The 72,089-nt window shown below is 38.2% G+C and overlaps 1 protein-coding gene across 1 annotated transcript; it reads right to left on the bottom strand.

Annotated features, from left to right (window-relative positions):
- Positions 1-40,158: 40,158 nt before the first annotated feature.
- Positions 40,159-65,925, bottom strand: obst-B (obstructor-B). Its single transcript, XM_065232385.1, has 4 exons — positions 65,824-65,925; positions 41,007-41,384; positions 40,551-40,944; positions 40,159-40,479 (listed from the first exon to the last, which is right to left on the bottom strand). Exons 1-4 carry the CDS (start codon positions 65,906-65,908, stop codon positions 40,323-40,325), a joined length of 1,014 nt encoding a protein of 337 aa, XP_065088457.1. The 5' UTR covers positions 65,909-65,925; the 3' UTR covers positions 40,159-40,322.
- Between the last annotated feature and the right edge of the window lie 6,164 nt (positions 65,926-72,089).

Raw genomic sequence — 72,089 nt, 5'->3', positions numbered from 1 at the left:
CACATCCACGCGTTGATCGACTGCCAACCAATCACGCGTTGGCGCATCTTACCCAGCACTACAAAGCCGGTTCCCAGCTCGTTGGTGGTGCCACAGCTCTGGTAGAAAGTAGCCGCTCGATGCCCGCTTTTCCATATCTTTTGTCCCGTCCAGCAAAGTTCCTACAGTGCTACGACTTCGAAGTTGCGTGGTTGAAGTTCGTCATAGATTAACCTATCGCAACCCGGGAAGCCGAGCGATTTGCAGTTCCATGTTCCGAGTTTCCAATCGTAGTCCTTATTTCGTCGCGTAGGTCTGTGTCGATTGTTCCGATCCGTATTTCTTTCTTCGGTATTTGCAACTTTGTTTTTTTTTCAGGGCGGCTTGTTGGGCCTGCCCCAACCCCCTGTCTCGCCGGGGGACCATCGTGCACAGCTCTGTTTAGAGTCCCACGCTGGCACTAGGACGGTGATCAGCCGCTCCTAACATGGAGAACAGACGCCGTTTTGAGCCGCACCTCCATGGTGAGCAGACGCTCAGGTTTGGTGAAGCATTTCCTCTATCACCGTACTATGGTTACCGCGCCAGTGTTCGCGTCGCACCTCTTCACTTTGCTATTGCCGGACTGGCAACATTGCCCAGGCTACGCCAACCAGCTGTGTCCATGTTTCAGCTGGTAGTCTTTTGTTATCATATGACTCGAGGAGGCGTGAAGTAGGAACTTGTGAGGACCAGGGCTAGGTATTCCGCTCCTTCCAGGTTGTCAACTCACCATTTTGTAGCCCAAATTTGAGCTCAATCGGACATGATTTAGGGGTGGCGCAAACGCGTCAAAGTTTGACTTTTTTCACTCTCGAACATCTCTCAAGGGGAGGGGGGGGGGTGGTTACATGAAATTTCGGAAATCGAATTTTTTTTTTTTATGTCAAATGTCTTAAAAATGCATGAAACGTCAAGATTTGGTGTTATCTCGAAAAAAATTTTTTTTTCAAAAATCGACTTTCTGGGATTTAGAATTTTTTTCACGAGTTCTATATGGAAGATAGAAGATTGATGAGTAGGCTTCTAAAACTGTTCACAATTGTCTCCAACCTTCTTGTATATCGAATTAAACCACCATTTAGGATCTAATACGAAATAATTCACTAGGGTGGTCCAATTATTCTTCATTAGGGTGGTCCAAAAGGTATGGATGATGTTTTTTTTTTAAATAGCTATTTCGGAAATAGAAAGATTGGCGTTATTGGAGTTTTATGAAAAACAAATTAGAGAGCAACACCACCGTGGTGATTACCGAGAGGTTCTACAACTTGCCATTTTATATTTGGGTGTAAACATCGATGAAAAATTACAAATAAGAGCTCCTGGTGCGTTCTACAATGGAAAGTGGATGGCCAAAATCATTTATTCTTTGAAAATGTTTATTCTTCGGCATGAATTTGCTTTACCAGATAAAACTAAAAATCAACTAGCTCGATTTTGTGTGTTCATTGTAAAAATTTATTTCAAAAGTTGGTTTCTTTCTCCGTGTGCTGCGATGGCACCCAACAACGATCTGAACCTGTTAAAAATATTGAAGGAATGTGAAACTGTTGATGAAGACGTTGCGAAAGCAGTACATAAAGGAATTCAACTCACTTGCAATATTTGGACAATAGCCTTATCGGACTATGTCTGTTCGAACGAAAATGTAGACCTCCCGGTTAAGAAAAAGGTCATCGAAGCCTTACTTTTCTATCAGGTAAATGTTTTTAGTGATACATTAGCATTTAATTTTCTAATGATTTTTTTTTACAGATACTCATAAAAACATTACAGCCAGATCGAGGTGAACGAAAGTAATCTATTCTCCATTTCATTGAACGGATTTGAATAAAATTTGAATCATAATTTCGATTTATGTGAAAAATTTCGATTTGTAATGAGCTCGGTAATGAATAATAACACGCTTGCCGATATCATCCGATTTCATCCACTTTTCATCGATAATCTTGAATGAATCGGAATTATCTAATTATCTATTATCATATTATGTTTAGTGTGTATAACGGTGTGAATGTCTGTCGCTTTCTTAATCGAGCCTCAATTCGCTAAAGCCCTACAGTAAACGTATGGACGTCTGTCAAAAGTTGTTACAATTGAACCGTCAAAATGCACCGCTTTGCTCGATTGGAACAGCTTTTTTCAGTTTTGTGGTGACAGTCGTCCATACTTTTACTGTAGGGCTTTACAATTCGCTCATAACTAAACAGCAACAGCAACATCTGCTGTGTTTTGATATATTTCTAAAATTTGTGTGTCGAAATCACCCATTTTTTTTACAGTGAAGATTCCCAATTCGGTCAATCGCAATTCCATGGAACTGCAGTTTGGCAATGCATTTTTCATCTCTCTCGTTCTTCCGCTGTTTAAATGGACGACATAGTTTGATTTCACACTCCGTCAACCATATAACAGTGAACGAAAGAGACGACAAATTCACATTGTTTATATCACATAGAGATTGCTGAAGTTTATCGTACGCACACTACGTATCCGTATACGCAAAATGTTTACATCAGGAAAAAAAATCATCGCGGAAAATTTTCCTGATGAAAACAAATCACTGACACAATAACACTTTTTTTTTTGTTTACTCTTTATTTGTTCCAAATTCAAAATAAATTACATTTCATTTTAACCTAGGTGCTCCAGTTACTACAGTAACTTACCAGCCTTAATTGTTATGATATATATATCTAAGTATTTTTACATTGTTCCTGTCTTGGCAATTCAGTATTTTAAACAGGTTTTTTAAACCTGCATGTCAGTATAACAATTGATAGCTTAAAACTTAAAAAACTAAAACTAAATCTTATCTAAGTATAAAGGGAATTAATCGTTGCAATTGAGGATTGTACCGATTTTTGCCGGAAATTATTAATTATTTTGTTGGACATTTGTGCTAAAGTCTCAACATTCAAAATTCTATGTACTTCGGTAGTACTGTACCAGGGAGGCAACTTCAAAATCATCTTCAGAATTTTGTTCTGAATCCTTTGAAGTGCTTTTTTCCTGGTAGTGCAACAACAAGACCATATTGGCACAGCGTAAAGCATGGCCGGTCTAAAAACTTGTTAAAATATTAGAAGTTTATTCGTCAGGCAAAGTTTGGATTTCCTGTTTATAAGAGGATACAAACATCTATCTATATATATATAAAAATGAATTTCTGTCTGTCTGTCTGTCTGTCTGTCTGTCTGTCTGTCTGTCTGTCTGTCTGTCTGTCTGTCTGTCTGTCTGTCTGTCTGTCTGTCTGTCTGTCTGTCTGTCTGACCCTTATAGACTCGGAAACTACTGAACCGATTGGCGTGAAAATTTGTATACAGGGGTTTTTGGGGCCGTGGAAGGTTCTTATGATGGTTCGAGACCCCTCCCCCTTCTGTAAGGGGGGCTCCCATACAAATGAAACAGAAATTTCTGCATAACTCGAGAACTAATCAAGCAAATGGAACCAAATTAGGCATGTGGGGGCGAGTGTGGAGGTATAAGGAGATAATCATAGGGGTAGCCCCTTAGATAATAAGGGGGGGGGGGGCAACGGATAATATAGCATGCTTTTTTTTTAAATCGGCACATAAACTCAAGCTAATATTGAATCCCGAGCAAGACCGGGCACACTCAGCTAGTTTTATATCAAGAGCAAATTTTCATTATGTCGTAAGTAACATTCGCACCAATCCGAGAAAAATAAAGTTTTGTTTTGATGACCGAAAAGTTATTCCTATTTCCAATAAAACACATATAATCCCATAGTGATAGCAATGTTTAACATATTTACCAGGGTTTTAATCATACAAATGCAAATTGCTAGCTTTCATGCAAAAAAAATACTGGTTTTTTGAGTCAAAAGTTATTATACGTCGTTTGGTGGCCCCTATTGTTACTTAAGTCAAAGTGTATTTACCAGGATATTCGGGAGAATTATCAATTACGTCTCCTTACGTGCAGCCCATTCATCATTTTAGGACCACCGAAATCATCTTAGCAACAAACAGTTCGATTTATTCACTTTAATAATAAAAAAGCGAAACGACGAACGTACACTTTTCACGGGTTTCTCAGTGCTGTTACTTAAGTCAAACGGTATCTTCATAGAAATCGGGCGACTTAAGTAACATCGAAAAATATTCTGATCGGAAGGTGATTACGTCAAAAAGCAATTTGACTGGTAAAAAATTTTAAAAATGGGATGTGATCCTATATTCGGACAGTATATAGTGTAATAGTAGGAGAATCGATTGACACTGATAGCTCGACTTTGTTTACCTTTGTTACTTTCGACGTAATGAAAATTTGCTCTTGATATATTTGTTACATTTGGCTTGAATGCCCTCAATGTGATCTTTAAAAGTTAATTTTTGGTCAAGTATTAATCCAAGATATTTCACTTGGTTTGACCAGGAAATTGGAACTCCGTTCATAGTGACTATGTGACTACTACTAGGTTTCAAAAACGAAGCTCTAGGCTTATGTGGAAATATTATAAGTTGAGTTTTGGAAGCGTTGGAAGAAATCCTCCTTTTTTGTAAATAAGAAGAGAAAATATCTAAACTTTTCTGCAGTCTGCTGCAAATAACACGAAGACTTCTTCCTTTAGCGGAAATGCCTGTGTCATCAGCGAACAAAGATTTGTGGCAACCCTGAGGCAAATCAGGGAGGTCCGAAGTGAAAATGTTATACAATATAGGCCCAAGAATGCTACCCTGAGGAACTCCTGCACTAACAGGTAGTCGATTGGATTTGGAATTTTGGTAACACACACAATCACACTTTAGCTTTTTCTATTGAATCGCGAAGGGAGATCCTTCTTCGCCGTCCTCAAAATATCGTTATATGCCATGTTATAGTTAGAGATGTGATCCGATATGTTAGAGATGTGATCGATAAAAAACGAAAGTATTCATTTTAAAGATTTGACCGCGATTATATCGGATAAAATGGATTTATTCAGATATAAATCAATTCATCAAACTAAACATAAGTTTTTGATACAATTTGAATAAATCAGGGAGTTTTTTCCCCCTTGAGCCAGATCCATTGTTGAATCCAACGATATTTCAACGATTGAACTACACTCGTTTGTACAAGGCAGCAGTGGTATTGAAAGCTTATTCAAAGCTCTCCAAATTCCGAAATCGTTACTGAATGTCGATATGGAGCAGTGGAGTAGTTCCATCGAGTTTAAAAATGCCAAAAGACGGTTCAATGTTTGGAAGTAGTTAATGATAATGCAGAGCGTGGTATAGCATTGATTAAAACATACAATTCAAAACTATCAACGGATGAAGATCAAATGCAGTGCATTTTACAATTAGTTGAAGATCATCGAAAAAATTATAAGAGTACCAGGAAATCTGATTTGGTGTAGCTAATAAGGAAATATATGGCAAAGTATAAAACAAGTATTTTTTCATCTTTTCAGGCAAATGTTCCTCTTGTGTAAAACTCATGATTCCAAAAAAAAAACAGATTAACGCAATTCAAGATATTTTTACAATTGATTTTAGGAATTTCTGATGAAAAATTGTGGTTTTTCATATATTTTTGAATTTTTGGACCACCCTAATGAAGAATAATTGGACCACCCTAGTGAATTATTTCGTATTACATCCTAAATGGTGGTTTAATTCGATATATAAGCAGGTTGGAGACAATTGTGAACAGTTTTAGAAGCCGACTCATCAATCTTCTATATTCCATATAGAACTCATGAAAAAAATTCTAAGTCCCAGAAAGATGATTTTTGAAAAAAAAAATTCGAGATAACACCAAATCTCGACGTTTTATGCATTTTTATGACATTTAGCATCAAAAAAATTTATTTGATTTCCGAAATTTCATGTACACCCCCCCCCCCCCCTTTGGGAGATTTTCGAGAGTGAAAAAAGTCAAACTTTGACGCGTTTGTGCCACCCCTAAATCATGTCTGATTGAGCTCAAATTTTGCATAGGGTCATTTTTCGAGGCAATAAACATGGTATATGGTAAAGGGTGTCCACGATGAAATTGCCACACACAAAATTGATTCGCAAAATTCGAGTTTTCATCCGATTGCCATCAAATTTTCAGGGATTGAGAAATAACTATTAAACTTCATTTTACCATTTTACTCGTATTTTATTTACAGTCCATACGCAAATGCACGCACCTTGGCCTTAACCCCGGCCATAAGATTCTGCACAACCTGTGAATCAACCGTTTTTTGCATGTAAACCCATACTTTCTTCAGTTCCTCGACTGTCTTCACTACCTTAGGTCGTTTAAGAAGGTGCTGCTTCATAATCGCCCAGTACTTCTCGATGGGGCGGAGCTCCGGAGTGTTGGGAGGGTTGAACATTTTCGGCACGAAATTGACCTTATTGTCCGCATACCACTTCAGCACGTCCTTGGAGTAGTGGCATGAGGCCAAATCCGGCCAGAAGATTGTTGGGACGTTGTGGGCCTTCAGGAGAGGAAGCAGCCGCTTCTGGAGGCACTCTTTTATGTACACCTGTCCGTTCATCGTGTCCTGGGTCACAAAAGGTGCACTCCGCTTCCCGCACGTGCAGATGGCTTGCCAAACCAGGAATTTCTTCGCAAATTTGGACATCTTCTGAGTGCGGACATGCTCCGGAACGCTGAACTTATCCTTGGCCGTGAAAAACAGGTTGCCGGGGATCTGTTTGAAGTCAGCCTTCACATATGTTTCGTCGTCCATGATGCAGCATTCAACTTTCGTCAGCATGTTGAGGTACAACTTCCTGGCACGGGTTTTGGCGGACTTGTTCTGCTTCTCGTCGCGATTAGGGGCATTTTGTACCTTGAACGTTCGAAGCCCAGCCTTAGTTTTGGCCTTCTGGACAAAACTTCGGCTTAGGTGCAGCTTCTTAGCCACATCCCTAACGGAGGCGTTCGGATTTCGGTTGAAGGCCCCAACTACGCGGTTGTGATTTTTGGTGTTGTACGGAATACTTTTTCCTTCACTTCTGGGCTTCCGATCGGTGGTCAACCGTTCCTCGAACCGCTTAATCACTCGCGACACCGTGGAATTCGCGATTCCCAACGTTTTAGCGATGAAACGATGCGAGAGATCCTTGTTCTCGTGATGAATGCGCAAGATTTTATCACGCACGAGCTGTTCTTTCGACTCCATTTCCGCGAGTTTTGATCACAGGACTTTAAAACTTGCAGGATGTAAATAATGCACTATGAACTAAATCCACCCAAATTTTCATTAAATTCTACCCAACGGTTAAAAAGTTAGAGCAATTTCATAGTGTGGCAATTTCATCGTGGACACCCTTTATATGGTTTGTTAGCGAAATTAAAAATTACCATTTTCACTGGCAGTCTAGTCCATATGTAGAAACTGTTTTGATGTACTGCATTTTAGTTCAAAATTGCCTCACATGGCGTAATGTATTGCATCATATCTTGTGGTTCTGGTCATAGAACTATTCGATATTCGTTCATTTGACTGAAACCATTCAATTGACAAATAGTTTTATCGTACTACATAATCCCCAATGCCATTACCTCAAAAGTTACTTTCCCGAACTCCATCACCCCGAGTCCAGTTTATGAAAATACCAAGTAGGGGTTAGAGGGGCATAGTGAACAGGTGGGGCATAGTGAACAGGTGGGGCATAGTGAGCATCCCGTGCACCAGCTTGAACTTCCGGCTGTTCGGAAAAAAAAATGGTTGGTGGTAGGATCAATATCATAATGATATTGAACCTACTACCAGTTGATTTGTTTCATGCAGCTGGAGATCCAAAGCCAAACTGCGGGATGCTCACTATGCCCCACCTGTTCACTATGCCGCTCCTCCCCCTAGGTAGTAATCAAAAGAAAAAACCGATTTGTACCTTCCTTAAAAGTTGTCCTAGCTCGCTATCTACTTTCTATATGCAATTTTCACACTGCCGTACTCTAACGGAACTATCAACTCTAGACTTTCATCTCCTCCATCTATCGTATAAAAATCACCACTTTAGTCTGTTATTTGATATTAGCATCTTCAACTATGTAAATCAAAAGAAGGTAGAACATCAGTCTGGAAAGGGTAAGTGAGCCAGTTATGGCAAATGCACAAGTAGGATGCTTTATTTTGGAAAAAAAAAAGATTTTGATTTTGTATAGGCCACCGTACAGTTTGATTCATAACCCCAAAATAAACTGGTAAAAATTGAAATTTGTATTGGAATTACTATGGTACTCTAACTTTGGTATTAGTAGGCTAAATGCTGAAGAAGTTCAAAAATTTGACCAAAAATTGTTGTTCTACGATTTTTGGTAATTTTTAAAACATAGTTGGGAGGAAATACTTTTCTGGTATCAACATGAAGCTTTAGTGCCATAATTTACTAGCAAGAGAAAGTTCTGAAGAGGATAGATTGATAGTTCCGTGACAATACTAGTCAAACGCATACTCATTTACCTAGCTCATACATTGATGGATGAAGGGATTTGAGATATGATCTCAAATCCACCGACAAAAAGAGATGATCGCCGACTCGCTCATGTACCGACGATCATCTCTTTTTGCCAGTTGTGGGGAGGGGGGAATACCCCTTACCATCCCTCTCCAACCGAGGAGTTTGGTAAAGAGAGATGATCAAACCGATTTGTACCTTCCTAAAAAGTTGTCCTTGCTCGCTTTCTAGTCTCTATACACAATTTTCACACTGCCGTACTCTAACGGAACTATCAACTCTATACTTTCATCTCCTCATCTATCGTATAAAAATTACCATTTTAGTCTGTTATTTGAAATAAGCATCTTCATCATTCTGTTTAATGTGAAACTTGCTTTTAAAATACACATTATATAGACCAATCATAATACCGGAAGACATAGATTATAATCTTCTGTGTACCAGTTATGGCCTTTAATTAGCCATACGGCCTAATAACCCTTACAGACTATGGCTTATATAATGTAATTTAGACTGTCTTGCAATGAGCACTCATACATAGGATTTCCAGTGAAAACTAGATATATGAGTGCTCATTGCAATACAGCCTATATTACATTATATCAGCCATAGTCTGTACGGGGTATAAACCATCAAAATTATCATTAAACTCAATTTCGTCCACAGGATGTATGTCTAAATGCTGTGCTGCATGCCTACGGTAACGAATTTGTAACCACTTAATTTGAACATGATTTGAGCCGTATGACCATGAGCCATGACTGGTACACTTCCCCTACCTATAATAATCATGACAATTTTAACTAGCTGCATTTAAGTTTTTAGCTAATAGTACAAATTGCTACTACTAAATAGAACACGAGGGAAGTAATCTCCTGTTAACAAGTAAAATGCCCCAAATGTGCGACATTGAAATGAAAAACCGGGCGAATAATTTTGCTAAGTGCTTTCCAGACGTAAGTAGATACCTAGAATCCGGTTCATTTAAAAATCCAAGACTCGTTGCCCGGCGTACAACCGATGTCAACTAGGGACGCGTGTCGACTGAAAATAGAGGAAAATCCAAATATCAAAGTGCATTTTTGGACGCATTTCACAGTCGATGCCATCATAACTGTACTGCAGCACCATCCTTGGGACAGACGGAACACTATTTCAGTGCAGTAGCACTTTATCTTTGGGAGCAGTCCGGCCGGAGTGCAGATGCTGATGTTGCCATGTTTCATTGCACTACATCATCCCCGCTCATACTTACATATCGAGATGAAATTATTCAAATTTATCTAGGATATAAATTTTGTCTCTCTCGGCACAAATTCCTATTGATATAAGGAAGAAGCGATGCGAAACTATGGGTGCTCGTCTCAGACACCAACACTAGAAAGGAAGAGATTGTGCCACATTATAAAGTGATGTATGCATGTATGTGTGTGAGTGCAGTGCTCCAAGCCCTCCAAAGGATGATATAATGCGATTATTTATCCTTGCCCTTTTGTCGCATTATGCAGAGTGACTGGAAATCGGAAGCTTTGTGTTGCATTCGGGGTTTTTTTTGGCATTCTACTGGCATGTAGTATATCAGAAATAGACTTGCAGATTATTGCAAAGTGGTTTGTCGATATTTTTTGAATAAACTAGCTGTAGACTGCAAGTACCTCACGCTATCAAAATAAACAAGGGGTCCCCACTTTTTTCATGTACAAAAATCGGTATTTATGGTATCGCTAATCGCAGCCATTATCACAAACAGTGCGGTTCGGAAATTTGGATTCATCTAGCTCACATCAAACAAAAATGGAACCGGGGCAGGTTAGTGTTGCCGATGCATATGTATATGCGATGTGATACCTGTTATATTTGCATCACAATAATCTTAATAAGTGATTTTAAACTTCTAGCTCCTGCACCCGTTTTGACAACAGTTGTTCCTTTAATGAATGCTCATTGATGAAAGTAGACACTTGTTTCTCAAAGGAAAATATTTATTTTCGAATAAATTCATAAGTTTACTTTATATAAATGAAAATCAACATACATATGACCGATGTCACGTGAGTTTGAATGTTTACTTCTCATTTCTGAAGAATGATCGGACTTTTCTCTTGATACCGCCCATTATATTCTGCACAACTTTCTTCTTAACTTTTCGTTGTGCTGCAGACCAAATTTTCTTGAAGCAGTCAACAGAGCTTGCTTCTCTTCCATCTTTCTTAAGATGCCGTTTGCTTATTGGCCAGTAGCTTTCGATAGGACGCAGTTTAGGGCAGTTTGGGGTATTTTGGAATATTGTGCCGATGCCAGATCCGGCCAAAACAATAAAGGATCCGTATGTTTTCGGTAGATGGGTAGAAGTCGTTTTTTGATGCATTCTTTTCTGTAATTTTCACTATTGATTGTGCCCGTTGTCCTTTTTAGCGCTTTTTGCTTCTTGTAAATTCTGATATCGTTACGTTTTTTGATATTCTGCACAGTTCCGACGCTAACATGGTTTATGCGATTTCAAATGGCGTACTGCTGCCCAGGCATGGAAAATCATTTACATTAATTTGCCTTCAACTTTTCTCATCAACAGCATTCCGCAAAATGTTGTTTATAGATTTAGTAGGTTTTGTTATTAGCTACAACTTTTGCCTCAAATCTGTATCCCTTATGCATCACGAGTTAGAGCGGGCAGAACTTGTTACTGTTTTTCAGTGAATGTAAAATACATTCACTGAAAAACAGTAGTGGCTTCTGTTCGCTATGGTTCGTCATGCTTAAGAGATACGGATTTGAGTTGTTAACAAAAGGTAATAGCAAAACCTACAAAAGTTTCATACATCATTTTGAGGAATTCTGTTGATAAAAAAGTTAGGGGCAAATGAATGTAAATGAATGCACAAAATGAATGCAAATGATTTTCCATGCCTGTGCTGCCTGCTCCTTTTTCTGATCCAATGCTCCCTTTTTGCACCCAGATTTCGGTAAATCTTCAAGAGAACACGTTTCTCCAAATTTCTTACCAATCTCAACAATATGATTGAAAAAAAACTTTAAGTTTTTCAGACATCAAATTGCCATAATGTTTCGGAGTTGTGGGTCGTTAAGTGGGCTATGAAGCTGCCCTATTATAGATATTTTTTGTACAAAATAGTACATTGCTAAATGACTAATGTTTACTCAAACTATTGTTCTGCTTATTTGAAACGTTACTTGAAGGCAAGAACATGTGTTTAGTTGGTAAGATATGTTGCGACAATGGTTAACAAATCCACTGCCTACTGCCTGTGAATTGAATCCACACCTCCCAGCAGTGTTAGGAAAATATCAAAAATCAAATCTCACCAATGCCCCAGATCACGCTTGATTTTCGTAGAACAAACAAACAAACAACTGCGGTTGATTTTGCAAGCTGTGATATCGCAGCTCGGAATATCAAGCTAACAAAACTCACCAGCTGCAAATCTCAACAAACTGTGGTGAGATTGAGTTTCATGATTTTTGCTTTACACCCTAACGCAACCGAAACTCCCATAACGTAGACTAAATAGAGATAGCAAACTATACTTTCACTTTCTAAGAAAACGAAATCATTTTTGTGACGAATCAACTCTTAGCTTGATTTTTGCACGTTGTGAATAGTCTTGCAATATCAAAGGAGCTAGTAAAATCAATATCAAGCATGATATTTTGCTCCAATATCACGCGTGATATTGAGAGCGTATGAGAGCGGAAAAAATCATTTGATTGATGATTTTGCCAACACTGCCTCCCAGTACGCTAGACGGGCACTCTACCACTATGCTACCGTAGCCTTGATGCTACCCTTATCAATCTTACGGAGCAGTGATGTGATATAGACGGTCCAACTCCCCTAGTACGCGGGATGTGATTCACCACTATCGCAACTGGTTGGTTCTCTGTACATGGAATCAAGTGCAATTGTGAATATTGGCGTTGACGACTGTATTTGAGCCGGGATACTATCTTTACTCCAACGGTGTTTCTTATTTACTATTATGTGAAAAAAAGTAAAAACTCTTTTCTCCTTCACCTTCTCAAGTAAACCGTATACAAAATCAACACACTCGTCATCGCCAATACCGGTAGCATTGATCTATGCACATCATCCTTGTGCTTTATTCGTGTGGATTTACAGTTAACTTATGAAATTTCTCCATGGAAATAAAGAGTTATAGTTTTTGCTTGTAGCGGGGCACAAAGGAGAGGTAATAATAAATAGGGATCTATGTTCTGGCATGAAATTGCGGGTGTCATGTGTGTATATTACCGTTCCGCAAACCCAAGTGGATTTTTATTTATTTAAACGTTTTGCGTGCTGCTTACCGCTATTGAGCAAAGCGTAATTAACGTGTTTGGAAACGTTTTTTTTTAAATAATTTCTCATTTATGCAAACATGCACGGAAGATTGTTGAATGATCAATTTCTTTCTTAAATTGATCATACAACAATCTTCCGTGCATGTTTCCGAAGCTATGAAATTAGAATGGTGCATATGAAATGCTATAGGCAAGATTAAAGAGCATAACATATTCACACCCTATTTAAAACATTTTTGGAGATTCCCAACACTGACCTTTTCAGAAAATTGTCCCAGCAGCAAACTGAAAAAAACGCAGTTCTTTATATTTTTCACTATGTGCCTTATGGATATGCCAAGCAATTAGATTAGACACTGGAGCATCTCCCCGAACACTTGCTCTTCTGGTGCACTAATTCCACTATCTTCCTCTTCTTGCTTATGCTTGATTAAAAAATGTCGCGACAAATTGAACGTTGAATCACATTCAAATGGCCTCACCACACAACGAACACCAAGATAAGAAAACCTGATTTCCGTCACTATTAATCTTTTTTTTTCTTATTGAAAATTTGCTGGACAACATCTGCCTTTTTCCTTTATTCAGCCATTTTTTCTTATTTACAATTACACGCTCAGACCAAATTTACAACAGACACGCACGACTTACCATATCAAAAACTTGAAAAGGAGGACATTTCATTTGAGGTTGGAGATTAAGGAGGATAATGATTCCTTTTCTTAACATTAAAGAAGGACAATGAGTTTTTATCAAACGTTTTAATAATATGTGCGCTATCACAAAATTCATGATTTGCAAAGGTTCAATTGAGATTGTTCACAACTTTTTTTTTCCTTGATTAAATCAATTAGCCTTTGTAAACAATGACTTCTCTCGTTAATTTCTAGGAATTCAAGGCAGGCCTACACAAACCAACATATCCATCGGGTAGGAGAAGTCTTCCCTTACTCGCTAGTTATGTCGATTTGCCAGGGACAGCCATGACTTTGTTTAAAAAAGCTGTTACGCCCTAATTCCAGCTCTATCTAGATTTGTTTTCCGTCGATTTTGTTTTCCGTACTGAGCACCAATGCACAGTGGTCCAGAATGCAGATTTAGGTGTAATGATATATTTTGAGCCTGAAATTAAAACTTTAGACTAAAAGTCTGTTCTACAAAGTTGTTCCTTATAGTTACGCCCTCATTTTTATGATAATGAATTCTAGGGTGGTTCCTATTTTCATTAAAATCAAAAATCTAACTTTTTTGCTTAAATAAATTAAGGCTGGAGGTGGCTGGGTTCGATTCCCGGTCCGATCTAGGAATTTTTCGGGTTGGAAAATTTCTCGACTTCCCTGAGCATAGAAGTATGATTGGACTTGCCACACAATTATACCAATGCAAAAATGGTACAGGCATCGAAAGCTCTCAATTAATAACTGTGGAAGTGCATCTAGAACACTAAGTTGAGAGCACGCAATAAGCTAATATGCCATATGCAATAAGCTTAAAAAGCGAAGAAGAAGAAGAAGAAGAAGAAGACGAATGTTTTATAGCTGATTTTGTTGCCTGTATCTCTTCTAATAAAAAAGATATACCCAAATATAGTTTAAAAATAAACAAACCTCCAATTTTTTCATATTATTGAGAATAACATGCGCCCTTTCAAATGTCGTAAAAAAACTTTTTTTTTGTTTGCCCCAACCAGAGATATTAACATTTGAAAAGTGCTTATTTTTAGTATAAAACCGTCAATAACTCTTGATCGGCGAAAGATATTGACAAATTTTGAGCACCTTCGTAAGATCTAAAAGTTATCTTAATACACCTTTGCTGAGAAATTCGAAATAAGAAAACTAGAGCAAAAAACTGTTTTTTTAAGAGCCACCCTAACTCAATTCAAGAAAATAGCTCTAAATCGGCCAATACAAAAAAGTTATTTTCAACAAAGTTGCTTGAAATTAGCTCAGCTATAACTTTGCCTAAGAATGTATACCTTAATTTATTCAAACAAAAAAGTTAGATTTTTGATTTTAGTGATAATAGGAATCACCCTAGAATTCATTGTAATAAAAATGAGGGCGTAACTATAAGGAACAACTTTTTAGAAGAGACTTTTAGTCTAAAGTTTTAATTTCAGGCTCAAAACATATCATTCCACCTAAATCTGCATTCTGGACCACTGTGCAATGCTACCAACGCCAGGGAGGCAGCTTCCACAACTGGACCCTACCTATCGACCCGCTTACCACTACACCACCGGCGCCGCGCGTTCATAACTTGTAGTCGTTACCAATTCAATTCATCTTCTCGTTATACTTCTGAAAAATGCATCAAACTAGCCTTCATAAATTATTTTTAATACATGGAAATGAACTAGTCTACCTGATTTGCATGAAAACTACAGATTTACAGCCTTAAAACCATCCCAACTTTTATCATGTACAAAAATCAGGATACATGTCATCGATTATTGAAACCAACATGGAACATCTAAGCAACCTGTTAAGTTTACCATTGATTCAGCATAGACATAGGACAAATCAAGGGTAACTATTCAAATCAACACAAACAAACACCATCATCAGACAGGGGACACTTTCGCTTACTAGCTGGTGTTGTTAGTTTCTGTGAGTGAGCTTGCAGTTGCCACAAATCGTCGATTGAAGTACAAATACATCGACTTGAATAGTTATGCTTGAAATACCTAAAATCCCATAGAACCAGAACGTCAAAATCGAACACATGTTGGATTCAATCTGTGTGGCTGTGTTCCATTTAGTGAATTTAAACTTAAATTTAACAGATGGGAAGTTTTCAAATAATTCTGCTATTGTATTCTTCTTCTTCTTCTTCTTCTTCTTCTTCTTCTTCTTCTTCTGCGCATTTCAAGCTTATTGCATATCGCATATTAGCTTATTGCGTGCTCTCAACTTAGTGTTCTAGATGCACTTCCACAGTTATTAATTGAGAGCTTTCAATGCCTGTACCATTTTTGTATTGGTATAATTGGTGTAATCTATGCCCAGGGAAGTCGAGAAATTTTCCAACCCGAAAAATTCCTAGACCGGACCGGGAATCGAACCCAGCTACCTCCAGCATGGTCTTGCTTTGTAGCTGCGCCTTTACCGACTGAGTTAAGGGAGGCCCCATTTATGTGATTTACATGTATGACTTATCAAGTGACACAGATGCGTTTTTTCAACATTAGTTCTTATGCAATTTCAATTATTATTAATAACAGTTCCTAGTCCTATCAGGCCCGTTTAGAGAATGACCACCTTGGTGGGATTGGTTTGTGTCTTATATGTAGTAGGTCCATTTTATTTTTAATATGCTTGTAGTAAAATAATGCTTCAACAGCGCCCAAACCTATGCTCTGGAGAGTAGGCTCTGCAGTGAAGTCTCTCGAGAAGTAAACCCTCGAGTGCTTTTAGGAAAGTTAACTCGAGAGCACATTAAATTCATTTCTCTAGAGAGAGTGATTTTAGTTTTCATCACAGAAGTTCTCAATAAGCACTCTCTCACACTTGGATTGTCGTGTTATCACCGTAAACGTGGTGATTTGCTCGCATGAGTTGCAATGCATACATCCTCAGAGGAGGCAAAATATACGTACGCTAGAGCCCAGACGAGTAAGAGAGGTGCCACAGTCGGAAAAAGTGTTAGTTTGTTTACTTAAATGAACCATGCCCATTTTGTTATGGCAAGTTTGCTATAAGAAATGCTCTTCGTGTTTATTAGCGAAATTCACATCAAAGATTGATTAATTGAGTAGGAAATCAGTTTGGCACGGCATTTGTGACCAGCATACACCTTCCGGTCGTACGAAACAGGTCAAAAACAGTCCAAATCCGCAGATAAAATTTTTTGTTTTGAATTTCTGTATGGCAAAATAGTGAACTTTTCGTGAACATTAACGGCAAAGAACTCACCAACACTGGGAGACCGTGAGTTCCTGCCCACCTGTCATTTCCCATCTTGCGCTAGAGCCATTAGTATTTGGGTGACATGACATCACTGCCCAAGATGGGAAATGACAGGTGGGCAGGAACTCACGGTCTCCCAGTGTTGGTGAGTTCTTTGCCGTTAATGTTCACGAAAAGTTCACTATTTTGCCATACAGAAATTCAAAACAAAAAATTTTATCTGCGGATTTGGACTGTTTTTGACCTGTTTCGTACGACCGGAAGGTGTATGCTGGTCACAAATGCCGTGCCAAACTGATTTCCTACTCAATTAATCAATCTTTGATGTGAATTTCGCTAATAAACACGAAGAGCATTTCTTATAGCAAACTTGCCATAACAAAATGGGCATGGTTCATTTAAGTAAACAAACTAACACTTTTTCCGACTGTGGCACCTCTCTTACTCGTCTGGATCACTGCCTACTCTTATCGGAGTGAGAGATTTTAATTACTGTTTTTTCCACTACATTCTCAGGTTGACAGCGAGATTAGCTGCTCGGCCAGAGAATAGTGGCGATTACAGTCTTGCCTCCAAAATAGTTACCATCAATAGGTACAACTTTACTGAAGAAAGTAAGTAGCTATCAATTAGTGTACGGATTTCGGTCCCGAGCCGAATGTCACCATAACATACAAAAGCAGATATAGTAAGAGTCATAGAAAGTAAATGGAGAATCTGATCAGCACATAATCGAAAAAGGTAGGTATATTGAGTTTGTTTATTTAAAAAAGTTTTTATCACCTTCATAAATATCAACACACAAAGACACACAGCCTGGGACTAACGTACTGTAAATTTCAATAACCGCATCTGGCAGCGTGCCAGCCAGTGTGGAATGCAACCAAAAAAAATTCAAATCCCGACTCAATCTCTTTCCTCTAGTTTGAAACTTTTCTTATAAATTGGTTCAATTCCCTCTCGGGTACACGTTTCCTTTACAACAATGCACCAAACCACTCATTCATCCCAAGCGATGTAAAGTATACGATCGTAAAAATCCAGTCATCTTTTTTCTGCACCAGGAAAAAGAACGATTCTGAATATGCCCTAGGGCGAAAAGTCGAACAAAGAACAATTTTGCATTCCTCTCTGACAGCAACGTGAATGTAACGCTGTCTGTGTGTGTGTATGTGAGTTGGCAAAGTCGAACAATATGTTTAATTGATTAGATTAAAAGTTTAGCGTCAGATTTAAGACGTACTTAACAAAATCTATTTGAACTTTTCCTCATTGCTTCAAGTCTGCCGCAAGCATTTCAGTTGCTGTTTTGCTATGTATAGGAGCTGCGCTATTGGGATCAGGATGATGCGAAATTTACTAGGTAGGTATGTACGTATTTTTCTTCTATGCAGTTTTTCTCTCCGGCAAACCGCATTGCATTTGAGCTGTACAGTTGCACAAACTACTAGCTGAAGATGCAGGAGTTGAAGCTTGGTAGATGTCATTTTAAAATTTATTTGATTTTTAAAATAAAACGAAGTTATATCTATGCATTCATAGATTGATCATTTTCAAGCTTGAGCAACAGGTTTCACCATAAACGTCCTTTATATTGTAACTGAAATCCATACTGCTCTTTAAAAGCTTCCAATACAATTATGAAATCCAATGTTGGTCCAGCATTAGTATTATGTACCAGTGAATGGATGTTCTCTACTTTGAATTAATATTTTAAAAGAATTAGTCTGACACAATCCTTCTCGATTCGGTATGTATGTTTGCAGCTTGTCTGGGAAAGATAAATAAAATCAGAGCAAATATGTATAATCTCATTCCTCATCTCGAATGGGAACGAGCATTAAGCTTTTACCACTGCAGCTCGACAATGAATGGAGACCGTTTTTTTACGAACGCCGACCTGCTGCGACAGGAAGGAAGCCACCAAACGACGGGGAAGCTTAACTTTTAACACCCGAAATTGAATTAGATAGCAATGAGGTACTGAAACTGATCTAGATTCGAAAGAAAAGATTTATGGCAGATTCAAACCGGGAGGGTTAGGATTCTCTGGGTGGTGTCCAGGGATGCCAGCTTTGAAGATATGTCTTGATATTGAAGGCATTTAAAATTTGCGCAGACATTTTGCGGACATTTCAATTTTTTTTAAAGATTTTTGAAGAAATGTTCAAATTGAATTGCGCAGGCTTTTTGAATTTCAAGCCTACAAGGGAAGATTGTTGCTATACAAATGAAGATTTCGACATCAAATTTTAAGCACCTTCGTGATTTTGATTATGAATAATGTAAATAATGTTTTGAGAAATATCTACAGGACTTTTCTGAACAAGTCAATTTTTCGTTTACGAAAGTACACCATGAATAAAAATCATGAAATCGTGACCATTGCTCCACAAAATAAACGGAACGCCTGCGTTATGGTGTACTGGGCACCAGCAAAGGCAATAAAAGTCATTGAATCGTAAACTCTGTTTGAAAATCATGATCTAGTTCTGTCAAACATGATTTATGTTCACGAGTGGTGCTCGAGAACATGGTTCATGGACTGTAAAATGTCAACATTAAAATGATTTTCGATATTTTAAATGGAGTGGAAGTGGAATGAAAACAACGGAAGACTTGATGCAGATTTCACCCACACCCCAAACTGGCAGCAGGCATCTGTCCAGCTGGAATGGACACACTTTCAGCTCAACAAATCAACACCACCTTTGACTTCCATACGCGGGAGCCCACCAGTTGCGTTCGGGGATCCTTTTCTTTGAGCTTTATGGCCACTTTGGTGACAAGTCCCAGCTACTGGCATCTTTGTCGGATCACCATTCTGATGATACGGCTCAGCTACATTCACTAATAATCAACACACTGTTCTCGACGGATCTATAGGTCCGTTTAGACTATCTGATTTCTTGGTCTGATTATGACCGCCGTCATAGTGAAAAATCTGCACGATTTTACTTTCGACACACCTTGTTGAACCCCCTGTTTGCTGGTATTTCCACTGCTTGCACATGTCGAAAGAACTGTCAATTTAGATTTCAAAACAAAACTGTATCAGGATTCAAATGTAAATACTTCCACCGTGAATTACCGGAAAATTGCTCTAGCTGCGGCAGGCGTATTTACTTTTATTATTTTAAATAAAATGAGAACGAGAAAGTGAACTTTGTGGAGTAGGAAACGGTTGCTCAGGAAAAACACCGGCTCATCTTGTCCTTGAAGAACTGCGATATGAAGACGATACCAACTTTCGACAAGCTAGTGGGGAAATTTCTCTATAAATCTTCACTATTCCTTGAGCTCTGAAAATTTCTGTTAAGAACTCAATTCTGCATATTTCTCTGAAGACTTTCGGATTTTTGTTTGTTCTCTGGTAGAATATATTTAAAGATCAACAAGCTTTCCTGAAGATCTGCAAATTTCTCGGTAGTTCAGCAGATTTTTTTTTTTTTTTTTTGAAGTTCTGTGTGTTCTTTAGAAGTTCTGCAAATTTCTCTAAACATCTTCAAAGTTCCTGTATCCCTGCAGATTTAAGATCCTTAAATACCAACAATTATCTCTGATGTTCACAAAATTTCTAATAATCCACGAACTTCTCGAAAGTTCTGTTATTTTCTCTGTAGATTTTCATGATTCAATTAATATCTGCAAGTATCTCTGAACATCTACAAAATTCCCTAAAGTATTAAAAAGGCATCTAGAAATTTTTGACCTTCCCGGAAGTTTTAGGAAGTTCTCTAAAGATCTACTAATTATTCTGAAGTTGTGCAAATATCTGTAAAGATCAGTGTAAATTTCGCTAAAAATCCATGAACCGCAATTAAATTCTGACAGTTAATTTAAACATCTGCAGATATTTCAGTAGATTTACGATCTACCCTCTGAACATTCCTCTGAAGTTCCGAATTGATCTGAAGTTGTGTAAATACTTCTTAAGATCGGCGTACTTTCCCAAAGTTTTGCAAATTTTTCTAAAAATGTTCGAACTTCCTGAAGTTCTACGGACCTCTCTTAAGTTTCAATTTACTTTGATGTTTTTGGGAAAATTTCAAAAGCAGTTTTTTCTGACGCATTATTTCAGATTGCAAAAAGCTCGCACTATTCGATTCCTTTTGATATTTTACACAAAATGACGCGAGCTTTTTGAAATGTAAAATAATGCGTCGAAAAAAAATGCTTTTGATTTTTTTTTAAATCATCAAAGTAAATTGAACCTTAAGGTCTACGGACTTCTCTGAAGTATTTCAGATCTATCTATTTCCAACTTCCATGGAGTTCTGCAAAATCTTGGACTTTCGTACTTCGCTAAGTATTGTTTCTGGAATTGAAGTACTTTTCAGAGATTTTACGATTTTTTTTCTGAAGATCGCACATGTTTATGAAACTATGAAGCTTTCCGAACCAGTGAATGTCTCTGAAGATCTGCAAAATTCCTTGCAGTTCTGCAGATTCTTCTTAAAGGGTGATACGGTCAAAATTTGGTCAATATCAACTTGACGTATTTCTTTCAATTTTGCATTTAAAAAACCTGAACACCCCTCATTTTGAAGGTGTGTGTGTGTAGAATGTTGCTCCTATTTTGATTTTGGAATTCACTCTTCAGTTGTCAAAATGGCGTCCAAGCAAGAAGAGCAGCGTATCAAAATTTTGCTCGCGCATCGCGAAAATCCGAGCTACTCGCACGCAAAGTTGGCAAAATCGCTAAAAGTTGCCAAATCAACCGTTGACGGATTTCACGCCAACTCGTCTTCGGAGTTGGCAGCACCCTCTCAGAACCTTATGAAACTTTGTGGGTGTGGAGACTTAGCAATTTTAAGCAACTTTGAGTACTTATTTTTTTCATTTCATTTTAATTTCAATCTCGCCTAACATTTGATAAGGGTCAAAGTTTTTTGTCGATTTTTTTTCAAATCGATATAGCTTAAAAATGACAAGCCCTACAAAATAGTGATGTATGGCGAACTTTTAGCAAATAATCTGAAATTTTATAAAAAAATTTAAATAAATTAAAAAATTGGTTTCTACACTCTAAAAAAATATATTTAAAAATTAAAAGTCATTTTCCCAAAAATGGTACCCCTCAGATTTGCTTGATATTTTTTCTCATGAAAGGCAATATAATTACCTAACTTTTCTTCATACATCGCAAAGTGGGCGCTTTTAAGGAAAAAAAGTTGTTCGAACAACAACTTTTTCATGTTAATTTTTTTTTAGCGTGTTTCACTCAAAGTCGAATAGTAATACGCGCACAACCTTATTAAAATCCGTTGAAACTTAATGAGCATAAAGGTTTTGACCTTTTGATAATCTGGGCGTGCTTAAAACAAAAATCTAGCCTAACATTTGAAAGGGCCTAATACAGAGGATTTTCCTGCATTTCGAATGGTGTTTTAATAAATGAAAACTCTGCATAATTTATTTTCCTATAATTCTCCATACATAATTTGAGTTTTTCATTGATTATTAGTCTATCGGAAACAGAGTGAAATTTTTCGGAGTTTCCTTTGAATGTGAAAATCGCTTAGTAGAAATTATGTTTTGAGAAATAGGTACAAAACAATGAAATTTTTGTGTACCAGGTATAGTTTTTACATGACTGAACAGCTCCTTGAGTTCATCGGACATCTTTGTGTATTGATCATTTGATATGAAGCAGAAGTTCAATTTTGTTATGCTTGTATCTGTTTGTTTAACTGCCCAGTCATACAGTTCTTGTGGAGTTGTGATTGTGTTTCCATAATCTCGAGCAAGACTTGCTCTCTTTGCCATTCGTTTGAGAGTTCCTCCAATTGCGTCACATGGGCCTTTCCCATGAGACGTTGCGAAGAAGTGCCATTCTGCATCCAATCCATACTTGGACTTGAAGTTGCACAAACTGGCAAAATTCTTTTTATTTTTGTAATGAGCCGCTGCTCCATCTGACATGAAAGTAATTTTTGTGAAACTAACAGATTGTTTAATGAAATCTAACAATTTTGATATAAATAATTGAACTGCTATTGTATCATGGGTCAATACTTCTGAAATAATAATAAAGCTTAAATTTTCCAACTTGTTTTCTTTTATGTAGTAAATTTCGAAAGGATGTATCGTAGCTTGATTATTGTTCCAATGATACCCCTGTGCTGAGTTTTGAATAATAAATGAATAATTTTCAGAAAAGTCGCAAATCACTAAAATTTCACCGTTTTGAAGAGAATTTTTTTTATTACTTAGGTAAGATGATTGCTCTTTATGAATAAAATCATGGGTTATGAGCTTTTCAACTTTTTCCGTCAAATATTGAACAAACTCATCTGCAGGTTTAATAATAGTTTCCAAATTACAACGGTCGGTAGTCAACCACTGTTGAAATAAAACTTCTTCCATATCATCTGCTTCTAATACTGATGTAAGTTCCCTCACGATACTATCTGTGGAAATGCATTCTTCACATGTACGATAAAAACAATCTATGGTTCTAATAGGACTACTGCAAAGTATTTTGTCTGCACTTTCTTTATATGAATCAAATTTTACACTATTAATAATCAATTTAACATTTTCATGTATAGTACAGACACATACATTATGTGTACCTGTACTATCCAACAGTATGCAATGCTTTGGTCGGAGCTGAGTGAACGAAGTAAATCCGATTTTAACACTTTTGTATTTCTCTTCAAAAATCATAAAAGCCTCTTTAAGAGACATCATCAATAAACGTTTCTGAACATGCTCTTTATATCCATTTCGATATTCAGAAACATAATCATTACTTCCTGGCATAGGCCTACTAATATCATCACTGTCAAAGAAATTTAAAACAATTTGTTTTTCAGTATCATTAAATCCATGACCACTTCTTGCTTTCTTACTACAAAGAATACCTTGTTCTCTGACTAGCCTTTTCATCTGTTTCACTGTATGATGGGGTGCATTAAACTCATTAACTATTTGATTCACTGACCATGATTTAGGGAGCACTGATAACACTTTTAATTTGTCATTTGTACTCGTAGAAGGCAAATTAAATTTCTCCTTTAACTGCATGATCATTTCGTCAAAATCATTTGATTTGTTGACATCGTCTGAATCCATCCCAAATATATTTTTACGCACTGCCTTTGTGATCTCTGCAGATTTTTGAACACGATAATTCATACTTCTCATACTTCTCGATGAAATTGGTGATAACTGTAAGGTTGAAGCTATACAATTGAATTGTTCCACATTATATGGACCTTGGATCTGATCCGCTGATGGGATTGATTCTAGCGATGGATCTGTATCTGTAAAATTAAAGAAAAGAAAAAAAAATATTACCACACATTAATATATAACGCTGTTAAGGTGATAGTACCATGAACGGGGGTGGTTTTGATAATAGGGGTAACTTTGGTAATGCAGCTAAGCCAAAAATTTATGACTTAAGGCACATCGTACGCAATATTTTGGATAGGAAACCGATGTTCCCTTCCAAAATAATGAATACGAAGAGCATTAAGTCATAACTTTTTGGATTAGCTGCATTATCAAAGTTACCTCCATTATCAAAGACATCCCCGTTTACGGTACATCGAAGCCGCATCTGAATTTTCCCCATGTTTGTGGAGCACGAGCTGCATAAACCGCATATCGTACAGTCGTGAAAATTTGATAGATTGTTCACCGAGGTTGGCCTACCAATCGATCAAATTTGTACGATAAGCGGTTCATCCAGCTCGTGCTCTAAAAAAATGTTGAAAATGAAGTTGTATCTTCGATGTACAATCCTTAAACCACACAGTTGAAACAGTTAAAGTTATTATTATTTACCTAGTGTATCATCAAATTCCTGATGTTCTGATTGCTGATGACTTGTTGATGGTTGCGGCTCTTCAAACTTCCGAGCATGGCTTGATTCTTTTCCATCCGATCGCCTCTTTTTCGGGAGAGGTGTCCTATTGTGCACTAAAATTCCACGACACGATTCACAAATACGCATTGTTACATCCAATTGATGATCAAAGCCCCATGAATGTATTTTCTCTATGAGACTTGATGATAAATTACGTAAATTATTGCGGCTGCAATTGGGATTGTTTATGTTGGCACTACATTGCACCCTTTTAATAATCAATTCAGCAGATTTTTCCATTGTTGTATATATAAACACTTTTTCGTTTCAACAACTATGCAGCACTACACTTTCAACAACTATGCACTACAGCAACTATGAGCATTGTTGTGATATCACCAAACTTAAATATTAGATTATGTCGGTAGAAACAGACTGCGGTGCTTCAAGTTTATACCTTATATCTCTCATGTGACTACCTGCGTTGTTATATAACTGCTATATAGCAGGTAACTTAACGATTATTTTAGGCATGCCTTAAATAATCGTTAAGTTACCTGCGCTATTATATGTATTCACTTGAGAGATGAGGTATAAACATATATGCATATTGCTTACTAATGGACACACCTAATACATAAAAATAAATGAATGATTATTTTTCTAATTAAATTAATCACAAATACATGAATTGAAATCTTTTCATGAATAAAACATACTAAGTGATTTTTACTTAGTTTACCTGTTGATTTGGAACAATTTGAGGGTGGTTTTATAGAAGTTGGATAGAGTGTATGCATATATTATAATACAATCCATCACAGGAAAGTGCAAACCATGCTGAGATGGCTGTTCCTCATTAGAACGTTTTGTTCTGAACTCTTATTGGACGATTTGCAGGTAACTTCTCTGTACCCTTTTCAAATGTTAGGCTAGATTTCGCCCAGATTATCGAAAAGTATACCCATAAAGTTTAATCGAATTTTAATAAGGTTGTGCGCGTATTACTATTCGACTTTGAGTGAAACACGCTAAAAAAAAATTAACATGAAAAAGTTGTTGTTCGAACAACTTTTTTTCCTTAAAAGCGCCCACTTTGCGATGTATTAAGAAAAGTTAGGTAATTATATTGCCTTTCATGAGAAAAAAATATCAAGCAAATCTGAGGGGTACCATTTTTGGGAAAATGACTTTTAATTTTTAAATATATTTTTTTAGAGTGTAGAAACCGATTTTTTATTTTATTTAAATTTTTTTTATAAACTTTCAGATTATTTGCTAAAAGTTCGCCATACATCACTTTTTTGTAGGGCTTGTCATTTTTAAGCTATATCGATTTGAAAAAAAAATCGACAAAAAACTTTGACCCTTATCAAATGTTAGGCGAGATAAATTTTGAAAAAAATAAGTACGCAAAGTTGCTTAAAATTGCTAAGTCTCCACACCCACAAAGTTCCATAAGGTTCTGAGAGGGTGCTGCCAACCACTGGATGAGTTGGCGTGAAATCCGTCCGTTACAAATGTAATTAAAGTGTTTGGGGAACGTTTGTCGACAGCCAGGAAGTCTGGATCGGGGGGAAATCGAAAACCGGAAGCCGCTGAGACGACAAAGAGAGTTGCCGGTAGTTTCAAGCGAAACCCTAACCTCTCTCTCCGAGATGCCGCAAATAAGCTGGGTGTATCGTCTACAACCGTGCATCGAGCCAAAAAACGAGCCAGACTATCGACTTACAAGAAGGTAGTGACTCCAAATCGCGATGATAAACAAAATACGACGGCCAAAGCGCGATCCCGGAGGCTGTACACGACGATGCTGAAGAAGTTTGACTGCGTGGTAATGGACGACGAAACCTACGTCAAAGCCGACTACAAGCTGCTTCCGGGACAGGAGTTTTATACGGCAAAAGGAAGGGGAAGGTAGCAGATGTTTTCAAGCACATGAAACTGTCAAAGTTCGCAAAGAAATATCTGGTTTGGCAAGCCATCTGTACCTGTGGCTTGAAAAGCAGCATTTTCATAGCTTCCGGAACTGTCAACCAAGAAATTTACGTGAAAGAGTGTTTGAATAAACGTCTGCTGCCTTTCCTGAAGAAACACGGTTGTTCCGTACTGTTTTGGCCGGATTTGGCATCTTGCCATTACGGTAAAAAGGCCATGGAGTGGTACGCCGCCAACAACGTGCAGGTGGTTCCCAAGGACAAGAACCCTCCCAACACGCCAGAGCTCCGCCCAATTGAGAAATACTGGGCTATTGTCAAGCGGAACCTAAAGAAGCCCAAAAAAACTGCTAAGGGCGAGCAGCAGTTCAAGGCAAACTGGCTTTCTGCGGCGAAGATGGTGGACAAGGTGGCTGTACAAAATCTGATGGCAGGGGTCAAGCGTAAGGCCTGGCAATTCGGATTTGGAAAAGCGGAAGCCTAACTGAATATTTTTCCTGAATTTTATACTAATTGAACTTGAAAAAGAAATTTAATTTGATTTTTTAAATAAACGATTTCACCGATTTACACGCGTTTTCCCTTGACCAAATTTTGACCGTATCACCCTTTATGTACCTTAATTGTTTTTTGTAAGGCTCGTCACAGTTTCCAAAAAAAAACCCCTCCCCCCTAAAAGTGTGACATAATTAATGGACGATCCCTATTGCTCTGTTGAAAAATTTAATTACTACTCTTATGGGAAATTTCTCTCAGCTACAAATGCATCTGTTCAAAAATTGCATTTGGTCAAATGGCCGGACACCCTATAAACAGTGGAAACGTAAACTTATTCGGATAATATTGTGCCATGCGTCTATAATGTAATAGGATGCGCATAGGATAGTAAGAAATAACTAAATCGAAAATCCATGAAGACACATAGTGCATAGATTTCTATAATAAATTTAAATCTTATATCTTACCTTCAATCAATTGAGCTTATTTTCTATTGTGAGTAGTTTATGCTTTACACTAATCACATACAATAAATCAGTTCAGTGGGTTGGAAAACAGCCGAGAAATACGTACATCTTTGCTGCGTTATTAGGCATTTAAAACAGAAACTTTCTCAATCAGAGTTGTAGATCCTTTGTGTTGTAGAACTTGATTCCTGTATCGTGCAAAATCTTTCAAAAACTCCGCATCGTTACGATAGATATGTTAACATGACATCATTGCTATCTCTAATGATTTTTGCTCAACTTCAAATCAGCAGGATAGGACAATAGCCTGTCTGTCAATCTGTAAAGTAGAATTGCACTCGAATCAATTTTCGACCGAAAAATGGTTGCATCCGTCTGAACGTGATTGAAAACTTCGAACATATTCAAATATCATTGAGAACAAGCAGGATTTTGTCTTCAAAACGATCTCAAGTATATGTTCTCACAATCTGACACCGTATCTTTATGTATGGATTTAATACGCGAACATATGAATAGTAGCTTACATCCCAGCCTCCAAATTGAGATTTTCAGTCACAAATACGGAGACGTTCATCGGTTCTCCACTGGTTGCCCTTCCTGTGGTAGAATATTAAAACCTAGGCACGATATTTGCTTTACACGTTTCATGTTCTACTTCACGGTATATCTATATGTGCTCTTGACGAAAGAAATGGAAATTTTACCCACCCGATGAATAGGAGCAAAATTCCGCAAAAGTAAAAGCAAACTCGAATTTGGATTCGGATTCGAATTCGAATCACGTTGCCACATGGTATGACGGTGCATTCGCAATCCAAAAATTCAAATTGAACGATTGCTACGAATAAACGTAAATTCGGTCGACTGTGAAATATTCTTACTCGAAGAATAGGAAATTTGCTCGTTGATGACTTGTAGGCGGCTTTCTATTTTCGAAAGTTAAATCAAGCCCATAAACATTCAATTTACGAGCTGAACACTATAAAGATTCAGTTCAAAGAATTCATTCATTAAAATCATCTGCTGAACTTTTAAAACTCCTTCAGTTTTATTACCTTCCACCTGGCTTACCATCAATCTATCCCGAATATGCAATTTCCTCTAAACCATTACCGTTTTCTTTCAACAGCCATCTGTAGATTGAAAAAAAGCGGAAATGTATTCTTTTCCCGACATTTACGCCTTCATTCCACCTTCTGCAGTCTATTGATAATTATCGCACTTCTGCATAGAATACACACCCGTAGAGCTCCCAACGCCCCGCAGCCCGTGGCCTAAGTGCGGCTAAGCTTTTAAGCTTTTTACGACTTTCTAGCACTCAAGCTTGGAGGTATCTGTACTATTTTCCACCACAGCAAACACAGCCCTAACTCAAGCCAGGGTCGTCGGTTGTTTTAGGTGCTCGGCTATCTTGCACGGAAACCCATAAATTTCAGAGCACCGTACGTCGCTCGAGCTTTGACTGCGCCGACGGAGTGTTGTAGGTTGGTAGGGGGCCATTCAATAATTACGTGGGGAGGGGGTGTTAGACATTTGCTTACGTTTGCTTACATGGGAGGCAGGGGTCTCATCAATATCTTACGGAATCATGAACAAGTCGTATGCAGACCCTACAAATATTCGATGAGATCTTTCCAGTATGGTTGGGCGGGAGGGGGGATTTGTTGAATATTACAAGTGAGGAAGGGGGTTGTAAAATCCCATAAAAGTGCTTACGTAATTATAGTATGATCCCTAGGTACGTGAATGTACTGCTGCTACTTCCGTCGTCCATCCGACCTGCTGTAGACAGCTGATTTAGAATAATGAAGTGAGAAAAGCGAAGCGAGTGAGTTTTCACTATCCTTGCTTGCTCGTTGGAAGATATTGTTGGAGGAAAGAAAAATGTCTTAAATTCTGCATCATTAACTTTTCATGCTTTGTCTTGTTTTTGTAGTGCCAGGCTGCTCACCTGGCGCAACGCTATCACCGCCACACCGTCGCCGTCTTGTTGTCATTACCGTTCGAAAGGGTGGTGTGTTGCAAACGTTGCAAACAAACAATGCAGCAGCACGATGTGCCTTTGTGTTCAAGGATCTTTTAGAATGCCGTATGCAGTGAGGTGTGAGTAAGACTAGTTGGCTTTACCTTTTTGTCACGTTTTTGCGGTACTTACCGTTTACAGTATACCTACAATGGAAAGTGTTGTACCATTTTGCTGTAGACGTTCTGTAATACCGTGTTAAACGTTTGAAATCGCATTCACATTAATCTCTTTTAGAGATATTGTGTTCTACAGCATGCGGGGAACAAGCGAAACCCTTCCAGGCAGGTAATCGAAACATGCTAGCTTGCGACGATTGTCATGACGGATCGGTGGATGGAAAAAGATAAATGTGTTTGAAAGTTTATTTGCAGCACATGCATGTAAATCAATGGGGAAATTTTAGAAATGTCTTTCAACCGTTCCGGTCAAGCCTCCGATGTTATCAACCACGTTTGTTTCAAACAAACTTCCAAACTATGTTATCTCTGTTGCTGGCCGTTACTCATCACCCATTACCCATTACCAGACGCAAAAAGGTAAGAGGTTGTATCCAAGACACGACCGTAGATTTGACGTGATGACTTTTAGTTTTATTATCTGAAACTCATATTGTAGAAACTGAAGCTTTTGATCAGTATAGTATTCCGGGATATATGGTTGCTGCTTGTTTATCACATTCTAGACACACTGACGGGGTTGCTATTTATGTCAAAGAATCAATTCAATTCTACCTTCGTATCAACGAAGTTATCGATGGTAACTGGTTCTTGGGCATTACAGTTGTACGTGGCATGAATATGGATAATTATGGTGTTTTGAATCACTCTTTCAGTTCTAGTGAGCAGCGTTTTGTTGAAGTTTTAGATAACTGGCTGGAGACATTTCTTGATTCTATTAAATGAAATATATAAACTGGTAATTGTAATATTAATTGGCGTAACAACTATAATTCGGATCATTTGAAGCGTTTAGCTGATTTTTTTTCAATTTAAAACAAACGGTAGATGAATATACGAGTATTTCCAGGCACAGTAGAACTTTAATTGACCACGTTTACTCCAATTTTGATTCTATTTGTTCAGTTACGGAAACTGATTTGAAAATATCCGATCATGAGGCCTTAGTGATTAATATATTAAATAAAATCAGTAATAACGATGATTTAGTGAAATTAAAGTGCTGGAGGAAATATTCGAAACAGGCTGTTTAGAATCTTGATGAGAGCAGCATGGATTTTCCATTCGCGGCTGGTAATTTAGATGAATCTACAGCTTTGACTAACGCTTTGAAAACGTGTACCAATCAATTAGTTGAGCAAAAGTTTGTTTCTTTGGAAAACTCGAACAGCTGGTACAGTTTGGATCTTTTGCCTCTTCAACGGAAAAGGGATAAATGATACAAGATGTTTTGTAGGTCAAATAATGGCAATCATTGGAATAGGTGCTCTCAACTAGTGTTCTAGATGCACTTCCACAGTAATTAATTGAGAGATTTCGATGCCTGTACCATTTTTACAATACTTTAATTATGTGGCTAGTACAATCATACTCTATTATGCCCAGGGAAGTCGAGAAATTTTCCAACGCGAAAAATTCTTAGACCGGACCGGGAATCGAACCCAACTACTTCAAGATTGATCAGCACCAAAAAAAAACAGCAAAGTGTTATGGAAGATTTTGAAATCTTTATTAAAACCTAGTACAGTCGTACCTCGATATTAAGCAACGTTACGTTATATCGAGTTCAAGGAATCAAAAATATCTCCAAATGACAAAATGAAAAGCGATCAACGAACCGAATAATAACGCTATGTCAGAAGTGCAAAGCAATAATGATATAATCTTCTTCCTTCTTTTTCATGACAAGCAGCGCGTGCGACCAGAGAAGCCAGATTTGTTTCTATGCAATTCCGTAGACTTATTCAAATCTACGGATTTCTACGGATTTTTTTTTTATTCGAAGGTGATATTTTTTTAGTTCTAAGGTGATATTTTACGTTAAATGAAAAATTGATGAAAGAATTTTTGAAATACTACTAGGGACAGCCCTCTGGGGTTGTACTCAATGGTGATGTCGGACTACGTGGTCTTTTATAATAAATGTTATTTGTTAACTGCAGCAGGACTTGTGTTTTGTGTAGGAATAGGAATTTGATCCGGGTTCTCTCTGTTTATACTCTTTAGTATGACTATGATTGCCATGAAAAGAAGCTTTTGATATGAATTTTAGTTGAGACATGTTCATAAATTTAACTCTTTTGGAAAACCTTGGTGGCCCTGAAAAGGGCTGATGATAGTACAGGCATGAATACCATGATACTGTTGCACCTGTAGTTTTTTGCATACTTTCACTGATTGCTTCCCGGGGATCCTTTTTCAGCCATAGCAAGATGTGCACGTGAGGACTTCCACGGTGCTGAAATTCAATCGTGTCCAGAGGTGGCAACAGTACATTTTTTGAAAAACCATCGTCCGGAGCGAAACAAAACAGCCAGCACACGGGCGACCGTTTATAACTACATTCCAAGCGAACAGCGGAGATAGAGAATAAATAAAATCTCGCAGCCTGATTTTTCCAAACAGTTTATTGTAATGAAATTTTAGCTGCAGGCTTGCGTGTGACAGTAAATTACCAACTCCCTTATTTACGCATAATTTTAACATCAATGCTTATGAGTGGTCAGTCTTCATTCTTATCTTTTAATTCCATGCAATAAACATCAAATAAATGCAGTAATTAGCCAGAAATCAGCAAAATTCTACACGACATAAATTTATGTCGCGCGCGCCGCCGGTCTTGTCTGCTTCTTTGTGCGAAAATGTTCTGTCGCTGGCAGAAAACAGTTTAGAAATGTCATGACATTTTTGCCGCTTGCCAGTTTGCTTTGTGTGTCGTCACAATGGTTATCGCAAAAAGTATCAAATGTTTAGGAAAAAATGTTAAACTCCAGGACTCGTGCCACCACTGATCGTGTCAACCAGTTTGTTCAAGTACACACAAAACGTGAGTGGATCATCATTGACCAGAGTTGCTCTTTGTAGTGCAGTCAATTCCTGGATAGGATCTGTTAACTCATTGCCATTGTGTCTTTCTGACAATCGATGTAAGAGATTCAACAAATGGGGCTACTTCATCTCATTTGCACTGAGTGTGAGGAACATCGTAGGCTTTCCCAATTGTCGCATCATGGTGAACAAATTTCTCTTCCTTTGTTGCCAATACTGTACTGAATTCAATATTGATTTGAGGAAGGATAGATTTCGCTCAATGCACTGCTCCATGAATAAGGTCCACACGTGTAATGATTGCGGTCCCCGTTCACCGATGAGTATTTAAGAGGGTTAGGTTTTGATAAATTCTTTAGTGGGATTGACACTGATGAAGACTGCACATTGTAGTCGAAATACGTATCTGTCAAGTATACCAACATTAATTAAGTGGAAAGATTACCTTTTTTGCTGTTTTATTTGAAGCATTCCGCTAACAAACCAATTTAATTACTTAATTAAAATACATACATTCGTGACGGCTTTTGGCGACAGTGTCGTATGATAGAGCCTGTCGTAAGACATTTTAGTTTGGTACTGTAATTTGAAAGCTTGTTTTGCAAGTGTCGGAAGCAAAGGCAGTCGATTATCACAGAAAATGTGTCAACTACAGTGACCGCTTACAAGACTGGTCTCGACACGACTTTTATTCGCCTTCACACGGCACCGTTGAAAATTTTTCTCTTCAAGCAAAGATTGACAGTATATTATGGGAACTTTCAGCGGAGTGAAGAAATAGTACGAAGGCCACCATGTTTCACGCACAGTCTGACGTTTGCTTACGGGATATTTCATAGGAGGGAAGAGCTACAGAGTCGCCGTCCACGCCAATTCTATCAAAAAGCGGATAAGTGAGCAAGAAAACGGTTGACAAGTTGCAGAAGTGTATTTTACTTTATGCTTCTTTTCCTTCAGAATCAGATTATACTCTAAAATTCGATTCTGAAGCGAGCCCCAGACGTATCAATATATTGACGCGACGGGGAATTATTGACAATAATATTGATGATGTGAATACAGAAATATTGTCAATATCGATGTATTGACGTCAATATAGAATGCAGTGTTGGCAAAATCAGAAATCAATTGATATTTTTCCGCTCTCATGCGCTCGCAATATCACGCGTAATATTGGAACAAAATATCATGCTTGATATTGATTTTGATATTGAGCCGAACATGATACACGTGTGTTAATAGGAATTTTTTTGTTATGTCTTTTCTCGATTCATATCAAGCTATGTCCTCATCCGTGTATATTGCAACAAAGCAGGCAAGCAATATATCATTATCCTTCTACCACTCGAATCGAGCTATGTTACAGAGCGAGTTTGTCATGGTAGTCGTAGCAACCGTTTTGTCTGTATCGTTGGTTGCTTTATGTGTTTGGATTCGTTGATCGAGTTACGTAATATCGAAGCAAAAAAATATATATATTTTTAATCGAAAATTGTTTATCGTAGCCCAATTTTTTCTAGTCATCTAACAGGTTTACAATACCTTATATAATTTTCCCCCAATTTTATTAGAAAAGTTCCCAAAGCTTACCTGAAAGATATGAAAATGAAAAAAACTACAAAGGACAGCCCTATGGGGTTGTACACAATGGTGGTCTTAGCAAAAAAGGGTTATCTTGCTTTTAATTGTACTTCATTAATTTTGGCATCCATGACAGATACGTATTTCGACTACAATGTGCAGTCAGTGTCATTCCCACAAAAGATTAATCAAAAACCTAACCCCCTTAAGTACTCATCCCGCAGGTAAAAATGTCAAAATCAAAGATATAAAAATGAAACTACAACGTGTAGAATCGGAACCTACCTAACTAATAATAACCCAAGATTTAAGTAAAGATGAAAAAATCTATTCAAATCTATAATAAGGAATGTTAACTGCAGCAGGAGCTTGTGTTTTGTGTAGGATAAGGAATTCTGATTCCGATCAATAGCGGTGCGGCTTCTTCCTCCTTCTATGGATGCTCATGTGGGCTGCAGCTCGCTGCTTGCAGGCAGCCTTTCGTTGTGTGCTGAAGAACACCACTGCTCACCACACGCGGTGATTGAATAAACACCGTTTGGTGAGATCGGATGGAATTCAACTTTGAAATCTGTATTAGAGAAATCGCTTTTCGCAGGCAATCGGTGATAATTTAAATTATCATAGGAACAGTTGCACATTCGTGCAATTTTCTATAGTGTAATTTTGAAAAATGATACAGTCTTAAATTTAACAGATGCATAGAAATATTTCTGATCGATTGATGATAAAATTATTGAAATTGGTCCAGCGGCAGCTAAGTTATTAACGTTCAAAATCTTTCATAATTTGGTTACATGTTGCATTTGCGACATTCACACAAGGAAGAAGTGTTAGTTTGTGATGTCCGTGCGAGAGAATCGTTCGCGCTTTTGATTAGTACGCGACATATTCATATTTTATTCGTTAAATTTCTTAGTTGTTCTATTGTTCTATTTTCACTATTTGTTCTATACATACATCATAAAAGTACAAGGGACAGCCCTATGGGGTTGTACGCAATGGGGACGTAGGACTACGTGGTCTTATATGAAAAATGTTATTTGTTAACTGCAGAAGGAGCTCTTCAACAAATGTATGGTGGTCCTGAAAAGGATTGTTTTGTCGTGATGGTTGAGTAATGCTGAGCTACTATTATTAGGGTGTTCAACACAGATAAAGCTGGCGAGCTGTATGTTGTTTGGAACGAGGGTGACACACTTGGCATAGATGGCCCACTGTGGCGCACGACGCGCAACGGAATCCGATCAGTAGCGGTGCGGCTTCTTCCTCTTTCTTCGGTGAATCGAGGGCTCTTGTGGGCAGCCTTGACAGCGAGCTGCATGCGGGCAGCCTTTCATTATGTACTGGAAAATGCCACGCGCCGAAAGCACTGCTGCTGCTGATGACGATCGGACATCACCATTCACCACGCACGGTGATTGAGTAAACACCGTTCGACGAGACAGGAGGGAATTTTTAAATCTGTGTTAGGGAAAGTGCTTTTTGCAAGCAATCGGTGATAATTTTGGTTACTATCGCAACAGTTGCACATTCGTGAAATTTTCAATAGCGACCTTTTGTAAATTGATAGTCTTATTCTCATTCGTAGAAAAATTTCCAATCGATTGGCGTTACGAATTAAAATCCATCATCTCTGGATCAAAACCAAACCACTATCATTAACAGTAACATTAACAGTAACAGTAACAAACAGAGTAATCGTAAGACTCGTCCGGTCATTGTGATCAAACCAAAAGAGTCCAAACAAGCTTGCGAAGATACTCGTAAGTTTTTGAAAACTCAGTTGGATCCAAAAACACACAAAATCAGTAATTTTAGGAATGGTAAAGATGGCTCTATTATTGTTGAGTGTGCAACAGGAGCTAATCTAAATGATGTAAAAACTGGTATTGAAAGCAATCTGGGTGAACAATATAGTGCTGTTGTTCCCACTTCGGTGCCAAGATTGAAAATAGTGGGCATGAGCGATCAGTTTTCCTCCGATGTCTTCATTGACTACTTAAAAAGTCAAAATGAAGACATCGCTATAAATGATGTTAAAGTAGTGAACATGTTTGAAAATCCACGCTTCACTTATAACAAGTTTAGTGTTGTAATTGAAGTCGATGTCGATACTTATAAATGTTTGTTATGTGCGAAAAAAGTAAATGTAGGGTTTGATCGGTGCTCGATAGTTCCCGCGATTAATGTGTTGAGATGCTTCAAATGTGGAGAATTTGGGCACAAGAGCATGGATTGCAAAAATTGTGATAGATGCTCTAGGTGCAGCCAACAACACAAAACGTCGGAGTGTACGTCAACTGTATTGAAATGTATTAATTGTTTGAAAACGAATAAAGAACGAAAAATGAACTTGGACGTCAACCATGCCGCATTTAGCTCGGAATGTTTGCTTTATAAAAGACTTTTTGATCAGAAGAAAAGCAGCTTGCGTTTCAATAAATAGCAGCCAAGTTCCAGGAATGTGAATCAATTCGATTTTTTATACTTGAATATTGCGGGGTTGTCAACAAACTACGTAGCATTACGTCAGATTGTTGAGGAAAAACGTCCTCTTTTAGTTTTATTATCTGAAACTCATATTGTAGAAACTGAAGCTTTTGATCAGTATAGTATTTTGGGATATATTGTTGCTGCTTGTTTATCACATTCTAGACACACTGGCGGTGTTGCTATTTATGTCAAAGAATCAGTTCAATTCAACCTTCGTACCAACGAAGTTATTGATGGCAACTGGTTCTTGGGCATTACAGTTGTACGTGGCATGAAGATGGGTAATTATGGTGTTTTGTATCATTCTCCCAGTTCTAGTGACCAGCGTTTTGTTGAAGTTTTAGAGAACTGGCTCGAGACATTCCTTGATTCTAGTAAATTAAATATATTGGCTGGTGATTTTAATATTAATTGGCGTGATAACCATAATTCGAATCATTTGAAGCGTTTAGCTGAGTTTTTTAATTTAAAGCAAACGGTAAATGAATATACGCGTATTTCCAGGCACAGTAGAACTTTAATTGACCACGTTTATTCCAATTTTGATTCCATTTGTTCAGTTACGGATACTGATTTGAAAATAACCGATCATGAGACTTTAGTGATTAATGTCTTAGACCATGTTAACGATAACGATAATTTTGTAAAATTGAAGTGCTGGAGGAAATATTCGAAGCAAGCTGTTTCGAATCTTGTTGAGAGAAGCCTGGATTTTCCATTCGCGGCCGGTAACTTAGATGAATCTACAGCTGTTCTTAATAACGCTTTAAAAACGTGTACCAATCAACTAGTTGAGCAAAAGTTTGTTTCTTTGAAAAACTCGAACAGCTGGTACAATTTGGATCTTTTGCGTCTTAAACGGAAAAGGGACAAATTGTACAAAAAGTTTTGTAGATCTAATAATGACAATCATTGGACTAGGTACACAATCGCGCGTAATAAGTATTCACAATCGATAAAGAAAACTCGTTGTGAATATGTTCAAAGGAAGATTGATCAGCATCAAAACAACAGCAAAGAGTTATGGAAAATTTTGAAATCTTTATTAAAACCTAGTAATTGCAACCCGCGGTCCATAACTTTTAATGGCACATTAGAACAGTCAGAACAAGTAATTGCAGCTAAGTTTAATGATTATTTCGTAGATAGCGTTTCATTGATTAATCAATCTATTGAATTGGTCGATGAACCTGACGAAATAAAACAGCCAGTTAATAGTAGTTGTAGATTTGAAGTTTTTCACCCAATCACATTAGATGAACTTAGAGTTATTTGTTTTTCATTAGGAAAATCGGCTGGAGTAGATAATGTTAATGCTAGAGTTATTCAAGATTGCTTTCATGTCATTGGCCACATCTTGCTGGACCTTATTAATGAATCGTTACAGACTGGGAATGTGCCACAAATTTTGAAGGAACCCTTAGTGGTTCCTATTCAAAAGGTAACTGGAACGATTAAAACCGAAGAGTTTCGTCCTATCAACATGTTGCACACATTAGAGAAAATTTTAGCACCCGTTGTAATAGGCCAGCATTTGGAGTATTTGAATAGCAACTCTTTGTTGATACCAGAACAATCGGGATATCGGGAAAGTCATTCTTGTGAAACCACGTTGAATTTGGTATAAGCGAAGTGGAAAAATAACTTGGAGTGTAAAGATACGATTGTTGCTGTTTTTTTGGATCTTAAACGCGCTTTTGAAACAATTTCTAGGCCCTTACTGTTAGGTTACAATCAAGCACATTGGAATTACGAGTACTGCATATAAATGGTTTGAAAGCTATTTGTCTGACAGAACTCAACGAACTGTTTTTAATGATTTTGTTTCCAGTCCCGTGAGGAATAATCTTGATGTACCCTAGGGAAGTGTATTGGAGCCCCTGTTATTTATTATGCATATTAATGACTTGCGACATGTTTTACGATTTTGCGACATTAATCTTTTAGCAGATGATACTGTTTTATTCATTGCAGCTAAGGATTTAGATGATGTCGTTTTACACTTTAATGAAGATTTGCGTACTCTAAATAGATGGTTGAAGTATAAGCAGTTGAAATTGAATACAAGTTAAACTAAATTTATGGTTATTTCGCGGAATCGCGTAAATGAGAACATCTCTGTTGCAATTGATGATGAGACTATTGATCGGGCAGCCCTACTTGCTCATTGTGTGCATTTGTGCATTTTTACTGAACATTTCAGCTGATTTCATGGTACTTATTAACCTTTCTACAGCAGCTTTTCCGATGATATATGGTACAATTACACTTCAAAATGGTGCAAAGCGGTGCATACTAAGAAGAATTTTCAAATGCTTAATGTACAGTTTTCTCTATTTTAGGGAGCGTACTTTAAATATTTACTGAGCATTTTAAGATTTTTAACGTATTTTGATCAATAATTTAAGGAGCAACCCGATCTATTTTAAGGAGATTTTTTTTACTTTGTAAGGAACATCATCATTGTTTAATGATTCATTTACCTTTTTACCTATTGATCGCGTTCGGGTGATTCAATATCTTGGCGTGATTATTGATGACAAACTTAAGTTCAACTGTCATCAAGAAAATTGCCAAGAAGTATGGAAGTCTATGTCGATAGAAAAACGATTTCAATATTGCCAGTAAAATACAGCTATACAAATCAATCATCTCTCCTCATCTAGCTTTTGCTTCAGGGCGAAACTAGTTCCAATCTAGATCCACCCTTAAGGGCCACACCTATTTGAACCGGATCTGACGCGTTGCGGCAAAGTAACAGCTAAATATATTGTCTGTCAAATTTACTTCAACGCAATGCAAACGGGTCTAATGTGGGTGGTCTTAAGAGCTGTCAAAACGTTTTGTATTCGAAATGGATATATTTTTGACCAAGGAATCAAAAATATCTCCAAAAGACAAAATGACAAGCGATCAACGAACCGAATAATAGCGCTATGTCAGAAGTGCAAAGCAATAATAATATAATCTTCTTCCTTCTTTTTCATGACAAGCAGCGCGTGCGACACAACTCACTCGGGGCAGTAGAAGGAAACGAGCAAATTGTTGGCAATCTGCTTCACGAAGTAAAGCCGATCATGCTACACGTGTGTTAAGCAAACCCCACACGTATCAATATATTGACGCGAAGGGAAATTATTGACATTAATATTGATGATGTGAATACAGAAATATTGTCAATACCGATGTATTGACGTCAATATTGAATTTATTGACAATACGATTATTGTCAATAAAAGCAATCGTGTACGGTCCACATTAATGGGATTTTTTTTGTTATGTTTTTTCTCGATTCATATCAAGCTATGTCCTCATCCGTGTATATTGCAACAAAGCAGGCAAGCAATATATCATTATCCTTCTACCACTCGGATCGAGCTATGTTACAGAGCGAGTTTGTCATGGTAGTCGTAGCAACCGTTTTGTCTGTATCGTTGGTTGCTTTATGTGTTTGGATTCGCTGTTTTTGACATTAAAATGATTTGACAAAAATATATTGAAAAATCATTTTCTCAAAATTTTGATTTTGCCATATTAAATAGCTTCGTAATCTCGTATCATCGTTTTGTTTGGAAATCCCACAACTTCCAATTCCTACTCCGAAACTGGCCAAATCAAGCAGACCATCCACTAACCCATCAATGAAATAAAACCCTGGTTTACATAAATCTAATTAATATCTATTTTTATTGAGTACATTTTCTACAGGTGAAAGAAATCAATAAATTACAGTACTGATAGTCTTATTCAGACATAAGAGGAGCATTTTATTATGAGTATTTCAAGAGAAAAGAGTTAAATTTGGATACGAGTAACACCTGTTACTCCTCTTCGTCCTCCACAGGCTGCTTCGGTCGCTTGGACGGCCGACGACGGGAAACTTTCGATGGTCCCTTCGGTGCAGGAGCCTTGGTGGTGGGTGGATTCTCCAGATCATCCAATTGGGCATCTGTCAAACGGTCCTTGTACCAATCGGCGCTGTAATTTGACAAAGAATTTTATGAAGATCATTTTGATCAGCACCAAATTAACGATTATCATTAAATTACCAATCTGGAACCTTTCGTGCCCATTCGCAGTGCTTGGTGGACTCATCGAACGCCTGTCCCAGCTTGCAGCCATTGCGACGCGGAACATCACCATTGATGCACACATAGAAGAACTGACAGTCATCGGGGTCAGCATATCTCGGGTGAGTTAGGCCGACGCTTTCATCCACCTTTGGGCAAGAAAAGTTGAACACATCTTTGGAAGTGCATCCGCTCTTGCCAGCTTCGTCGGGCCATGTGCATATTCCGGTTTTTGAATTGAAGACCAGTCCCGCCGGGCAGATGATCATATTGAACTTTCCATCTACACAGTAATAGAACTTGTCACATGCCCCTGTCTCGCTGCCGAAGTATCCATTCTGACGAGGACAATGCATCGAGGGTATGGGAGTTTCTAGAATCATTAAAAAAGTATTTATTCAGAGAGCATTCCACAAACTTACGGAGTAGACATACGAAGCTTCGGTCGTTTGCTGCAGTCAATATTGAACGGCAGATCGCATTTCTCCTGATCGATATCGTAGTCGTTGAACACCATACCATCCGGACACAGTTTTTCGGTAATTTGCCCGTAACGGCATGCATAATATTTATCACACTGTTCCGCATCGGCAAAGTACCCGTTGGGCTCCGGACAGTTTTCCGACAGTTCTGGATCAATTTCTTCGGATGCAGCTGGAGCAGACTTGACTGACTCCCGGACTGGTTCCCGGACAGGCTCCCGTACTGGTAGAACTTTCACCGGACCTTCCCGTTCACGAACGGCACCCTCACTAGATGTTCGGCGATTGGTCTCATACTGTCGTCGTAGTTGACTTTGTGCCGAGGAGAAACCTATGGATGAAGAATGATGACACATTTTAAATAACGGAAACGAAATTACCTGGATAGGGAAACTGCTCAAATCGAAAATTGTATTCAAGACGGTAGCAATCAAGATCGAAAAAATGTGAGTTCGACCGATTTGAATAAGCATTTGTCTGTACCAACAAAAATTCATTCATTATCCTTCTAGTTTCACCCAAAAAGTATAATAAGCGCCATTAATTCAACAACACGTCGAATGAGATTGTATGTTGCTGTGTGTTTCAGCCCTCAATCCGAGTCAACAATTTCGGAAGCTGCCCTCCCTTCTCATCTTCTCCTTTCTGTCAGCAATGAATTACACAATGTACAAAAGACTCAACCGCAAGGAACGTGCACTATCAAAGCATAAAAAGCAACCCGCTCGACAGAACTTTCCTCATCTGAACATGTGACATCATGCATAGTGTTGAGGAGCTTATGACTGAAATGCGCGCCCATAAATCACTCATCGTGCTCTGGTTTATGTTCCAACCCATAAATCTACACCGCTGCTATAACGGAACGCATTCAAGCTCAACTCGCTACGACTGGGATTTCTATGAGTCTAGGAAACTTTGCTCCGTTGCGACAAGGACGACGACGACAACGACGGAAAGGGATCGTCAGCCGCCCCGCACGGTTATACATATGCTAAAATTTGCTAAACATTCGGATTATCTAGTACTGACAAGTGTTCGCTTGCTCTTCCTTCTTCATCAAACCGCGAAAGGCGTCGCATGTTTTGACAATTCCATAAATAAAACATAAACCGACGCTACACACAAAGTGCCATCAACCTATGTGTATTTCCTAAATGTTAACCATGCAGTACTAAGGATGACGATGTTTGGACTTCGAGCAGATTAAATAGTACTGTAAAATAGCTTTAAAATATGTAGGGCACTTTTAAGTGGCTAGGTCTCTGTGGTATCCCCCCGCTAATCCGACAAATTTGTGGCCGGATTAGCGGGGTTGATCCGCTGATCAAATCGATACAAATCAATGATACCAACCTAACAATGCAAAAATAGCTCCATAAAGGGTGTCCCACATCAAATTGCATCAATGAAAAAACGCTCTAAAAAATTACCTAGTTGACCTATCCTTTTCCAACTATTAGACAATATAATATAACCTATTAGCAAGCTTTTGGCATATTTATTTCATTAAATTTCAATACCATAAACGTACGCTCGCACCTTACGCTTAACTCCACTCATAAGGTTCTGTACAACATCTGGCTGCAGCTTCTTCTGTACGGAAACCCACTTTTTCTACATGTCTTCTTCAGATTTGACCTCCTTGGGATGCTCTCCGTAGAGCCTGCTTCATAATAGTCCAGTATTTTTCGATGGGCCTTAGTGCCGGTGCGTTTGGGGAGTGGTACGAAAGTGACCCAGTTGGCTTCGTATCACTCCAGGACAACATTTGAATAATGGCACGAAGCTAGATCGGGCCAGAAGGTCGAAGGGCCCTTGTGTTGCTTCAACAGAGGAAGCAGACGCTTCTGTAGACACTCCTTGAGGTAGATCTCTCCATTTATAGTCCCGGTAGTCACGAACGGCGCACTCCGTTTGCCACATGAGCAGATCGCTTGCCAAATCAGGTATTTCTTGGTAAACTTCGAAAGTTTCTGCTTCCTTATTTCCTCCGGAACATCAAACTTGTACTGGGCGGTGAAGAACAGTAGCTTCGGAAGCAGCCGGAAGTCCGCCTTGACGTAAGTCTCATCATCCATGATGAGACAATTAGCCTTCTTCAGCATCTGGGTGTACAGTTTCCGGGCCCGTGACTCTCCCACCGTATTTTGCCGTTCTTCACGATTTGGAGCCTTCTGCACCTTGTACGTATGCAGTCCCTCCCGGTTGTCATCATCGTAGTCGCCGTTGGCAGTACCATTCGTATATTTAAAATGGTCTGATTGAAACGATTTGGATGGAGAGAGTGGAATTGCCAACTCCCTGTTGTTCCAATTTCGTGAATGGAAGGGCTGGTAGCGAGTCACTTTTTTCAAGTTAGTCACTAAAAAGTCTCTTTTTTTAAGACCATGTCACTAAAGTCACTTTTTTTTTGTAATTAGTCACTATTTTCGACTTTTTTAGCTTGAATTTATTTCAAGATTGATTACTATTTGCGTTGCACAGTGGTTGAAAAGTCCATTTTGACGCTCTTAATTAATGGCACCATGGAGAGTGGATTTAGAGTAATGACGTCTTGAACAAAGTTGATGAGTATGACATGCTTTATCTTTTGAAGGCATGGGTTTTGTGATTAATCCCCCTAAAGTGAAATGAAAAATTAATTTTTTCACAATGTCGAGATAAATGGTTGACGTCTTCAGCAAAGCTATAGCAAAAATAGTTACAAATAACTTTGCTGAAGACATAAAAGTCGTAAATTCCACTCAAATCGCGAAAGAGCGCGTTGTTTGAGAACAGACCCCCAAAAACACGTTTTTCATCAAAACACATATTTTCTTTAATTTTAGGTCTTCACTATGTTGAACAAAGTTGATTTGTATACTAAAATACACATCTTTCTTGAACACACTATACCTGCATCATTTTATTGATAAATTTTCTTCTATTTTCCTCATATTTTGGACTTGCGTATCTTTCTTAGGTGCAAGAAGGTGCAGATGAAGTCAAATGCATCTAAAACTACATTAAAAGAGCTTTCAAACAGTGGTAAATTTGTCCGTCCACGACCGTCTGCTGGAGAGTTGTTATCAAAACAAACACCCGTTGATAGGCTTTATAGAAGTCATGTAAATAACAAGGGGATACTGTGTTTTCTACCGCGTAATAAATTCGTTTCCATAGTAACCGGCTCCATAAACACTTCTCAGAGCTTATAAAATTCAAGAACTGCACATTTTCTTTTGAAACGGTTCCCAGAAGGTAAAACTGAAGCATCAAGAACGAAAAAATCTGTCACATTCAGTTAAACTTGTGAGTCTATAAGTGTTTTTTCCATAGTGCTCATCGCTGTTTTTCATCAAGCGTGAAGCAATTGTGAAAGTATATGAATGTAAGATAGAAGAACTGCGGAAGCCAAGCGAAGGATAGATAGAGACTAATTCTGCCAAAGAAACCGGACAGCAGAAGAAGCTACGAGAGCAGGACTTTGAAGTAAAATGGCATTATCTGGTAGGGCTTAATTTATTTTAAATTTTTCAATTCATCGTTAGATCACAACAAGTGCTACTGATTTGTTTTTTTCTAGATTCAATTTAAGTTGAAATTGGTAAGCGTGATCTCTTGCCACTATGGTCAAAAACGAGTGGAGGCCGATCATCAAAATTCAACTGCGTTTATGAGGCGGTACTTCAGTGTTATGTCATAAATGTGAATATTATGCCGGATGTGGCTGCACATGTCGGAAGACCCATGAAAACGATGTGCGACTTTTTTTCAAAAGCTCTGGACCAGACATGCTCGTGCATGGTTGTCAAGTGTCACACCGAGTATTTCAGTAAGCCGTTCACGCTTCCGGAAAACGTTTTAAACTTCCTTCCGTCTACTTCTAAATATGCGAAAAGTGTGACAGGACGGAAGGTTGTTCCTTTCGAAGAATGTCTCACGCAAGTCCTGCAGATGAACATAAGTTGGTTCATTCTTTGAAGAAGTTCTTGAGTAACCCTATACCCAAATACACAGATCTACAAGCTTTGGCTTTGTTAATCGACTCCAACCTATCGAACCTGGTAACCTGGAAACTTTTATTTAACAGAAACCGCGAGTTCAATACCCGCAAGCAATCAAGATCGCTTAAAAATCGTGATCTATTGAACTGGCTCATCAGATCCATTGATTACTAGTATTCGTGGATTGCCTAAAAAGTACGAAAAGTCATTTTGGAGTGATGCTAAACAACTGCTAGCAGAAGAAGCTAATGGAAACGTAAATGATTATATTAATGGTTATGATTATGATAATAATAATAATAATAGAAAACAATACAAAATATTGACAACAAAAATGCAAAACCAATCGAACAAAAAGAATTTAATTAAGAAAAATATGTGGATATATTGAAGTTGATAATCTTTTTTACTCTGGTTAAATCATACAACAGAGTAAAGATATGGATACTTGTTTTGATCACAACTCTCCAGCAGACGGTCGTGGACGGACAAATTTACCACCGTTTGAAAGGTCTTTTAATGTAGTTTTTGATTCATTTGTTTTCATCTGCACCTTCTTGCACCTAAAAACGATACGCAAGTCCAAAATATGAGGAAATTAGAAGAAAATTTATCAATAACTCATCCTATTAAAATGATGCAGGTATAGTGTGTTCAAGAAATATGTGTATTTTAGTATACAAATCAATTTTGTTCTACATAGTGAAGACCTAAAATTGAAGAAAATATGTGTTTTGATGAAAAACGTGTTTTTTGGGGGTCTGTTCTCAAACAACGCTCTCTATCTCGATTTGAGTGGAATTTACGACTTTTATGTCTTCAGAAAAGTTGTTTGTAACTTTTTTTGCTATAACTTTGCTCAAGACGTCAACCATTTATCTCGACATTGTAAAATAATAATTTTTCCATTTCACTTTTAGGGGGATTAATCACAAAACCCATGCCTTCAAAAGATGAAGCATGTTAAACTTATCAACTTTGCTGAAGACGTCATTACTCTAAATGGTGCTATTAATTAAGAGCGTCAAAATGGACTTTTCAACCACTGTGCGTTGCACAGTGGGGAATGGCTGGCCATTAGACAAAATTGAAAAATTTGCATTTCTTCCTCCATTCTATTTTTTCTATCATTATATACTATTGACCTGTTCAAATCCAAAGTTTGAACGCAGTACGAGAAAATTTGAATTTTTTATGCCTTTTTGAAGTTGGTCACCTTGAACTTTTTTCGCATTTTTTCAAAAAAAACGGCATTATTACTCAAGCAACTGGAGGTTTAACGGTAGCTTGGATTATGGTGACGTCTGAGAGAAAGTTGTTTTAAAAACATTGCATAACAAATTTGGTTCATTAAATTTTGTAGAATCTTATTAAAGTAGGCCTAAATCTTGATTTGATTAAAAAAAATAGTGATTTTTCCATATAAATGAAGCTTCAAAGTTATGAAGCCAGGGTTTGCCATGGTTGACACCAGTTGTAAAAGGTAGTTTAAAATGTAAGGTTTCGAATGAGCATAACCTGATCTTGCGCAGACTTGCGCAGGATGCTGATAGTGCGAAATGAAAAAAAGTGTTTGTACTCAGGTGGCATTCTACAATTTTAAATTAGAATCATGATCAGCAGATTTGTTGATTGCTTATTGCGCCTGTTTGAAAAAGCACTCAAACTATCACTTATGAAATGTTTTTCCAATAAGGCCATCACAAACTCAATGTTGTCTTCTTATTGCTTACAATTTTTCTGATTATATACTCATTCAAAGTTTCATATTTCTTGAACTAACTTGTTGACATTCACGCATGTTTTTCTATATTCATCGAGCATTATCAGAGTAACCCCAAATCAAAATATCGATGTTCGGTCAAAAGACTAAAAAAATAGTGCAAATACAATAATTTTCGTTAAACATGCTACTAACGAATGGACTAAAGGAACCTCAGTACTTGTTTAATCTAAAGGAAACGGACAAAAAAGAAAAAGAAAGAAAGCAACCGCGGAAAAATGCTTTCCTTCGAATGCGAAAAAAGAGTTTGAGATTTTTTGGAAAGCATTCAACAGGAAATTTCTAAAATCCCAACGGAAGCGCGACCGCTTTGAGAAGGACCATTCAGATTAGTTAGAGGAATTTGCAATATCACCATCTGATGCACCTTGGCGGCTAGGAAAATCTGAAAAATCTTTTGAAGAATGCAGTGATCGATCGAAGCGGCGCCGTACTGAGGAAATTAGAGCAAAATATTCGTCAAATCAGTTAAGCTTTGCTGTGGAAATGAGTTTGGGTGCCGACCACAATTAAAAAGCAGCAAATTTAATTAAACAGGCTATTGATCTCATCAACCAAACCACTCAAATCACACCTGAGAAGGCGTTGTCCATTTTAGTGATGGCAAAACTGACGAGATACTCGGAAAAAAATCCGTTCCCGAAAACGGGAACGGACCGTGAACTAAAAATCACGGCCAGCTATCTAGAACAAAATTGTCTCAAATATACACCGTGAACTATGGTTCACGGCTGTGGTTCACGAATATGGGAACTCTTTTTTTCCCGTGTATAGTTACAACATTATTAGGGAACCAGTAAAAGACAGGTATTAAGTTTAAAGTAAGGAGTTTGTATGTAAAATACAATGGTTTTATTATTTCAGGTACCCACCGTACTACCAAGTACAAAGAGCCAAAAAGAAATGTTATCCTCCGCAAAACGCATTTTTTGTCACAGAATGCAATGTGAAGATTGATCTCCAGGCTATTCTAAATAAAACCGCTGAGAGGTTACTGCTGCTGCTAGAAAGTACTATTGAACCCCGATTGCAACATGGTAAGGAGGAGCATTTGACTTTGATTGCCAAGTGGGGTTGTGATGGTGCTTCGGGACTCACAGAGTACAAGCAAAAATTCCAAATCGATGTAAATAGAGATTCCAATATTTTTTTTTTCATCATTTGTTCCATTGCGGTTGCTAGATGATTGGAACATAGAGGACATTATATGGGATAATGATCGACCAGGATCATCATATTGGTGTAGACCACTTCATTTAAAATTTTGTGCAGAAACTGATGAAGTGATTTAAACCGAAGTTAGTCGTTTCGTTTTCGCTTTTCCTCACAATGATCGACGGAAAATGTGTCAATACTTTAACCAATACAAGTTCTGCCCAACGGTGTTATGCTTGTAAGGCAAAGATTTCGGAATTCAATGATATAGAAAAAATGCAAAACTTAGAAGTAAATGAAGACTATCTAAACTACGGAATCTCTTCGCTGCATGGTTGGATACGCTGCTTTGAGTGCATGATCCACATTGCGTATCGCCTGAGTTTCAAACGCTGGAGAAAATCCGGATTTGAAACGCAGTTCGAGGCGAACCAGAAAATAATTCAGGCAAGCTTCAAGAGCAAAATGGGTCTGATTGTCAACAAACCGAAGCCAGGAGGATTTGGCAACAGCAATGACGGCAATACAGCTCGTAGATTTTTTGCCAATCCTAAAGTCAGTTCCGAAATCACAGGAGTAGATTTGGAGTTGATTACAAGACTTCGGAACATTCTTATTGCAATTTCTTGTTCCCAGCAAATAGACCCAGCTAAATTCAAAATTTACTGTGTTGATACGTGCCGTCGTCGATGCACAGAATTTTGATTCATGGGCATAGCATTGTTCAGGCGGTGATATTGCGGATTGGAAGAATGACGGAGGAGGCTCAAGAAAAATGTAACAAAGTCATTAAAAACACTAGAGAGCATTTCACTCGGAAGGATAAGCGTGAAAACACAAATCGGGATATTATTAATCGCCTTCTTATCACCACCGATCCAATGGTTAACTCTTATTATGAGAAGGAAAAACATAATTTTAAAAGTCTACCAGCGGAAGTTAAATTTCTGATGAAGACAAAAACTGACTCAAGCGAAATGGTACTAGAAGATGATGATGATGATGATGATGATGATGCTGACGATGATGCTGACGATGATGATGATGACGATGATGATGATGATGATGATGCTGACGATGATGCTGACGATGATGATGATGACGATGATGATGATGATGATGAAGCAGAAGAAGAAGAAGAAGAAGAAGAATATGATGATGCTGATGATGAGGAAGAAGTTTAAGTAGAAGGAAAATACAAATTTGACCAATTGTGATTTTTAATTTGTGCTGTTTTTTTATAATAACTTTATTGTTAGGGATATTTTAAGCAAATAATAAAAAAAAATGTTTTCTAAGCATTGTTTAAAAATAAAAATCTTCATTGTATGACTTGTTTCATGACCATCATTCACAGTTACAAAGTATAAAAAATTTAACATAAAAAAAACATACAAAATCGTTTATAACGTAAAAAATACCAGTTATAATGCAAAACTTATGACATATTTGGATTCAGCGCCCCAAAATTACCCAATAATCATGATTTTTTTTCATAATTTGGAGAATTGTTTGCTTGGCCAGACTTTGTATGGAGTCGCCCCACTGTGCGTTGTGACGTTTAATCGTCTTTCTCTATATACAGGATGTCTCCTTATTTTTCTGGATAAAATTACCTGAGTTTTCCAAGTAAGTAAGTCCAAGATCTTAAAATATTCAATGTCTTAAAGTTTCGTATTCCATGTACAAATTCAAGATATTGAAAATATTCCAAGTGCCAGAATTAAGTAAAAAATAAATGATTTATTTCAAGTTCGTAATTAACTTCATGAAATATTAGAGATCTTCGATGCAGTTCCATTAACTTTACAACAATTGTAGGAACTTTGGAGAAGTTCTGATGAATGAAAGGGAATGCTGAGGATTTCAGTGAATCTCTATAAACAAACCGCAGGGAAGTTAACACGCTGAAAATATGGGATACTTACTGGAAGCTGTCAGCACCTCAAAGCGGTTCTTTAAGCATTATGAAGTTCCTAGAATTTCAGGGAACTTCACCTTTGCAAGCGAACTTGAGATATTGAGAAAACTTGAGGGGTATTATGCAAATTTTTAAGAAGTTCTAAGCACCTCAGAAAAGCTAGATAGATTAAAAATCTATAATCGTAAATTTAGATAAATTCAAGATAGTTCCATGATGTGCTGAAAAACAAATCGAGAACCCTTGAGATGTTCCACAAATTTCTGGGAAGTACAGAGACCTTCAGAGAATTTATGAAAAATTCAGATATATTTCAGAAACTTCACAGATGTCCAGAGAATTTCAAAGAAATTTAAAGGTGCTTACGTGAATTCTATTTATTTCCGAGCAGAACCGAGATCTTCAATAGAACTAAGAGCTTCATGGAAGCTTCGGGAACATCAAGACAGGTCACAGAATTAAAGGGCAGTTCAAATAATTTCAAGAAAATATTAGAAACCTTAATGAAGTTTTGAGAATCTCTGTGAATTTCCGAAAACTTCAGCAAAGCTCCAATAGAATTCCTGGAAATTTTATGATCCGGAAAACGTGAGAATATTTTATGGGTGTTATATCATGGAGATTGCAAGAACTTAAAAAAAATTCGAAAATTTAGTTGATTAGCGAACATCAACGATGTTCCATTAATAAAAAAGTGAGAACTTTTAGCAAGCCGCGATATCTTCAAGACATTCAAGAGAACTAAGTTTAGATATTTTAGATAGTTTAATGATACTCAGTGAAGTTCCGAGAACTTCTAGGACGATTAGATAGCTTCAGAATAATCCCATTAACTTAAGCAAATTTGCAGCGACTTACAAGGAGTTCCGTGGAATTAAAGAGTATTCCAAGAATTCTATGATTTATCCTAAAACATTAGAAGCGTCAGGGAAGTATGAATATATATCGGAAAATTTGCTGGATTATTTAACAAATTTAGAGAACTTCAGGTACGCATTGATAAGTTTAGGGAAAAGCAAGTGTTAATAATGATTATAATAGTAAAGGAACATTTTCGAAACTTCAAGGCAAATAAATTAATTTCAGTAAAGTTGCGGGTTCTTGAAAAATACTGATAAATTCAAGGCAGTATAGAGAACTTTAAAGAAATTCAGTAATTAGACACAAGGAAAGCCTAGACTATCGATGAAGTTTTAAATTGGTGTCGATATTTAAGGGAAGTTTTACGAACTTCAGAAAAATCTTGAGAACTTCAGTGAAAATCATAGAACTTACGTCCAACGTCCTCCGTTTTTGGCCCTTCATACAATGGTAAATCGAATATAATTAGGTATCGTACATGATCAAGTCATACGAGGAGGACAGTCCACTGTTTAATGGCTGTGCTCTGCAACAATGAGTGCTAACCTTTGCATAAATACATACTACTCAAAATATAAAACTGACTAATCTTTGATTATTTTAATTTATGTTAGAACACCTTCCGTCCTAAGAAATGTTTTCAAGCAAAGCATAAATTATCTACTGATTGGGCTCCACCTAATAAAAAAAGCAACAGCATATTTTCCTATATGCATCAATCGAAATATATTAAATGTTACTGCAGAGCAGTTCCACGCCAAATGACGAATTTTTCAGACTCGACCTTCTCCAATTTGCATGGATAAACATTCACATTTGTGCAAAAAGTTGGCCATTTTAATTCATGATTTTTTTTTCAATTCATCGTAGCACGGAAACGTCACTTCAAATGGAAATGGAAATGATTAATTAGAGGAAATGGCTCTAATGTTGGGCTATGGATCTAATATTGAGCCCATCGCTAAAAATCTGCTATTTATCAATTGTATCTACCGTATGCGTGATAATGTTTGCACCATCGTACAAATAAGGTTCCCGTTTTACCTGTGCATACAATGCCTTGGGTTTCTTTGCATGCACGTAACCTATAGCTCATACCGTAGTAGGCTGTGTATAAAAGAAAACGAGTTACTTAGTTTGACAGTTGCACCATGACGAAGTGGCAGCGTATTCGTGATTAGTCCCATGCGCAAATGTCGCAAAAAGACATTTCAATTGCCGTGGGAGTGTCCCGGTGGACCGTCAAAAGGGTTTTAGACCGAGAAAAGAAAGGACAACTATCCGCGAAGGTGGCCAGAGGTCATCCGAGGTCAGCTCGGGTTCCGAGGGTTATCGCTGCTATCAAAAGGAAGATTCGGGTGATCCAGTGCGTTTAGAAAGGAAAATGGCAAAGGAACACGGTATCAGTGACTTTACGGCACGGAAGATCGTAAAGGAAGAGTGCGGGGCAAAGTCGAGGGCACGGAAAAAACTCACATGATTACCAACCGCATCCGGGAGCTACGAGTCGAACGATGCAAGAAAATCTTGAACTTCCTTAAGCGAAAAAATTCACCGACGAGAGCATGTTTACCGTCGATCCCGTATCAAATTCCAGAACCGACCGGTTCTCTTCCGGTAAAAGACGTGGCCGACGAGCACAAGAACGTATATCTGACCAAGCATCCTGCTAGCGTTATGGTGTTTGGATTGGTGGCTTCAGATGGTAAAAAAATGGACCCGGTGTTCATTTCAGAAGGCGACCAGGTCAACATGAAGGTCTACATCGGGATTTTAAGAAATATTGTTCTTCCGTGGATCAAAGAACAGTAAGGTCCGAAGACAAATGTTGTATTTCAACAAGATGGGGCTCCGTGCCACATCTCGAACCGCTACATGTGTGAATCATTGCCCATAAGGGGCTGTTCATTAACTACGTTGAAAGTTTTGAGGGGGGGACAATTATCCACAGACCATACAAATTTAAAAAAATGTGTGGACAATTATCTACGTAGATAAGGGGGGGGGGGTCAAAATATATAAAAACTGTCTACGTTGTTAATGAACAGCCTGTAACTAGGATTTCAAGAGCCACATGTGAAAAGGACATACAAGCGTTTTGTAAACAAACCTTTGTAGGCCATTTTCTCACCAACCGAGGATCGCCCACGCAAACCAACATAATCACCGGGAAGGGGAAATTTCCCCTATCCGGTAATGTTGATGGTTTTCGTTAGTGTCATATGGGTGGCGAGAAAAGACCATAAGAAGGTTTGTTTACAAAAAGCTTGTATGCCCTTTTCACATGTTGTTCTTGAATTATGAAAAGTTTCATGCAAAACGCAGGAGGCCGAGTCAAAAATTCAATATGTTTATGCTATTTGGCCTGGAACTACTCTGTAGGGATCTACCCCGATCTGCACCAACCGGTATCATCTTGCTTCCCTAGCATTCAACTTCAAAGGTCTTACCACACGAAAAAACTGGTTGACCTTTTCAATAATTCACACACGCACCGTCGTATTCGTGTCTCCGCGTGGTTCCAATACGATGTGATACAGATTCAGGGCTGATCCCTGTCTTCAGTTTCCACAAGACCAATAATCCTACATCGGCATCGTCGTCGACATCACGATCCAACAACATGTTCATAATGGGTGGTTCGTCGTTACTTGCGACTTGATTGACTGGTTTCGATTAAGATTTGCTTATTTTCCGGTCTATGGGGTTGTCCTATCAAGCTGGACCAGCGACGGTTCTGCTCGCGTTATTATTATTTTTTCGCTGATGATAGTCGCTTCGGTTACGTCCATGAACTCGGCAACGCAGCTAGCAGCTCTCAGTCGCAGGCAAGGAAGCAAAACCGGGCAAACTGGCTCAGTCGGTTTTGACTTTGTTCGCGTGGAGGCGGCGGCGTCGCGAGTAAAAGCGAAAGTGAATGGCAGCAAAGCGTGTACGGTAATCTATGTATAGAGTCGTTTTGCTATTTTTTTTATAAATAATATTGATCTCTCCGTCTGCTGCATACATATAACCCGGTGCATAACCGGCGGAATGTGCCAATTGTTCCTTTTCGTGCATTGTATTCGCGTGCCGGAAATAATTACCGGTCCTGCGACCAGTTATGAGTTGGTTTATTGAAAGACTTCCATGAAACAAATTAAACGATTCGATTCAATTGAGAATTTCCTAGAAGCCGACTAGAACGAAGGTCATCCTGTGTGTTCTGATTGTTGAAACTAGTTCAACCACGTACATATCTGGTGACGGGCAACAATCTCATCAGCTCGTCCGGGTGGAAACCACTCTCCTAAGCTACATGCTTACTAAAATATGCTACATCAAAACATCTTCTAGACCTTGTGTACCTAAGTTGCTTTAGAGCTGGTAATAGCGGTAAAGTACAAAGACGGAATGGTGCAACTTGTTATCCAAATATTAACTTCCGCACTTGGGTCTGTGCATAGTTTATGACACATTTCCGGCATCACGGGATCACCGTTACGCTATGAGCAGAAAGCGGCAGTGAATCCTTTCACACCATGTGCACCATTCATAGAACACATTCACCAACACAAACTATTCAGCGTGCAGCTTTTTCGCATGACGACGACACGCTACGCTAAATAGCTCCATTCACTCAGCGAAATGTAGGCACCTACCTGCGTAGCCGCAGAGGTTATGCTTTTGCCTGGCTCCACTCGAACGCTTGATGACGACGACGATGATGATGATGACTGTGACGATGTATGTATGACGACGACGGTATCGTGATGCAATGTTTTACAAAAGCTTCCGCAGCTTTGAATATTGATCCCAGATCGATGGGTTAAGTGCGATACCCAAATTGCGAAAGGAAGCCCGAACAATATACTGAAGCTCCACGTTGTGCCTTTTTTGGTTGTTCTTTGGAAATCATTTCCCGAACGGCACTATACTTTGCACGGTTCCTAACTCTGAGCACTCAATCATTTTCGAATATGTTTCATCAATATTTTTGAAATATTAGGATTGCAGACACGATGCTGGGTTAATTACGAAGGCCAATAGTCCGAATTAAGTCCGAATAACTATTAGGCCGAATGGTCATAGTTCATATCCCGTAACGCGGATAGATCACATTTTCGTGGTGCGTTACTGGTGTAAGAACTACCACATAGAAATCTGGCCTTTTTCCGTGTTGGGTATATATATTCATCACTGCGACCATTACCTTGATCTATTGTAATATTCCCCGTTTTTATATTGCTTTATCAGTTATGTCGTATCAGTATTTTGTGAAGCGACTCACAGACTGATCAAAACCATTTTCCCAGCCAGGTATTACATTTCGAATGAAAACGACTACTTCACTGGGACCTGCATTCCAAATATCAAAGGGTTCTGCCAGCCCCTTATCTAGAAAAATACGCCATAGCAGGTGTTCAGAGTTTCCCTTTTCTATGCCACAGAATCGACACGTATCCTCATGAAGTTTTCCTATTAACTTCAAATGATATTTACATGGACAATGTCCTGTTATCAAACCAGTACAGACACTGAGATCTTTCTTTGATAATTCAAGAATTTTGCTAGTCATTGAAATGTTCGGAATTATGAACCGTTTCGACTGCCTAGCAATAGAAGTGTGGTTCCAATTGGTCTCCACTTTCAATTTTTTTTCTTTTCTTGATCTCCATTTTAAGAGAACAAGCAGAAACTCCACAGAATGGTTCTGGTCCTATGAATTGCTGAGATGATCCTTGCTTGGCTAACGTGTCGGCTTTTTTATTCCCTTCAATTCCACAGTGGTTAACGGCGCCGGTGGTGTAGTGGTAAGCGTGATTACCTCTCACCCCAGCAGGCCTGGGTTCAATCCCAGTCGGCGCCGCCGGGATGTTCTGAGGCATAACATCTCTGATCACGCCTTCCTTCGGATGGGAAGTAAAGCCGTTGGTCCCCGGTTCATGAGTTGATGGGTCGATAGGTAGGGTCCAGGTGTGGGAGCTGCCTGCGACGAAAAACAAGATCGACGAAAAAAAAAAAAAAAAAAAAAAAAAAAATTCCACAGTGGCCAGGAACCCAATATTGGTTTGACAGGCCAATTTCTGAAGTGACATTGCACATTCTCATACGAGTTTTGAATTGCTTCTTCTTCTTCTTCTTCTTCTTCGCATTTCAAGCTTATTGCATATCGCATATTAGCTTATTGCGTGCTCTCAACTTAGTGTTCTAGATGTACTTCCACAGTTATTAATTGAGAGCTTTCGATGCCTGTACCATTTTTGCATTGGTATAATTGTGTGGCAAGTCCAATCATACTTCTATGCCCAGGGAAGTCGAGAAATTTTTCAACCCGAAAAATTCCTAGACTGGACCGGGAATTGAACCCAGCTACCTCCAGCATGGTCTTGCTTTGTAGCTGCGCCTTTACCGACTGAGCTAAGGAAGGCCCCTGTTTTGAATTGCATGTTGCTGATTTTAAAGCATTTAATGCTGCTTGACTATCAGACATAATGTAGATATTCGAATGTTTATAATTTCTGCGCAGGCATATTACAGAGCATTCAAGAATTGCTTGAATTTCTGCTTGGAACATGTTCAGGATATTCTGGATCTTACAATTATCAAATAAATCCAGTGGATCATTTTTAGTTTTAGGCCCCATTTCCTACCATTAATTGCATTAATTGCCTTATTAACAATCTGCTCTATATGTGAATTCCAGTTAAGTTTACTGTCAATAATGACTCCCAGATACTTGACTGTTCGTGAAAGTTCTAAAGAAGTTTCTTTCAATTTTAAGTTATTTATAGAAAATTTCCATTTCCGTGTGAACGGTACAATAGTGGTCTAAGAAGGGTTTATATTCAACCCTTCTTTAGTGCACCACGACGATACATAATTTACAGCAGTTTGCATTCTATTTGAAATTACATTATCAAATTTTCCTCGTACTATTATGACTATGTCATCTGCAAAGCCAATTATCTCGAAGCCCTTTGCTTCTAAGTTTTTGAGAAGTTCGTCAACTATTAAATACCATAAAAGAGGTAAAAGAACACCTCTTTGAGGACACGCTTTTACAGCTCTAACTGTTATGGATGAGCTTCCAAGATTTGCTGAGATTTCTCTTTTAGAAAGCATCTCATTAATCCACCTAACGATGCTTTTGTCGAATCCACGCTTCAACATATTATTTTTCATAGAGTTATAAGAGCATTATCAAATGCTCCTTCAATATCAATGAACGCTGCTAGTGACATTTTCTTTTGATTCAAATGATTTTTTCTAGATTTGTAACAAGCGTGTGAACAGCTGTTACTGTTGATTTACCAGCTTGATATGCAAACTGATATTTACTCAAAGGAATTGCAATCAAGTACGTTGATTCTATATGCTGATCTATTATTTTCTCCATTATTTTTAGCATAATGGATGATAAACTGATCGGCCTGAAGGATTTAGAAGAAGTTTTATCCTTCTTATTACCTTCGACGCCAAGTTATCGGAGTATAACTTAATCTTAAGCTTGCTCTAAACAAGCCTGTTAGAATGGGTGTCAAAGTTCCTTTTCCTTTCTGAAGTAGTACTGGAAAAATTCCGTCCCTACCTGGTGATTTGAAAGGTGCAAAAGAATTAATCGCCCATTCGACTCGTTTTTCTGTAAAATTCTATTCGCCAGATTACGAGCGTCTTTTCTGGTAATCTTTAACCCAGTCGATTCATTGATTGGTGTCTGAACTTCCGTCCTGATTTTTTTCAGAGCCAGTTTGCGCTGCACGCGTATTTTGGTCTTCATTTATGTTGGTAATTGAACATGGAAAGTGTGTTTTCATCATTGTTTCTAATGTTTCGTCCACAGACATAGCTAAAGTGCCTTATAGTAAGCTCTTCATGATGACGGTGATAAGCCTCGGTTAGTTTTGAGATTCTACGAGGAGCTGAGATTGAAAATAAGAAAAGGTTTGCACCAGGGTTGTGATAGAATACAATTCCAGGTCCCAGAACTTTTCGAATGATACGGAACAATACTTTCTGGGACACCCTTTAAATTAAAGTTTTTTGCCGTATGTTTCAACTAAGGCTATCCTAATAAAGAGAAAAAAAAAATCATAAACGGACGATAACCCAACTGGTAGAATTATTCCACAAATATGCTGGATGATACCCTAAATACGTCGTTAAGCCATTAGGGTAGGAATTATATGTAAATAAACAAAGTATTTTCTTTGTTGGAGCACATCGCGAACTGTGTTCAGTTGTAACATCCTTGAACCATGGATTCAATCTTCTCTGTTGTTGTATAATCATTCAGTGGTAGACACATTTTCGTTAAATCGTTTTCCGTCATCAACGGCGTTAATTTAATGATAACGAATTAACGTTTCCGTTCAATATGATTAACAATCGTTAAATTGTGATTCGTTAAATCATACGTTGATTTTATGTTTATGGATTTGTATACTAGGATTACATCTGCTATGCACGACATACTGATTAATGGGCGTTGAAAGATCGTTTCTTCAATGAATGATGCAACCAATAAACGTATTTCCCATAATGTGTGTTGGCTGCTATGACTTATCTCTTCAAGTTTTCTAGATCACACATCTCGGTCACTGTTGTGACATCGCTCATGAAATTGGAAGTGTATGTTTGCTGCACGTGGAGTTCCAGTTTCATTGTTGCATGATTTGTGGCAGCTGATATATGTGCTCTTGAAATTTTGATGTGATAGCAAGATCAATCAGAAATCAAGTTTACACAGCGAATCACCTTAACGGTGCCCACCACGTTGAATATGATCTAAATTTTCAAAATATTGTTTCATGACTCATTTATTTATTTATTTTTTCCTTGATTTGTTTTCCGTCGATCTTGTCTTCCGTGCTGAGCGCCAATGCTACCGACGCCAGGGAGGCAGCTTCCACACCTGGACCCTACCTATCGACCCATCAACTCATGAACCGGGGACCAACGGCTTTACTTCTAAGGCGTGATCAGAGATGTTATGCCTCAGAACATCCCGGTGGCGCCGACTGGGATTGAACTCAGGCCTGCTGGGGTGAGAGGATATCACGCTTACCACTACACCACCGGCGCCGCTGTCATGACTTATTTAGTATGATATTCCTAAACAGATAAAAATTCTGAATTTTAATAGTGATGTAAACATTCATTAACGTAAACTTGTATTTCATTTCACGCAACCGATCAACTTGTAAACAATGTTGTTTACAACAATGGGATTTCGTATACAATATTTGCTACATTGCATGAAATGTCTCAGAACTTTACATGATATATAATGTAAAGTTATATGATATGTGACGCTCCATTTATGTACATCATACTGAACAGAAATTTACACTACTTTTTCGAACTGTGTACAAGCATCTGGCTGCCAACATTCATATTATAACCGTATGAGTTGGTCTGCTCCACCACCACTTCGCGATTTGAGGATCTCAAATCTCATCATCCAGAAATGGTCTTCATCGTATGTAAATCGTCAGTTGAAGAAAACGCGAAGTGCACAAAAATGGAGCGTCATATATCATACAAGTTTACATTATAGATTGTGTAAATTTATGAGACATGTCATGCAATATTCCATATATTGTATGCAACTGTCCACCTTTGTTTGCAACATTACTTGAAAGCTGCTAGTTTACGTGAAATGAAAGTTTACATGCATGAATATTTGCAGGCATGGATTTTTACTTCACCAGTAAAATTCAGAATTTTTTTCTGTGTAGGTCATTTCCCAAAGATTTGATATAATTTACTTGCGGCACATTAATGTATTTTCTGGCCTTTCTTGAAACATACAGCCATGGCCCGATTTGAGGGGAGACAATGGGGTCAATTACACCCCCCTCCGTCTAAGGGCTCCCCCCGGCCATGGAGGCTGAGTAAATCTAGATAGAGCTGGAATTAGGGCGTAACAACTTTTGTAAACAATGACTTCTCTCGATGATTTCTCGAAAGTCGTGGCTCTCCCTACACCCAACCGGGGGATGTAAGATTCGCTTACAATTATGTGGGATTCATCATCAGAGGATTTTAGTGGAGACCACATGAACCGAGGATGCGATATACCTAGCTGCGGTCCAATGCAAGAAAATTGGAGACCGAAAACTGTAGAGTGTATTAGTGAGGTAAATTAGTTATGTCGAAAAAAAAAACTGGAAACAGACTGCCGGCTGGACTCGAACCATGAACGTTACACGATTATCAGACCTGTGCTTTCTCCACTGCTCTCTCCATGCTCATGAATATGGATAGCCTAAAAGCAAACTTGAAGCGCTCATTTTCTCGCATACTCGACTTCGTATGCTTTTTCTGCTGGAGAGATTCGAGGCAAGTGTGTGCGTCGTTCTACAATGTTCTACAATGTGCGTCGTTCTACAAGCTTACTGGTATAGTCGAAAGCGTAGATAGAACACGAAATAAAAAAGGCAAAAAAACATTACATCGCCTGCATGGTTAATTCCTAACATTCGTTGCGATGTTCATGAACAGAGGATGATAGGAAACGGAACTAACAATCATTGTAATAGATTTCTGGTTTGCGTGTAGCAAATTATCACCATCGAGTAGGAGAAGACTTCTCCTACCCGATGGATGTGTTGGTTTGTCCAGGTCTGCCTTGAATTCCGAGAAATAAACGAGAGAATTCATTGTTTACAAAAACTGATACGCCCTAATTCCAGCTCTATCAAGAAATATTTGTTGTAGGATTTGATCTTATTTCCGTCCTTCTGAACAAGTTTTAACAAAAAATTGAATATTTCTATCACAGATGACTTCTAAATTTATTCACCTTTCTATACGTACCGTTGGATTTGACAAAGAGTCACAAATTTTTGAGATATTGTTTAAAATCTAATACTGCTTCTCGATCCTTAATTCGTTCTACGAGTTTCAATTCCGTCCTAACGCACTGAAACGCCATTAGATTTTCTTCGTCCTACGGATAAACGTAGAAAAAGAGGTTTCGCTAGGAGCGCTACTTTTGTTTCGAGAACAATGCGCTCTACCAGGATTTATGTTGTAGCTAATGAACTAACGCATAGGAACAAATCTATTATTGATCTGTGCCCGGTGTAATCTTTGATATTATTGATCTTTTCTGATCGATAGAACGGAAATAGGCGATTACGATGAAGTAGCGCTCCACCCTATTTTTTTTAAATTTAGCTTATGTTTACGTTCAGTTTACGTTCAATCATAAAGTTTAGCCCTGAAATTCTGACTTAATTTTATTCATTGGTCTGCCAGTGCTGCATTGTTTCATCAATATCACGTGACAACTGACGTGATCAAAGGGTAGGTCACTCCGCACACCAATCTTGGGTCATCTTTTTTGTCAGTGTGCCACAGGTGTGCCGATTGTGCCGATTGCAACCCGGTATTTCTGACATCTTAAATGTTTTGGTTTGAAATCGCAAGGATAAATCGAATTGAGGATGACGCGGGAAGTGGCTGGTGTTGGTGTTTTATGTTCATAGGATGATAAAAGTCCTGTGTTTTAGTCTTCTATAATGCCCTCAAGGGCAGACCAGAAACCTAGCATTTTGTAATGTGGAAAGCATCGGTCTATCAGCGGCCGGCAAGAGTTGGAACCGGTGGGAAGCATTGTTAGAGACTGACTATAGAGGATGATGAATGGACTTCTTTAGTTTGTTTTGTGTGATTTGCAGCATTATTTGAATTAAGTGTACTAAAGGGATCTGATTAACTGCCTCTTTTTCTTGAGCCCACTCTAGAACCTACATTTCGTATTTAGACAATTTTTATAAGTGAACTACTGGTCTGAATTCCTCTGGTATATTAAATTAGAATCCTGAATATATAGTCAAACAACACGTAATGATGTGAACAACTTCAATGACAGTCCAGTAGTGCTCCCATTTTATTTACAACAATCCAATGCCTACGAGATTGTGCCAAAGGTGTGCCCAAGGTATGCCGAAGGTGTGCCGATGGATGTGTGTCGAATCTTATTTCAACACAATGTGCTGAGTGACTTACCCCTTGGACGTGCTACATTTCTCGCTTCTCACAGACGAAACTCCAATTGAAATGCTGACTGACAAAATATGATGCGGCATGACGCCCATTGTTTTGCTCCATCAATACACTTTGACAGACAGAGTAGTCAAATTATTTGTTATAGATTGAGATTGTAGCAGACTGTTATTTTTCTTCGATAAGCAAACTATTTTTGCTCATCGTTTTGTTGTGTAGTGGATATCTAACGACGAAAACAGTAGTTCCGGGTATCCTCTTCATCAAAGAAAGAGGCTTAATAGTTTTGCGGACATAGCGCAGCAGTGCTGCAGGATCACCGGTTATCAATATGATTGTGCCACTGATCCCTATAGTGGTTGTGCATAATTCCAGATTCTAGGAATTTAATGCGACGCTGCCGGACGAAACATTCAACGGCTGCGGGAGGTAAAGGGCTCTTTCTAAATGAAAACGCTGCCAAAACGGCATGAACCATTACTAAGTATTTCCAGCACATCGAATGATTCATGAAACGTGTCTCGCAACACAATTCTCCGCTGAACTGCTTTGAATGGGAAGCTAAAACAAAAGCTGGACTTTGTTCATGTAGTTTCTCTTTATTATTATTAGTATTATTATATTCCTATTGCCAAATGGCGATTAATAGCAGATGGAAATCGGAGACGTATTCCAGATCTCCAACAGATCAATGCAAATGCTAAGGTTTTGACAGAACTGTGATGTGGCTACCACGGTATTTAACATTTGATCATCCATACACAGTAGCGCCAAAAACATGCTGTGGTAGATTCAAAACATGACCATCTAAATTGATCAATTAATATACATTTGACCTAAAAATGATGTTTGAAGTATCAAGATGGTTTTGGAAATCCATTCAGATCAATTTCATATCGAAAAGCGCTTTAATTCTTTTTGGTATTTTTTTTCTAGCTTCAATAACAACATTTCAACCCGAACAATGTATAAAGGCATATTTACATTGATAAATTCACGTCATCGACTATCTCTTTCATTAGTAACTTTGCTACAAAAACGCCTCTGGCTGTGTTTGTCGTGTTGATTGCTAGATAATAGCTTTACCCGTTGGTTGAAAATAGCCCGAAACGATTGCATGGCCGTGGCGATCCAAAGAAAAAATCATAACAAGAATCGATCAATTTAATTAATACCTTATGCATTGTTCCGGTTGGTTTAAACTTGTTGGAACAAACCTCTATTATAAAATGAGCAGGATGAGTGTCCTACACGAAAACCCTAAGTGACATGATATTTATTGTCTTGATGATCATAGTGAGATGACTAGCAACATGCTTTGATCGTCAATACACTTGTAATCAAGGGGAAAGTCACTCAGCACATTGTGCCGCAATTAGATTCGGCACAGCTTGGGCACATCCATTAGCACACCTTCGGCATAATCTCATAGGAATTTGCTTGTTGTAAATAAAATGGGAGCACTGGTGGTCACTAAAGTTGTTCACACATTACGTGCTGTTTGGCTGTATATTCAGGAACATTTTTTAATTAAATATACCAGAGGAACTCAGACCAGCAGTTCACTTCTCGGTTCACTTATAGATTTAAATCCGAAATGCCGCCAGACCGATGTATCCTTGCGATTTCAAACCAAAACATTCAAGGTGTCAGAAATACCGGGTTGTCGGGATGGGTATTTTACAAAGAACTGCAGCTTTCTCTATGACCATTACAATCGGCACACTTGCGGCACACAAGCAGGCCCATTGAAAAAAAAATATGACCCAATATTGGTGTGCGGAGTGACCATGAATTGTTGAGTTGAGATAAAATATCATTCATAAAATTAGCTTTAATTAATTGCAAGGACATTGATAACTGATGAAGGGCTGAGTTCTTTTTGTTTGCTGAACATCCGAAGTAATGTTCTTAAGATGATTGATAATGAAGAGTTGACGTCTACTCTGATGCTAAACGTAGGCATCAATGATTCATGGAAGATTACAATTATTTTTACTGATTTGTTCTGTGCATATGTAGAATAGAAACAAAGAGGATAAATGCAATTTTAAATTGAATAACGTGATTCTTGGTCACATAAAATGTAAATGTGGAAATGAACTGTAACTTAAGAGAAAACTGACAACCTCATGGTATTGAAATCAATAGGCTATGATGATGCAATCATTCCGCATGATTACTTATTATCATGAGTTTTTTGATTAGTATTTGGAATTTTTGAAATCTTAAATTGGAAAAATATTGGGTGAAATTAATAAACCCCTCAAATTGCATTCAAGTATCTTTCTATGAGATATTCTTATTAATTGTGGGTTACCGAAATCCTTGTATGAAATATATGCTCAGCAGATATTGTGGATAATTTATATTTTTAAATGAATTTGTGGTATTTTTGTATATCTCTTGTAATTTCACAGAAAAACATTAATTTATAACAATGCAATTCATTTTTCTATATTTAAAAAAATAGATTGATTAAAACCTGTTCCAGTTTATAGTTGAAAAAATCAAAATACTTGTATGTATGTGGATTGTATTGATCAACTCAATGCTGAAAATCATTGAAATCAATGACATATTTTTAATCTTGAGAATATTTTTCAGGCGGAGATTAATTGAAACAGAAGTACAGGTATTTCTCGATGCACTTTTCCCTTGCTTTGCCGGTTTTTCTCAAGCAGCTAGTCAAGCACACCAATCAACATTACCAATAGATGGGAGATCTACCCTGTTGCCCGATGGTGTTGTTGCTTTGCGTGATTGAGTGGTCGTTTGCGAGAAATTGGTGATGGAAGTGTGAAGTTTCGTATACGTTACATGTATTGAAGGAATACCTGTATATTGGAGTCAATCAGCCAAACCCGAGTCCCTCGAGTTGATGGAGGGAGTTCCTTACACGTATTACAATTTCTTAAACAATATACCACACATCACATAGTCTATATGAAAGTAACAAATTTTGATCGGAACCTACTTTATATAAGGAGCACAATATAATAGAATTATTGAAGTGCTTCCATTAATCGCGTTGCTGTCTTAATTCAGAAATTAATCAAAATAAGTAAACGGGAATTTATTAATCTACATTCCAATGACTTTTTTAACTAAATATCACATAATTTGCCACGAACCATAAAACATAAAACTTGACACTCCGCCATCATGAATCGCACAAATTTATGCTGATTTCTTCATGCCGTCTTTGCTGCTTTCAGCTTCATTCATCTTTTACCGGGTTATGGTCGTACGGCGTCATAACCCCAACAAAAAAAAAAACAACCGCCACCATTCCGAACCATGTCAATGTGAAACGTGAGGCAATCGATTACCTAAACACCGACCGGCACTTTGGCTCGCATGTGCGATCTCCCTAACGAATGAGTTATTTGATAAAATTTTCATCGTAAAAAAAATATTTCCAGGGCAGCCCAAAAATCTGCATTACTGTCTGTCTGTCTAGCGCTTTATGGTTCACATTAAGCACACCCATGCACACACTCCTGCACTCAATCAATTTAAACATCATAATAAACTTTCTACATTACATACGCAAACACTCTCGATTTGCACGGTATAAGAGCATCGTTGAAACAGCCCCATATGTAGATGTGGACTTTAGTGCATGGAAACGAGCAAACCAATCAATCGGGCTACCAGCCTCTCACCATGCATTTTGCCCGCTATCCATCTCGCGAGATGATTGTTTTCAAATGTAGCAACTGATCGAGTAGGCTTGTGTTGGAGTAGTAAAAGTTTCAAGTTCATCCACTATATGCGCCCCATGTAGCCATCCGAAGCCACGATGCAGAAAAGTGCCTCTCGAGTAAAATGCAGTGCACATTGATTTCCTGTACACGTACTCAGCAGCAGCAGCACCACCACCACCAACAGCATACGCCACGAAATCAGACATACTTTGTCACACCCAAAAGTAACGGCAGTCCCTCCCTCACTAGAGGAACAGTACAACCTCCACATGGCTACAGTAGTCAGAACAGAAGTTGCCAATGCACCCAATTGGGTCAATGCGCACAAAACTGTGGTTTAGAATACACACACTCACCGAACACTACACTGAGAAGCACTAGGAAAATGAGACCGAACTTGGCAGCTGCTTTCATCTTGACGACCGTTTCTCGACTGAACATTTAAAATATTTGTTTTAAATATCAACAACTCGAAGAACCCGATCGTGCCGCCGTGTGTAGATCGCAGGTTCGTCGCCTGTGTCGTTCGGGAACAAGAAGTCTCGCGCGCGCCCTCACCGACTAGGTTGATCGTGATCGCACACTTTCGAACCGCTCGCTATGCACACCCGTTCGAAAGACCTCCTACATAGCACCGGCCCGTAAGCCAGTGGCAGAGGGAGATGATTGTTTTTCTTTTTTTTTAAGCTCCAAACCACCTGGGAGTGCAAAACAGTAGTGCCAGTAGCCAACTTTTTGAATCTGTAAGCTTTTGCCGTGGGGAAAATGAAGGTGCACGATCGATCTTATAAGCAATACAGTAATGTCTCGATTTTTTCAGCCCCCTTTTCGAAAATCATGTTTAATGATTAACGGTTCTGCGTTTTTTCAGCGATCTTAGTGCACCAAAGTATATCTTAACTTTCCTAGTGGATTAGGACCAACTTTGGCCTGGAAACATTGTGTAAATTTTTCGTAATGTATTAGAAAGGTTAAACATTCTTGTTGAATATGAATGAGACGGATTTGGATTTACGGTTATGTGAAATTATTGTAAGACAAAAGTCTTATGCGGGGGGCTGACAAATTCGAGATATTACTGTATATTGTTTTGCATTGTGCAGCTTAAAGTGTACTTAAAGCACACATTCGCCTGTCGGTGCAGGCAAAAGCTTCGTTTTGTTAATCTTTCAAATTTGTATTCTTTATTTACAAGGCTTTCAGCCATCGACTGGTGCACCTATTAATCTTTCAAAAAATTACGGGCAATATTGGTACAAACCGAATTTAGAAGAAGACTACATATTACTATGTGGTCGTCCGAGTTTTTACAATTAGATACATACGAGATATTAAAACTACCACCTTTTAAACAATTAAACATATACCAAGATGAACACAATATATTTGAGACCAATCCAAATACAAAATAGTCAATAATTGCTCGAATCAAATAGTGATAAGACTAAATAAATAAAAATAGATAGATTATAGATAGATAGAATAGATAGATTTCTATTAAAAAAAATATGTCCCGTTTTTAAAAATGTACTATTTCAAGGTTATTCAAAGGTTCGTTTTACCAGTATTTCTCAATAAGTTAGTTGTAAACCAATTGTTACTTCCACGTTAAGCTGAGCATCTTTTTTGTTCCCACATTTATAGTTGAGGCTCTCTGGAAACTGGTAGTAAAGCAGGTAAAACTGTATGGGGAAAATAAATTTTATTTAATTGTAGGGTTTTTGATCTAATTTTCGTCCTACTAAGCACAATTCGCGCTTAACCTACCTTTGTTGAACGGGTTTGTACAAAAAATTAAATATTTATGTTAAAGATGACTTCTAAATTTATTCGCCTTTCCATACGTACCGTTGGATTTGATAAAGAGTCACAAATTTTTGATGTATTGTTTTAAATCTAATAATGCTTCTTGATTCTAAATTCGTTCTACGAGTTTCAATTCCGTCCTAACGCTTGAAACGCCATTAGATTTTCTTCGTCCTACGGATAAACGTAGAAAAAGAGGATTAGCTAGGAGCGCTTCTTTTGTTTCGAGAACAATGAGCGTAAATATTCATACAATGCGCTCTAATAGGATTTATGTTGTAGTTAATGAACTAACGCATCGCAACAAACCTATTATTGATTTGTGCACGGTGATCTTTTCTGATCGATAGAACGGAAATAGGCGATTACGACGAAGTAGCACTCTACCCTAGCTTGTTTAACAATAATTTCCCGGAAAAAAAAAACTGAGCGACAAAGTCGCTGACTAATTTCTTTAAGTTGTCGGAACAGTGTCTGTGGAAAATGGTCGAACAAAATGATTAATTGGAAGTACATGTCACCAAGCCAAAATATTAACCGGTATGGTGAGAAAAATTTAACTACCACTTTTCTAACTTTCATTTCAATACAACATCAAATGTGACGTCATACAACCTACTGCAAAAGGATGTTTTGTAGACAAAAAAAAATCACATTGCCATTATATTATAAATCGAATGACAGGTTACGTACAGTGCTGCCATCTCACCTGCCAGTGTTTAATTCAATCTTCTGTAAGTTTATTAATTGGACCGGTAAAATGCCTAAAAAGGACACGAGAGTATGGTTAACCGAAGATTGATGTACTTCCTTGAATCACGGAATCTTCTTGACCATCGGCAACACGCGTTTCGCCCGGGGCACGGGACAAATACTCACTTCGCAACTCTTGGGCAGGTTCTCCACAATGCTTTTTTCCGCAGGCAAGCATACCGAACTGGCAGCTCTCGATATTTATAAAGCCTAAAACAGAGCCTGGATGCCGGACGTAATACGCCAGATGGTAAAATGGGGTCTGGGTGAGCACATACTTCATTTTGTAAAGAACTTCCTTCTTAATCGCACCTTTCAAGTTATTCTGGGCAACCATCGATCAAGACATTCCGGGAGGAGACTGAAGTGCAGCAGGGGTCGGTGATAGCAGTCACCTTGTTCCTCATTCGCATGAACAACATCTATAGTGGCCTCCCCAAAAAGATATACGCCAACGACATCGTTCTCGTTACCATTAGTGACACCGTTAAGGTGCTCCGTTGGAAGATGGGTGCGGCTTCCAGGGCAGTATCATTGTGGGCATTGTCCGCTGGACTTCGGCTTTCAGCCGATAAGAGCTCCCTTATTCACATTTGTGCCCATCATCACCGTCCTCTCAGCACCCCTATCTACATCGACGGAACCGTTTAAAAACTACAAGGGACAGCCCTAAGGGGTTGTACGCAAAGGTGACGTAGGACTACGTGGTTTTATATAATAAATCTTATTTTTCAACTGCAGCAGGAGCTTGTTTTTTGTGTAGGAATAGGAATTTAAGCGGGTCTCTGTTTATACTCTTTAGTATGACGCGCTTGACATAGATGGCCCACAGCGACTCACGAAGAGCTCCTGATTCCGATAAATAGCGTTGCGGCCCATGTGGGCAGCAGCTCGCTGCTTTCAGGCAGCCTTTCGTTGTCTACTGGAGAACAATGTTCAACGCCACGCGCCTAAAGCACTGCTGCTGCTACTGATACCGACGACCGGACACCACCACATACGGTGTTTGGAACTGAACCCGATCAGCGGTTGAAGGCAGCCTTGATAGCTAGCTGCTTGCGGGGAGCCTTTCGTTGTGTACTGGAGAAAACCACCACTCACCACGCGGTGATTGAATAAACACCGTTTGGTGAGACCGGATGGAATTCAACTTTGAAATCTGTATTAGGGAAATCGCTTTTCGCAACCAATCGGTGATAATTTTAATCATCATAGCAACAGTTGCACATTCGTGCGATTTTCAACAGTGACATATTGTAAAATGATCAAGTCTTAAACTTAACAGATGCGTAGAAATATTTCTGATCGATTGGTGATAAAATTATTGAAATTGATCCAGGGGCAGCTGAGCTATTAACGTTAAAAATCTTTCATAATTTTGTTACATGTTCCATTTTCGGTTTTCACAAAGTGTACCCCCATATAGAAAACACAGACGTAGTCCCACGTCAAAAAAAACAGTTAGCATCCTAGGGGTTCGTCTTGATCAGCATCTGACTTTCACTGCAAATTTCGATGACGTCAAAAGTCGTTGCAAGATCAGACTTAATCTTCTCCGTTCTATCGCTGGACGGCACCCTGACAGTAACCAGACAGACAGTGTTGCCAGAGCAATTCTCGAGTCGCGTCTTTTCTACGGCATCGAAATCATTTGTCTCGCCCGAGATTTGCTAATCTCCAAACACGCTCCCACGTATCGAGGAGCTATCCGTATTTGTTCTGGTCATCTTCCGTCCACACCTAACGTGGCAACCTGCATCGAGAGTGGAATGCTTTCTTTCGACCAACTGATCACACAAACTATCTGTAAGAGGGCAATAAGTTTCGCCGAGAAGACCGTTGGCCCTGACGAGGGAGTTTTCCTCCTCACCGAGACAAAACTACTCTTTTCTGCAACTGCCAATCTGGAGCTCCCCCCAGTGTCCAGGGTCCACTGGTGCGGAGCCAGGGGTTGGAGCCTGCCCAGACCCGTAATTTACTTGGCAATTGAGAAGAAGGTTGGGGAAGGATCCAACCCCCCCCCCCCCCGCACTAGTGAAATCGGTAGCAGAACTTCAACGAACCGTATACAACGGTCATACAATCCGCAATTCCGACGGCTCCACAGCCCGCGGGCGTGTCGGTATAGGAATTACAGGCTCAACAATGCAAAAATACAAAAATAAACCGATTTGCGAATTTGTAGGGAATTGCTCTTGACGTATAACTACTTTTAGCACAAAATTTCAAAAACTACTTCATGCTTAAAATGTGTAGCTAATTTGCATATTTCATAGATAGAAAAAAAATATTTCAAGCGTCTGAACTTAATCCCACTGCGGATCTGTTCGATTACTTAATGAAAATAATGAGGAAAATTAAATGTATGTATTATAAAATGCATTGCATTCTTTTAAGAAAATTCCCCGAAAATTCCAGGTATTTTCAAGAAAAATAAAATTCCCTGTGACATCCCGGTTATCCAGGTTTTATCATCAAGCAGACATCCAGTCATATAACGTGTTATCAGTAGACGACTGTGAAATATTATGAACTATTATGTCACTCATTATACTTTTGAAAAATCATTGAACGAATGATTTTTATCACGTTAGCGCCATTTTGATCAATCACAATGTGGCGCCAAATGCAAAAAATGCTACTGCTTCGTTCAAATTGTACGACAACAGCACTGTATGTATGTATGTATGTATGTATTTCCAAAGTTTAGAAGTTTGTTAAGCTTTGTATGTTGTGTGACACTGTGTCACTAGGATAAGCCATCTCCAAGTAAGTCGAGAAATTGTCCGAAAAATTCCTTAACCGAACCGGGAATCGATCTCACCACCTCAGTATGGTATCCCATACTCTTTTATCGAGAGCATTTAATTAAATACAGACCAATAACTTACAGTAAAATTAATTGCCATACCTGCTGTGAGACCGCTTGTTTATGCCATCGCCACTTATCGCATAATAAATGTGCTTCCGTACAAAATTTGCAGTTGAACATTTTCACGACCACCAAATCAATTACAAACACCAAACACCATAGCTAAAGCCAGACGTACATTTAATTATGCACAAACTAACAGTGTTTTAAACGACACCGCCGCAGTATAGTGCAACGCTAACCCACCCATTATGACCAAATAACAATTATTCCATAGTGGTGGTTCCAAATAGTTCCAGGCAAAATACACTTCAAAGTGACCCAACTTAAATTAGAACTAAACACTGGCCCCAAATGTATCGCTAATTCCACTTTCCATAAAGCCGAAATGCAACCATTTATGACACCACCTAATTTAAAGTCCACAAACAATCACGAATCACGACAATGATAACATCAATTATAATAACGCTGCACAGCGTAGATTCAACAATCGTCCGATTGCCTTTTGCTCGCGCGGCCAGTTGAAAATTGCGTGAGTGAAAATTTCACTATACAACATGCAACGAACCAAGCACCGACAAGCGTCACGACAGGATGTCATGTTCCTTGTGCCGCGTAAGCGTTATTCATGTGAAGCACAATTGTTGCGCTCGTTCAGTGATATACTGGGACATTCTGCTTTTTTTTTTTTTGACCCACCACTATCCCCCACACCAAAGAGCTCACGTGAGCCCCCTGGTAGTGGACGCAACTCTCTCAGCTCAGTCTGTGCAGCAAACTAAGGAACTAATGAAGCTAATAATGAGCTGAGAAAAAAAAATATATATAGAAAAAATAATAATAAAAAAATGAGGTTGATATTTACATATAGTATAGGTGTGATGTCCCAGTGGAAACGAATTTCCTTTAAAGGGACCCACTTGTATACAAAGTATTAATTCAAAAATGTACAATTATTTTAAACGAGGCACAACTATTGCTTCTGGTAGGTAATACAAGATGAACTCATCCAAGAATGTCGTGTAGATTATCTTTTAAATATTTTTTTAATTTGATTCTAAAAACACCGCGGTTGTTAATTTGTTTTAACTCTAGAGGCAAACGGTTGTATATCTTTGGACCTATAATCGAAATCCTTTTCTGACCAAACATTGTGTGAGCTCTTGACAGTTGTAAATTGTTAGCATT

The sequence above is a fragment of the Ochlerotatus camptorhynchus genome, unplaced genomic scaffold, assembly GCF_037179485.1.
Source record: "Ochlerotatus camptorhynchus isolate MF236.1 unplaced genomic scaffold, CSIRO-AGI_Acam_v1.1 ptg000367l, whole genome shotgun sequence".
Lineage (NCBI taxonomy): Eukaryota > Metazoa > Arthropoda > Insecta > Diptera > Culicidae > Ochlerotatus > Ochlerotatus camptorhynchus.
Note: the sequence above shows the minus strand (reverse complement) of the source record. Positions and strands in the feature narration are given on the sequence as shown.

Coding starts and splice junctions, on each gene's coding strand:
- obst-B (XM_065232385.1), bottom strand. CDS start 65,908: ATGTTCAGTCGAGAAACGGTCGTCAAGATGAAAGCAGCTGCCAAGTTC. Junction 41,385..65,823: donor GCTTCTCAGTGTAGTGTTCG/GTGAGTGTGTGT, acceptor CTTCATCCATAG/GTTTCTCCTCGGCACAAAGT. Junction 40,480..40,550: donor GCACGAAAGGTTCCAGATTG/GTAATTTAATGA, acceptor GTCAAATTACAG/CGCCGATTGGTACAAGGACC.